The 72,089-nt window shown below is 40.9% G+C and overlaps 1 protein-coding gene across 1 annotated transcript; it reads left to right on the forward strand.

Annotated features, from left to right (window-relative positions):
* Nucleotides 1-1,380: 1,380 nt before the first annotated feature.
* LOC309858237 (activating signal cointegrator 1) lies at nucleotides 1,381-44,306 on the forward strand (the record flags this gene model as incomplete). Its single annotated transcript, XM_082750903.1, has 7 exons — nucleotides 1,381-1,596; nucleotides 6,832-6,958; nucleotides 9,757-9,944; nucleotides 15,624-15,748; nucleotides 18,220-18,311; nucleotides 33,793-33,895; nucleotides 44,006-44,306. Coding segments are annotated over 7 exons (919 nt in total), but the record flags the coding sequence as incomplete, so codon positions are not given.
* Between the last annotated feature and the right edge of the window lie 27,783 nt (nucleotides 44,307-72,089).

A 72,089-nucleotide genomic window follows, 5' to 3' on the forward strand; every position in this document is an offset into this window, starting at 1 on the left:
AGCAGAGGAGCCTGGTGCTGGACTGATCCAGGGCCCTGATATCATGACCTGAGCCAAAGGCAGAGGCTCAACCCACTGAGCCAGCCAGGTGCCCTCATCGCAAAGATTTTTAACTCATATTTACTCTTAATCCTGTAAATATCACTTCTGTCCCTACTCAATAAAATTTTATCATTAGAAATAGAATTGGCAATGGAGTACATTTCTGGGTAAATGGAAACTAGAAAGGGGTCTCTCCCTGCTAATGCCCCCTTTTCTCATGTGTTCCAGGGTACCAGTTTCATTATTTAGGTTCACATGTAGGACCAGTTTTCTCCTGAGCCCTCTGAAACCTCCCTGTCTCAGTCTACTTTAAAACTTGTAGAATTTCAGCTGTGTCCTGAAAAATTGAAATCTATATATGAATCTAAATTCAGTATTTCCCTGTGCCTGTCTGTGTATATCACAGGCATCACTGTGTGTGTTATGTCACTTTGTATATTATGCACAAAATCAGTTGTGACTGGATTTGTTCATTTTGAGTAGTCACTTAACTTCTTTGAGCCCCAGGCTCATTATCTATAGAATGAGAGGGTTGGGTCATCAAAATTCCTTCTAGTTCTCAGTTTCTTTGTCAGTATGATCTTAGGAATAGGCCTGAGGCCATATCTTAGAATTTGACCAGTGTTTTAGTGTTTTAGTGAGGGACTGGAGATAGGTTTTGGGGGGCAAGGGGTAGAAACTGGCTTATAGTAGTAGAGTGGTAGGAGGCACCTGGGTGGCTCAGTGGATTAAACTCCTCCCTTCGGCTTAGGTCATGATCCCAGGGTCCTGGGATGGAGCACCGCAACGAGCTCTCTGCTCAATGGGGAGTCTGCTTCCCCCTCTCTCTCTCTGCCTACTTATGATCTCTGTCTGTCAAATAAATAAATGAAATCTTTAAAAAAAAAGAAAATGTAAGCCATAGGACTTAAATAGTCCAGGATAGCACTCCTTAGTTTCTAAGGGAAAGGACAGTAGTTGGGCCTAGCAAGAATAGACAAGGTCCCAGTAAAAGGGTCTGGGATGTTGAGTAAGCTGCTGAGACATGAATTCAGATGTAGCAAAACCTGGTGGAAGCTCAGTTATGGCTGGACCAGTTTAAAAAAAAAAAAAAATGGCAGAAGGATAATGGGTTATATGCTGTGTCTTTTTCTGCCTGAGAGTGAGATTAGTTTCAAGAGCTGAGCTGAGACTGCAATGGGGATAAGATATATGCAGAAGCTGGGAACCAAGCAGAGCTTGACCTGATTTTGGACTTTTTTGGGCATCTGTATTTGAGGTAATAATCTCAGGATATCAAGTCCCTGTTTTATCAACAGGTGACCCAGTTGACATGTGTTCTGTTTTTTACCTCCTTAGCATTCGAAGGACCCAAGTCATTGATGATGAGTCAGATTACTTTGCCAGTGATTCTAACCAGTGGTTGTCTAAAATTGAGCGGGAGACTCTGCAGAAGCGAGAGGAAGAGCTGAGAGAATTTCGACATATGTCTCGGCTCTCTAAGAAAGTCACCATTGACTTTGCAGGCAGGAAGATCGTGGAGGATGAAAATCCACTAGCAGAGTATCACAGCAGGTAAGTGGACAGCACCGGAAAGGGTTTGGGAGGGGGCAGATTGACTGTAGAGGACTTTCCCCCTGTCATGGATCTGTTATTTGTTTATTTTATTTTATTTTTTTTTAAATTTTATTTATTTGAGAGAAGAGAGAGAGCGAGTGTGAGCAAGGGCAGGGATGGAAGGAGAGGGAGAAACAGACTTCCCTACTGAGCAGGGAGCCTGACATGGGGCTCAGTTCCAGGACCCTGGGATCATGACCTGAACCGAAGGTAGATGCTTAAATGACTGAGCCACCCAGGCACCTCTATTTTTGTTGATTTTAAAAATAATATATTCATTTGCAGGGCACCTGGGTTGCTCAGTGGGTTAAAGCCTCTGCCTTCGGCTTAGGTCATGATACCAGGGTCCTGGGATTGAGCCCCGCATCGGGCTCTCTGCTCAGCGGGGAGCCTGCTTCCCTTTCTCTCTCTGTGCCTGCCTCTCTGCCTACTTGTGATCTCTGTCTGTCAAATAAATAAATAAATAAATCTTTAAAAATACTTATATATTCATTTGGAATCATTGTAAGAGAAGCTAAGATTGGGGCTCCCGGGTGGCCCAGGGGGTTAGGGCCTCTAACTTCCCTTCGGGACTTGGTCCCAGGGTTCTGGGATCGAGCCCTGCACTGGGCTCTCTGCTCAGCAGGGAGCCTGCTTCCCCACCCGATCTCTCCCTGCCTGCCTTTCTGCCTACTTATGATCTCTCTCTCTCATAAATAAATAAAATCTTTAAAAAAAAAAAAGAAAGTAGCTAAGACAATTTTGAAAATGAACAGTGAGGGGAATTTGTCTTCTAGAAAATTGCTGTAGTTTGATAAACTTTTTAAAACAATGAGGTACAGTTTGGGCATGGAGGAGATCAATGAAATGTAAAGGAATCCAGAAACAATCTTGAATTATGTGTGCTTGTGTCCACACATGTATAAATTAGTAATTGAAATAGCGTTTCTCCTTTCTTAAAAAAAAAAAAAGATTTATTTATTAGAGAGAGTGCATGCATGTGCACAAGTCAGGGTAGGGGCAGAGGGACAGGAAGAGGGAGAGAATCTCAGGCAAATTCCCTGCTGAACACAGAGCCTGACATGGGGCTCCATCCCACCACTCTGAGATTATGACCAAAGCCAAAATCAAGAGTCGATGCTTAACTGACTGAGCCACCTGGGTGCCCCTGAATCAGGTAGCATTTCTGAATAGTAAGAAAAGGGTTAAATATATGATGGGATGATTGGGCAATGACTTGGAAAAAATCTACATTAGCTCTGTACCTCAAACCATACTGCGATAATAAGTTTGACTAAATAGTTAATTGTAGAAGAGATAAAAAGATTAGAAAGAAATAAAGAGAGGCAGAGGAAGAGGGAAAAGCAGACTTGCCCTGAGCAGGGAGCCCGACCTGGGGCTCAGTCCCAGAACTCTGAGATCATGTCCTGAGCTGAAGGCAGCCACTTAACCAACTGAGCCACGCAGGTGCCCCAAGATATTTTTAATAAAGTAAAAAAATTCTACCAAACTGAGAGAATACTGTCAACATTTTTAAGTCAAAAGAGGAATATCTATATAAAGACTTCCTGCAAATTAGAAGAAACATAGAAAACAATCCATTAGAAAAATGAGCAAAGGTTAAGGACGATTTACAGGTGAAGCAAATAGCCTATAGACATTAAAAAAAAAAAAAAAGCTCAACTAGGGGCGCCTGCGTGGCTCAGTTGTTAAGTGTCTGCCTTCGGCTCAGGTCATGATCCTGAGGTCCTGGAATGAAGCCCCGCATCTGGCTCCGTGCTCCGTGGGAGGCCTGCTTTTCCATCTCCCACTCCCCCTGCTTGTGTTCCTTTCTCTCTCTGTCAAATAAATAAATTCTTTTTTTAAAAAGAAGAAAAATATAAAATGCTCAACTAGTTAAAAGGGAAACGCAAATTTTAAAACATAATACATCATTAAATTGGCTGAAATAAAAAATACATATATATATAAAATATTGCATAATCTATGAGTGTAGGAAACTCGAGATGTTCTTTTACTGTGGATGGGACTATTAAAATGGTACAGCCTCAATGCCAAGAGTGAACCCTAATGTAAAGTATGGATTTTGGGTGATAATGATGTGTCAGTGTAGGCTGCTTAATTTTAACAAATGTACCACTTAAGTGAGGAATGGTTGATCATGGGGGAAACTATGGATGTATGGTGGCAAAGAGTATATGAGAAATGTGTAAACCTTCTGTACAGTTTTCCTATGAACTTAAAACTGCTCTAAAAAATAAAGTTTCATGAAAAAATTTCCATCATGGCCAATTTCAAGTTACCAACATGAAGTTACTGAATGTGGAGTTCAGAGATATGGTATTGGCGCAAGCATAGCACTGAAAAGAAAGGAGCTCACTCTCTGCTTTCTGTTTTGCAAATGGCATGGGTGTCTGTCTTCCTTCCTTCCTTCCCTTCCTTGCCTCTCTTTCCCTTGCCCCCTCTTTTTCTTTCTTTGTGCTCCCCCACTGTCTCTCTCAAACACACACACAAGCAGTTACTGGTAAACACAATAATGCTGCCACAAGGTCCAATCCTTGGCCTTCCTTTTAAGATCTGGAAAATCCATTATAGAAGTTTCCTAAGCAAAGGTTATTTTCTCCATAAAAGAAATTCTACCACTAACTTCAAAATAATTATTCATTCTCACCAATTAAATACTTGATACGTAGATAAAAAGAAAAAAATTATTTTGGGGTGATGGGTTTAAGAATTTTTAACTTTTTCCCATTAATTTTTATTTTCCAGTTATGAATTCCCTTTATAATAATAAAATTATTTTTATGTTCAATGAAAAGTGGCACAGCCTTTTAGAAGTGAAATTGGACAGTATCTCAAACCGTATCTTACATTATGCATACTTTTTGACCTGTCAGTTATAACCTGATAGCAAGATGCTAATTTCCTCATCCCTTTCTCAACATTTAAAAAAAAAATTGCCCTTCTGACACATGAAAAATGGTATTTATTTCATCAGAATTTTAATTCACATTTCTTTGCTTTGGTTGTATGCTGGTAATTCTGAACATTCTAAAAAAGTGTTGATTAGCTATTTGTATTACTTCTGTTTTTAAAATTTGTATTACTTCTTTTATAGATTCTAGAGTTGTAGATATACTTCCCATTTGTTATATCTCAAATCTATTTCCTTCCTTCAGATCACACTGTCTCCCCACCTCTTATTTTATTTAGACTCACCTCTTCCCTCAAAAATTCTTATTTTTCAGGGGCGCCTGGGTGGCTCAGTGGGTTAAAGCCTCTGCCTTCGGCTCAGGTCATGATCCCAGGGTCCTAGGATCGAGTCCCGCATCGGGCTCTCTGCTCAGCAGGGAGCCTGCTTCCTCCTCTCTCTCTGCCTGTCTCTCTGCCTACTTGTGATCTCTGTCTGTCAAATAAATGAATAAAATCTTAAAAAAAAATGCTTTAAAAAATTCTTATTTTTCTTTTCTTTTTGCTTCATGCCTATGTCTCTGCTTTTTCCTTGGTTTGGAAATTTCTCCCTCAATGTTCACTTTTGAAATATCTGCCTAATTGGTACAACAGGTGGGATGATAATAGCAATAATTGCAATAACTGTATCATAGTATAATAGCTACATCCTTCCATGTTTTTGTTCATCATCTTCATAGCTGTTTTATTTTTTTAAAGATTTTATTTATTTATTTGACAGAGAGATTACAAGTAGGCAGAGAGGCAGGCAGAGAGAGAGAGGAGGAAGCAGGTTCGCTGCTGAGCAGAGAGCCCGATGCGGGACTCGATCCCAGGACCCTGAGATCATGACCTGAGCCAAGGCAGCAGCTTAACCCACTGAGCCACCCAGGCGCCCCTTCATAGCTGTTTTAAACCTGCTTGTTTAGATTCAGAGCTTCTTGAAGGCAAGAACCATGTCCTCCACACTTTCTTTTCTTAAGTAGGTTCCATGCTGGTCTCAATGTGGGGCTGGAACACATAACTCTGAGGACCCTGAGGTTAACACCTGAGCTGAGATCAAGAATCCAGTGCTTAACTGACAGAGCTGCCCAGGTGCCCCTCCTGGATATCCAAGTTGCCTTGGATATCTGAGGTTCCTAACAAATATCTCTTTAATCGTATTAATTGTATTTAATTGACCTTTCCTCCTGGTAAAAGCTTTTCATTATGTTGTGCCTCACAATTATCATTATCTACAAATATTTCTAAGGCATCTGACAAGAACATGGAGTACAACAGCAAGTAACATATAGATATCAAGAAGAATAAGTTACGGTTCCTGCAGGACTTATGATCTATTACTAATCAGTAAGATTAGTTCTACCGTTTTTTTTTTTTTTTCCAAGACTTTAATTTGTTAATTTGGCAGACAGAGATCACAAGTAGGCAGAGAGAAAGAGGATGAAGCAGGCTCCCTGCTGAGCAGAGAGCCCCATGCAGGGCTCTATCCCCGCTGAGCAGAGAGCTCCATGCGGGGTTGGATCCAAGGACCCCGAGACCATGACCTGAGCCGAAGGCAAGGCTTAACCCACTGAGCCACCCAGGCATCCCAGTTCTACAGTCTTTAAGTGAATAATGATCACATTCTTTTGTGAGTTTAGAGCCAAAATAAATAACAAACACCATAGGCACAGGATAACATGGGATGTATTCCGTGACTGTTTATGAGACTGACCTGCTGCCTACTGCACTAAGGAGGCAGGTTCCTTGACTGTTTAATTAGTAGGTGTTACTAGGACTTCAGAAAAAGGAGTAAGAACTTTTGTGCTAGGTCAGTAGAGTGCCTCATTAGAACTTCTGGGCCTCGAAGCAAGGATAGAATCCAGATCAGCATGGAGAAGTAGACAGGGACTTCTGAGTGGGCAGAGGAGTAATTGAATGTGTTGAGTAAATAGATTGCTATTGAATACTCTTCTGTGGGTCAGATTATTTCTATGCATGTTTTCTTATCTTGGCATTTTTAGTGATCTTGTTATGCAGATGAATGATTGTAGTATGCCCTACCTATTTTCTTAATGTTCTGGAACTTCTACTAACTCATATTCCTTAGGGTTCTTGGAGTGAAGAGAAGGAAGTTGGTGGTGGGGATAGGGAAGATCATCCATGGACCCCTCTTTGAATTTCAAATTTTATCATTGTTGAAGGATTTTATGTTGTGGTAAGTAAGGATATTCTGAGCAAAGAATATTACCAATTATTGCATCCTTTGGTTTGTTATCACAGACTAGATGAGACAATACAGGCAATTGCCAATGGAACCTTGAATCAACCATTGACCAAACTGAATAGATCTTCTGATGAGCCTTTGGGAGTTCTGGTGAATCCCAACCTCTACCAGTCCCCTCCCCAGGTTAGTGATCCTTTTTTCTAGATGGTAATGAGAGAAGTTTGGGCCCTGATATTTCTCCTTCAAGTGTGCCTATTTCATAGCCTTTAGATACTAATTTGCTCTTTGAACACACCCACCAACCTTATTTTCTGGCCCCAGTTTTTTCCAATTTTTTCAGCACTTCTAACAAGTTGACCTGTATTACCTTCCTAGTATTTTCCAAGAGAGGGTTTTTAAAAGTAACATATTTAGACAATACCCCCATGGTCCTTTTGTTAATATTCTTTCTCTGCCTTTTATAGAATATGGGTAATCCCATGGAATGGTATTTTAAACTAAAATGTTTGTTGTTGTCATTCACTTTTTCCATCATACATTGAGCATCTACTATGTGCAAGCATAGTAGTAAGTGATAAACTGACTGTTACACTGCTTCTATCCTCAAGAAACTAATAGATTAGTAGGGGAAAAGATTACATAGCAGCTCTAATACTAACAGAAATTTAAATAAAGTATGGTGGAAACCCAGGGGAGGGAAACAGTACTTCCAGTTGAGAATAAAAGAGGCTTTTATAGGGAAGTTATAATTTGAATTCCTTAAAATAGTTGCATATGTTAATTGTACTTCAATTAAAAAAGATAATTGCAATGACAGACACATGTGCATAGAGTAGAACTTCGAGAAAGAGTTCATAAATAGTGAGGGGTCACCAAAGAAATAGTGTTTGAGAGAAGACTTAAAGGATGAATAACAATTTCAAATGAGATGAATCTAAGGAGGAAATTCCAGGTGGAAGGTACAGCATGTACCAAAGGCTCAGCAGCTTAGGAGCATTGTAGATTTGTTAGAACCAGAAGTAATTAAGTATAAAAGTTAAGATGAAAAAAAAAAAAAAGATGGACTAGTAGGTGTATTAGTTTCCTAGGGCAACTATAACAAAGTATCACAATTAGTTGGGTTAAAACAACAGAAATTTATTTTCTCACAGTTTGATAACCAAAACCAAGGTGTTGGCAGGGCCACACACTTTCTCCAAACACTTCCTTGCCTTTTAAGCTTCTGGTGTCCCTGAGTGTCCCTTGGTTTGTAGCTGCATCATTCTGATGTCTGCCTTCATTTTCACATGGCCTTATTCCTTGTATGTTTTTGTCTCTAAGTGTTCTTCCATTTTGTAATAATTTTTTAAAAATTTATTTGACAGAGAGAGAGAACACAAGTAGGCAGAGCAGCAGGCAGAGGGAGAGGGAGAAGCAGGCTCTCTGCTCAGAGATCCCAATGCGGGGCTCAAACCCATGACTCAGGTCATGATCCCAGGGTCTTGGGATCATGACCTGAGCCGAAGGCAGCCGCTTAACTGACTGAGCCACCCAGGCGGCCTTGTTCTTCCATTTAATAAAGGCACCAGTCATTGGATTTGGGGTTGAACCTAACCTAACATGACCGTATCTTCATTTAATTGCATCTGCAAAGACTATTCCCAAATAAGGTCACTTTTACAGGTTCTGGATGGACATAAGTGTTAGGGGGCATACTACTCAACCCAGTACAGTAGACATCATCTTACCATGAAAGTCTTTATGTCTCATGCTGAGGAGTCTGGTTTTATTCCATAGTCAGCAAAGGGAAGTCTTTAAAGAAAGCAGAAGATTAGCATGACTTCCATGCCTATATAGAGAACAGATTGGAGAGAGGAGTAAGACTAGAAGCAAGGAAATTCCTAAGAAGGTTATTGCAGTAGTGCAGTGGGGAGATAATGAGAAGCCAGGTTAATGTTGTAACACTGGTAGGGCAGCAGATGAGGAGACCAGTTACTAAGGTCTATAACAGTATTATAGAAATATAAGAGATTAATTTAGGAAAGTGGCTGTGGGAATAGAGAAACCAGTAATATAAACTAGAACTGTAGTAGAACTAGAACAGAGAATGTGGGCCTCAAAATTGTTCAAACACCAACATGTTTATGAAACCACTTATTTGCCCCATAAAGGATGGGTCTTTCCTGGGTATTCGCAGTTAAGGTCTCTATCCCTGTGTAATATTTACTCTATTCTGGTTTAGATTTTGGATAGCTATTTATGTGTTTGTCTTCTACTAGGATTATAAGTTCCTTGAAAGAAAGAACTGTATCTTTTTTATACTTTATGTGCTTCACATAGTCAAGTATTAATAAATGTTTATTTTATTAAGATATGATGCAGTTGGGCGCCTGGGTGGCTCAGTGGGTTAAGCCGCTGCCTTGGGCTCAGGTTCATGATCTCAGAGTCCTGAGATCGAGTCCCGCATCGGGCTCTCTGCTCAGCAGGGAGCCTGCTTCCCTCTCTCTCTCTCTGCCTGCCTCTCCATCTACTTGTGATTTCTCTCTGTCAAATAAATAAATAAAATCTTAAAAAAAAAAAAGAATAAATCTTGAAAAAAAAAAAAGATATGATGCAGTTGATTAGAATCATAAAACTTTATTACAGAAAGATTATTAGAGATTAACTTAGTCCAACACCCACATTTTATAGTTGAGAAAACTAAAACTGTTAAAAGTTAAATAATTGTTTGGAACTATTATTCCAAAACTATTATTCTAGTTTTTCCCCCCAACAAATTATCAAATAAGCCAAAAGCTAAGAAATCTAAACTAACTCCAGATTTTATCATCTTAAAACCTACTACCATTTTTGGCCTTGTTTCAGATAAATATGGTATAAACTTTAAGAAAACTGTGCCCAGTATGATTTCTTCATTATAAGCATTCATCTCATTTTGTATATCTACCCCATGTTCTTTCCTTGTCAGACAAAACTGTATGTTTGGTTTCTTTTTTGTGTAGTGGATAGACCAGACAGGTGCAGCCTCACAGAAGAAGGCATTCCATTCAGCAGGATCAGAACTAGAATTCAACTCTTATCGGCACCAGCTGCGAATCCAGGACCAAGATTTTCAGGAAGGCTTTGATGGTGGCTGGTGCCTCTCTATGCATCAGCCTTGGGCCTCTCTGCTTGTCAGAGGGATCAAAAGGTAAGGATAGAAATGAATCTTGGCAGTGGAAGATTTTATAGTGACATAAGCTTGATTTAGAATTATGAATTAGGGAGGTAGCTGGGTGGCTCAGTTGGTCAAGCATCTGACTCTTGATTTTGGTTCAGGTCATGATCTCAGGGTTATGAGATGGAGCCTCGAGTTGGGCTCTATCCTGGACATGGAGCCTGCTTAAGATTCTCTATCCTTCTCCCCCTCACCCCCGCCCAACCTCTCTGTTTCTCTCTTAAAAAAAAAATGTGGATTAGAATTCATTTTCCCCAACTTAGTGATTATTTATAATACTCTTCACATAGAAATTTCAGCAATATATTCATGTAATTGATTTGGTAGTAGTGTTTTTACTGAATAGCTTAAAAAAACTGAGTTTAGAAAAACTAAGAATCCTAATCATAACAAAGAATAGAGTACCATTTTTTCATCTTTATAGAAAGCCTTTTTTTTTTTTAAAGATTTATTTATTTATTTGACAGAGAGAGAGAGAGATCACAAGTAGACAGTGAGGCAGGCAGAGAGAGAGGGAGAAGCAGGCTCCCAGCTGAGCAGAGAGCCCAATGTGGGGCTCGATCCCAGGACACTGGGATCATGACCCAGCCAAAGGCAGAGGCTTAACCCTCTGAGCCACCCAGTCGTACCTCTTTTTTTTTTTTTAATTTAAATTTAAATTTAAATTTAAATTTTTTAAAGATTTTATTTATTTATTTGACAGGCAGAGATCACAAGTAGGCAGAGAGGCAGTCAGAGAGAGAGGGGGAAGCAGGCTTCCCGCTGAACAGAGAGCCTGATGTGGGGCTCAATCCCAGGACCCTCCCCCTCTCCTTCTGCCTGCGACTCCGCCTGCTTGTGCTCTCTCTCTGTCAAATAAATAAATAAAATCTTTTTTTAATAAAAGAAAAATAAGGGACGCCTGGGTGGCTCAGTTGGTTAAGCAGCTGCCTTCGGCTCAGGTCATGATCCCAGCGTCCTGGGATCGAGTCCCACATCAGGCTCCTTGCTCGGCAGGGAGCCTGCTTCTCCCTCTGCCTCTGCCTGCCTCTCTGTCTGCCTGTGCTTGCTCGCTCTCTCTCCCTCTATCACTGACAAATAAATAAATAAATAATCTTTAAAAAAAAAAAGAAGGGGCGCCTGGGTGGCTCAGTGGGTTAAGCCGCTGCCTTCGGCTCGGGTCATGATCTCAGGGTCCTGGGATCGAGTCCCGCATCGGGCTCTCTGCTCGGCAGGGAGCCTGCTTCCCTCTCTCTCTCTCTCTCTCTCTGGCTGCCTCTCCATCTACTTGTGATTACTCTCTGTCAAATTAATAAACAAAATCTTTACAAAAAAAAAAAAAAAAAAAAAGAAAAAGAAAGAAACAGCTACTGTTAGCATTTTAGAGGGTTTACTTATATTTTTTCCTGTGCAAATTATACAGTGAGACCATAATATATATTATGTTTTACTTCTTTCACTTTATCATTGCAACATATTCATTTATCTTTTTTTCCCAATTTTATTTTATTTTATTAAATATTTTATCTTTTTATTTGACACAGAGAGAGAGATGATAAGTAGGCAGAACAGCAGGCAGAGAGAGGGGAGAAGCAGGCTCCCCACTGAGCAAAGAGCCCTTCATAGGGCTTGATCCCAGGATCCTGAGATCATGACCTGAGCTGAAGGCAGAGGCTTAACCCACTGAGCCACCCAGGTGCCACCCTTTTTCCCAATTTTATTGAAATGTAATTAACATATAACATATTAGTTCAAGGTGTACAATATAATGATTTGATATAGAAGTATATATATTTTTTTAAAATTGCCTCAATAAGTTTAGTTAACATCCATAACTTCACATAGTTATAAATTTTTTGTTTGTCATGAGAATTTCTTTTTGTTTTTAAAAGATTTTATTTATTCTGGGGAGGTGGGGAGAGGGAGAAACAGGATCTCCACTGAACAGGGAATCTAATGGCTGCAGGGCATGGGGCTTGGTCCCAGGTCCCTGGGATCATGACCTGAGCCCAAGGCAGATGCATTACCAACTTAGCCACCCAGTTGCTCTTGACATGAGGGCTTTTAAGATCTACTTTCTTAACGACTTTTAAATATACTAGACAGTATTTTTTAAATTTATTTATTTATTTATATATTTGAGAGAGAGAGCAGCAAGGGGGAATGGCAGAGGGAGAGGGAGAAGCAGGCTCCCTGATGAGCGAGGGTGCAACGTGGGGCTCAATCCCAGGACCTCTGGATCATGACCTGAACCAAAGGCAGATGAGCCACCCAGTCGCCCCTATATAATACAGTATTGTTAACTGTAGTTACCAGCTGTACATTACTTCCCTGGAACTTACTTACCTTATAGCTGAAAATTTTTACTATCTTCACCCATTTACCTCTGACAACCACCAGTTTGGTCTCTGTATCTATGAGTTTGCTTTTTTTCAGATCCCACATATAAGTGAGATCATACAGTATTTGTCTTTTTCTGTCTGATTTAGCACAATGCCCTCAAGCTCTATCCATGTTTTAAATTAAATGGCCGAATAGTATCCCATTGTGCATATATACCACATTTTCTTTATCCATTCATCCATCAGTGAACATTTGGTTGTTTCCATGTCTTGCCTGTTGTACATAATGCTGCAATGAATGTGAGAGGAGCAGATATCTTTTTTTTCCCTTTCTATTTTGCCTTTAGAGTTTATTATTCCTAGGCAGTGTCCTAACTCATAATAGTAATAATACCATTTATTTATTTATTTAAAGATTTTATTTATTTGACACAGAGAGACACAGTGAGAGAAGAAACATAAGCTGGGGGCGGGGGTGGGGGGTGTGGGAGAGGGAGAAGCAGGCCAAGCAGGGAGTCGGATGGGGGGCTTGACCTCAAGACGCTAGGACCATGACCTGTGCCAAATGCAGAGGCTTAACGATTGAGCCACCCAGGTGCCCCAATAATACCTTATATTTAAATAGCTTTTTACAGTTTTAAAAGTAGTAGCTCTATGAAAGAGATTAGGCCAGTTTATAATCTTGTACAAATGAAGGCACTTAGGTAAGCAAAGATAAAGTAGCTTTCTCTGAATTAAAAAGCTCGTTTGCAGCAGAGATGGAACTAGAGTTCAAGTTTTCAGAGTGTTTTTTCCATTCTTACTGAGTAAGCTTCAGTTATTTTTCTTCTGAAAGAAAATTTTTTTTTTTAAAGATTTTATTTATTTATTTGACAGACAGAGATCACAAGTAGGCAGAGAGGCAGGCAGAGAGAGAGAGAGAGAGGGAAGCAGGCTTCCTGCGGAGCAGAGAGCCCGATGCGGGGCTCGATCCCAGGACCCTGAGATCATGACCCGAGCCGAAGGCAGCAGCCCAAACCACTGAGCCAGCCACCCAGGCGCCCCTGAAAGAAAATTTTTTATTGGCATTTAGGATCAGTCATTTCTACTTTGGTGTTTTCATTATTAGTTGTGATTTCCCTCCTTCATTACCATTTTTTTCCCCTCTTGAAGATCAGGCCTTCTTGCTTTGGCTTGTAATTGTTTTATAGTTCATGTGTGTAGTGTCATTAGAACAGATGCGTGTGAGGGACACCTGGGTGGCTCAATCGATTAAGCGTCAGGTCATGATCCTGGGGACCGGGGATTGAGTCCCACATTGGGCTCCCTGCTCAGTGGGGATCCTGCTTCTCCCCTGGCTGCTTTGCCTGCTACTCCCCTGCCTCTGCTCTCTCTCTGACAAATAAATAAATAAAATTTAAAAAGAAAAAAAAAAGAACAAATGTGTGTGAATCTGCTTCTGCTTCAGAGCAGCTGGGCCCTCAGATACGTGTTTTTCTCATTCAGTTTTCTATCGGCTATCTTTTCCATCTTCCAAAGTAGAAAGCTAAACAGTTTGCCTTCTGCTGAGACAATGAGAATGTTTACATTTCTCTCATCCTATTTTGGATTTGTGTTCTTCAGATTTTGTTACTAAAAAGAACAGATGAGCAGCATCCTGCCCACAATAAGTTATTTCCCACTGAAATAAAATGGGTAGTTCTGCCACATTTGTGAGACCGGTTTCCCAATAACCCTTCAGGTGATTCGGTGTGGAGAGAAGAAAGCTAATGATTCATTCTTCATGTATTATTGATCACCTGCTCTGTGTCTGGCACTCTTTCACTTCATCTGTATTGGAAAATGAAGGATGTGAGAAAGTCCCTATTTTCCATTGTAAGAATTTTGTAATAGGGGTATGTTATCAAGGTACTTACTTCATTTGGTTGGAACCAAAAGACGAACATCCTTTTTCTTCTTTTTCTTTTCTTTTTTATTTGGGTATACTTGACACTCAGTGATACATTAGTTTTAGATGTACAGTTTAGTGACTTGACAAGTTTATACATTATGCTTTGTTCACCACATGTTTCCCATTTTACTGCTATTACAATATCCTTGTAATTATGGAAAGAAAAATAACTGCTTTTTATTCCCATGAGTTATTCATTCAATATTGGAATCCTGTATCTCCCTCTCTCCTTCACTCATTTTGCCCAATTCCCCCTCCCCCAGGAACATCTTTTTATAATTCTTGGAGAGTAATTAAATTCTTTTGAATGCATTGTTATTCCACTTAAAGATTCTTTCGAACTAGTCAAGTTGTTTCATTATCTACAAAGAACAGAATCCTTTATAGAATACTTAGAAAATATAATTGAAAGTGGTTATACTTTAAAGAGTGAAGATGATAAGTATTTTCATTTACTTAAATTCTATTAAGTAATGATTATAAAAGTACTCTTCTTAGAGATTTATGTGTTGGTGAGGTTTTTTCTGTTAGGTTAGAGAACGATTAACAAAGCTTCCAAGAAAATGTTAGCTTTTCACTCAGAGAAGAGCAAGGATTTCCTTTTTTGTGGCACAACTTAGATACCTTGAAAATGTAAGATTTGGGGGCACCTGGGTGGCTTAGTTGGTTAAGCATCTGCCCTCAGCTTAGGTCATGATCCTAGAGTCCCAGGGTTGAGGCCCCACATGTCATTGGACTCCCTGCTCAGTGGGGAGTCTGCTGCTCCCTCTCTCTCTGCCCTTGCCCCACTTATGTTCTCTCTCTCTCTCACTCACTCTCGAATAAATAAAATCTTTATTTTATTATTAATTTTTTTAAAGATAAGATCTTAAAAAAAAAATAAGATTTGGGTGGTAGAAGTTCCAAGGCTAGTGAAAGGTACTGAGAGCTATTCTGAGTTACAGAGATCAGGTAAAAAGTAGGACCTGAAAGAGATGAATTGTCTTTGTTTTTTTTTTTTTTTTTTAAGATTTCATTTATTTATTTGTCAGAGAGAGAGAGCACCCTCACAAGCAGAGGGGAGCGGCAGGCAGAAAGAGAGGCAGACTCCCTGCTAAACAGGGAGCCCGATACAGAAATCAGTCCCAGGACCCTGGGATCATGACCTGGGCTGAAGGCAGACAGTTGATCGTCTGAGCCACCCAGATGCCCGAATTGTCTTTGTTCTGATGATAGGAAAAGCTGGAGAACAGGGTTCATACTCTAGTGAAGGGTATTAAATGTTTTTCACACAAAATACCCCTCTTTGTGAAATACTTTCTATAGATCTCTTGGTTCAACTGGAAGATTTGCTGTTTTAAATAAGATCCACTGGGATACTAGAATTTAAACCCTTCCTTCTCAATTTGTGATTGTTTTAAGGGTGGAGGGCAGAAGCTGGTACACTCCTCACAGAGGACGACTTTGGATTGCAGCCACAGCCAAAAGACCCTCCCCTCAAGAAGTCTCAGAACTCCAGACTACATATCGTGTTCTTCGTGGGAAAGGTAACACCCGTATATTCTCCTTTCAGTATTATTTGATGGAGAGAAGTCATTGTTGTTGATGTTCATCTTCTTTCATTTCCTTCTTCCTATGAGTTTATTTTTTCTGGGTGAGTTGGTATGAGAGGGACTTTTATCTTTGTGTATATTTGTTTCATGAACAGGTATCAGGTCATAGATAGCTGTTCAAATCATTAATTCATCATCCAATGAAAATAAAAATAACAGGGGTGCCTGGGTGGCTCAGTGGGTTAAGGCATCTGCCTTTGGCTCAGGTCGAGAACTCGGGGTCCTGGGATCAGGCCCCACATCGGGGTCCCTGCTCAGCGGTGAGCCTGCTCCCCAGCCCCACCCCGCCCACCGCTACCGCCTGCCTCTCTGCCTACTTGTGATTGCTGTCAAATAAATAAATAAAATCTTTAAAAGAAAAGAAAAGAAAAATAACAGTTCCTAACACCAGATATTGACCAACTGGTTTTAATTTTTTTCTTTTTTTTTTTTTAAAGATTTATTTATTTGACAGATCACAAGTAGGCAGAGAAGTAGGCAGAGAGAGAGGAGAAGCAAGCTCCCTACAGAGCAGAGAAACCCAATGTGGGGCTCGATCACAGGACCCTGAGATTATGACCTGAGCCGAAGGCAGAGGCTTAACCCACTGAGCCACCTAGGTGCCCCTCTTTTTTTTTTTTTTTTTTTTTTAAGTAGGCATCACACCCAGCAAGGAGCCCAACTTACAACCCTGAGATCAAGACCTGAGTAGAGATTAAGAATCAGATGCTTAACTGACTTGAGTCAGTTTTAATTTCATCTGAGGAAATTTATTTTCTTTCTTTCTTCCTTCCTTTTTCTTTATTTCCTTCTCTCTCTCTCTCTCTCTTTTAAATTGTGAGAGCAAAATGACTACTATAAACTCTGGGATCTTTAGATTGGGAAGAACAACCACAGTAAGAATTTTTTGGGGGGAGTGACCCAAATAGATATCTGCTGTGGGATTTGGACAGGTCAGAGTTGGTTGACTTAAGCAGTGTATTTTGGAAGTCATCCCAAGCACATCAAGTTTGGATCCTAAAAACCACTTCTGACCTTTAGGTGTCTTGTTTTTCTTCCTCTTATCTAACTCATACAGTTGTTTTAAAGGTAGAATGAGAGGATTATTACAGAGCTACCCTTAAAAGTTTTTAGGAAACCAAAATTTTAGGAATCAAAAGTTCATATTTTCTTAAAAGCACATTTTTCTTTTTGACTGATATGACTGGCTTTTTTTTTTTTTTTTAAAGATTTTATTTATTTATTTGACAGAGAGAGATCACAAGTAGGCAGAGAAGCAGGCAGAGAGAGAGGAGGAAGCAGGCTCCCCGCGGAGCAGAGAGCCCGATGCGGGACTCGATCCCAGGACCCTGAGATCATGACCCGAGCTGAAGGCAGCGGCCCAACCCACTGAGCCACCCAGGCGCCCTGACTGGCTTGTTTTAAATTTGTGTTGTCTTGGGCGCCTGGGTTGTTCAGTGGGTTAAAACCTCTGCCTTCGGGCGCCTGGGTGGTTCAGTGGTTCATAATCCCAGGGTCCTGGGATCGAGCCCCACGTCGGGCTCTCTGCTCCGCGGGGAGCCTGCTTCCTCCTCTCTCTCTGCCTGCCTCTCTGCCTACTTGTGATGTCTGTCAAATAGATAAATAAATTTTTTTTTTTTTTTTTTTTTTTTTTTTTTATCTGACAGAGATCACAAGTAGGCAGAGAGGCAAGCAGAGAGAGAGGAGGAAGCAGGCTCCCTGCAGAGCAGAGAGCCCGATGTGGGGCTCGATCCCAGGACCCTGGGATCATGACCTGAGCCAAAGGCAGAGGCTTAACCCACCGAGCCACCCAGGTGCCCCAATAAAATATTTTTTAAAAAACAAAAAAACCCTCTGCCTTCGGCTCAGATCATGATCCCAGGGTCCTGGGATCCAGTCCTGCATCGGGCTCTCTGCTCAGCAGGGAGCCTGCTTCCCTTCCTCTCTCTCTGCCTGCCTCTCTGCCTACCTGTGATCTCTGTCAAATAAATAAATAAAAGTAAAAAAAAAATTGTATTGTCTTATTTTTTTTTCTAACTCCCTATGTTCTGTCATTCCTATATTTTTTTGGTTTTTCTCTTCACATCTATAGCTTGTTTCCAAAACCCATCACCACCAAATTCAAAGCTAGTCCAGCTGAGTATAGGTGGAATTGATTTGTTTGGAGTTATAGGGTCCTTGAACTTTGATGGTGTAAGGGCAATTTTTTTTAATAGCTTAGGATGTGGATAGTGGACTAAGCCAGCCACTCACTAAATTTTTTGCTAAAATACAAACAGTTGTGCTAAATAAAAACATCATTTTTTTTTCTGTGTCTACAAATACATAAGAGAGAAAGTGATTTGTTCAGAATTGGAATCAGATTGGGCAGTTTCAGGGTCACAGAAAAGGAAATTTATATGATCCTTCTGTTGTTCTTGATTCAGATGTGGAATTTCCTAACGACTATCCATCAGGTTGTCTTTTGGGCTGTGTGGACCTCATTGACTGCTTGTCCCAGAAGCAGTTTAAGGATCAGGTGAGTAAAGAGTAATTTTCTTGGATACATGCTTGGTTTGCTACCATAGTTGACTTGTAGATCCTTCAACACAGAATATCGTGGAGATAGTAAGGTGTTAGCAACTGAATTCAGACTTGTGAGGATAATCTTTTCATAGGGAAATATTGGAAAGAGAAAGGATCAGGTCAGAAACAGAAAAACTAGTGATGTTTTGGTTTCTGATGCATGTACATGTCTGCGTGACAAACTATTGCCCCAACTAGGCTAAAGAGTATAGGGTCCTTTTCCTTTCGTAAAACTTTGCCGCTTTTGGTAAAGAAACCCTCCATTATCCCTTAAATTATTTCAGTTAGGTGGTGGAAATGATAGGATTTGTTATTTTGGAACATTTGGTCCATGCCAGAGAATTCATGATAAGCAGGTATGCTTGAATTCTGATTTCCTGGACTGTGCCATATTTTGGGTATACTTAAGAGAGCGAGAGAGAGTGTGTGTGCACCTGTGCGCATGCATGTATATAGGTATATATTTTTGTTTATTTTGATCACTAAAAATTGGACTGACATAACTAGAGTTCATTTTTGAACAGCAGAGGGAGCTGAAGGACTTTAGCTTAATTGGAGAACTGATTTAGAGCCTTATATTTATACTCAGACCAGCAAAAATCAGAATGGGAAATTCTATCCTTGGAGCCTGAAGCATCTTATCTAACAATATGGTTTTCCTGTTCTTTGAACAGTTGTTTTAGGCAACCACTGTGCCTAGGAAAATGTTCTTCAGTTTCATTTTTTCAGTAAATTGTTTTCCAGATTTATTTGCTTTTCAATATTGTTATTACCGTTTATAAAAACTATTCTTCTCTATCTGACTCTCCCTACCCTTTCCTCGTAGATTTTAACCAATAGTTAGTATCCATTTAGTTTTCTTTCATTTTCTTGTGGATTGCCTCCTCAGTCCTCTTTGATTACTTTATGTATATGAGTACACTGCATGCATTTTGGCATGAATTTGATCCCTCGCCTCTGGTTCTGCCCTTATTACCTGGTCCAAACTTAGGCAAACCATAGACATGTGGTTGTTTTCCACACTCTTGTGCCTATGCCCCTGTGGGTCTTTCACCATTTTTCTAGGATCTTCTTTGCTCTCTTCCTTTCCCTCCCCAGCCCCCTCCTTTTTTTTCAGTCTAGAAGTAAAAATTATAAAAATTCTATACATTGGTATTGGCCTTATAAGGTTTGGTTTTTTTTTATTAAGATTTTATTTATTTGAGAGAGAGCATGTACGTGCAAACCTATGAGCTGGGGGGAGTGAGGGGCAGAGACGCAGGGAGCTGAGCAGGGAGCCCAATGCAGGGCTCAATTCCAAGACCCTGAGATGATGACCTGAGCTGAAGGCAGACACTTAGACAACTGAACTACCCAGGTGCCCCAGACTTTATAGTTTTAAAGACTCTCACAGTCATTAATAGCTTAGTACGACCTAATATGTTATTAATATATTTTCTTTTTAGGATATTTGCATTCTGAATGGGAACTCAGGAGCATCTGGCAGTGTGGGTGGGGGGTTTGGTAAGGCCTTCCTTTATTTTCTTATTTGTTGATCAAGCAAATCACCATCTGATATAAGGTCAAATGATTTCAATCACTAGACAGCCTATCCTCTTTCTGCCATAGGTTTGTGTAGAGAAGGATAGAAACTGTAACCCTAGCCTATGGAGTGTAGCAAGTTTATGGGAATTAGAAATCTAATTAACAAAATAAATCTTTTTTGTTTCTCAAAGATACCTCTCAGGTCAGCATGATACTCCTCTTCAAGCTTAGATTATGTCTTTTATCCTGAGGATAGTGAGGGCTGCACATAGAAATATAGGAATCCTCCCATATGTTCCCAGCTGGAAGTCCTGGCAGCTCTCCCTATGAATTTCCCAATGTATGACGTTAGAATATCCCCAAACAGTAGGCTTCATTAAACAGGAATCCCTTACCCATTTTCCCTATGATCAGCTTTTCTGGGGCTTTCCCCCACTGTTTCTTTTCTGTGTTTGGGGGTAGCTCAAGAATGTATTCAGAATTGATAGTAGACCTATTTGAAATTATGTATTAGGTAAGGATCTTTAAAAAGTTATAGCTTTGGTGTTTGGCTGCCTTTTAGAAAATGTCTGAAGCCTCTTTGGTAATCTGCCTGTCCCTAACCTAGGGTTCTATGATGTAAGAAATGTGATTACCTAGCCTGTTTTACAAACCTTATTCTCATTTCTGTAATAATGAGTTGAAAGTTGAGGAGTAATAGCTCTAGACTAGCGTTTCCCAAACTATTCCATGCATAAGTGTTCTCTGGAGACATAAAAACGGGGGAGGTGATTGTCTATGGACACATGTATTTGGAAAATGAATTTGTATCAAATAAATGTGTTTGTTTACTGCAGACTTTTTCAGGTCCATTAACATGCTAGTGTGCATTATGACGCTGATACATCTAGTGGATATAACATGCAGTGTTCCAAAAACTTTTAGACCATAAAATCCCTTCTCCTCACCCCATGCACACTGCCTAGTTACTAACTGCAGAACTGGTATCTTGTGGTATATACAACTTAGAAAGTTTTAGTCGACATATGTTTGGTTTTCTTTTATTCTCACAGGTTATCTATGAAAATGAGGGAGAATCATCCAGGAATTGGTTTCTTTTTCTTTTCTTTTTTTTTTTTAAGATTTTATTATTTATTTATTTATTTGACAGAGAGAGATCACAAGTAGGCAGAGAGGCAGGCAGAGAGAGAGAGGAGGAAGCAGGTTCCCCGGTGAGCAGAGAGCCCGATGCAGGACTCAATCCCAGGACCCTGAGATCATGACCTGAGCTGAAGGCAGCGGCTTAACACGCTGAACCACCCAGGCGCCCCAGAAATTGGTTTCTTGACCTGTGTCTTCTTTCTGCATCTTCACACTCATTTCTCATCACCCAGCTGAATTATATTTTCCTTGAAAACCAGTGTAGATCTAGTAATTTTTATTTCCACTGAAGCTAATCTCCTAAGTAATTTGGACCACATTTTACTTCTCCATATTGTTCCTAGTTTTTTCCTTCCCCAGAGAAACTCAGTAACTTACTTCCTGACCTCACATTCTTGGCCTTTCTTTGATAAGTTAAAATATACTAAGCCCTCACTATTTCTGACATAGTGTTTTCATTTAGTCTCTTAAAACAAACAAACAAACAAAAAAACAATGTTTTATTAGTGGTTGTTTAAAATCAAGTACACTATACTCTGACTGATTTTTTAAAATATGTGCTAAAATTGCTTTGCCCTGAGCTAAGAACTCCTCTTCCTTTTATCTTCTAAGAGTAGTATGGCTGGCTGGATAATTTGTGCCAGAAAAAAATCCCACTGGACCCTCAGCCCTCCTGAGTAATGGCAGGGAATCAACCTAAACAAAGTAGGAATGATACAGAAAAGGCTGTGGGCTCAACTCAGGAGAGAAAGGTAGATGAGAGTCATCTAGTTACAACTTCTCCTGTATTCCCTTGGAAGGAGCCCATGCCGTTTGCCAGCATTTTATCTGCCAGCAGCAGATGTAAGCTCTCAAAAACAGCAGGGAGGATGTTGACTGCAACAATACATCAAGGCTGTGGTTTGTAACCTCAATAGTAAGGCAGTTAAAACTTTTTTTTTTTTTAACAAAGACATTTTGATTGCCAAATCCATAACCATTAGCAGCTGTGGTTTGAACAGTTCTCTAGACCCAACAAGTTTTCAAACAGAAAGTTGAGTTGGTGGCTTTTGTTTCTACTTGTCTGTGTTGTTTGTGCTATTTATATCCTGCCTTCAATAATCTGATTTGTCTGAAATTTCCAAGGTCATTGATTGTTCTGTTTCTTCTGACTAAATCCATTCCTCTCCTGCCAGCATACTGACCCTTCAGTCCATTTGATCTTATGGCTTTTATAATAGCCAAGACCCTGTCTTTAAAGAGCTCTGCTGAAGCAATTCTGCTGGGTGCCTATGTAATTGACATAGGAGTAGAATTGAAGTCTTCATTGGGAAGAGAGTATTACTTGTTCCTTCTCCTATAAGGGTATCCAAGTGATACAGATCTTCAGGACGATTAATAAAAATAGAATGGAAATCATCTATCACCAATGTGTTGTATGCTGATCTAAGAGGTGAGAAATTAGAGGATGAAGGAATATCAATATTCAAACCAGACATTAGCTTTGAAAAATGTGGAGTCCCCAAATTCCCCAAATTTTCCTTTTCTTTTTTTTTCAAAGTAACCTCTATGCCCAGCATGGGGCCTGAACTCATGACCCTGAGATGAGAGTCATATTCTCTACCGACTAAGCAAACCAGCCCCTGCAAAATTTCTTTTAATATGTGGAAAATGGGGATGCCTGGGTGTCTTAGACAGTTTAGTGCCTGCCTTTGGCTCAGGTCATGATCCTGGGGTCCAGGGATTGAGCCCCACATCAGGGTCCCTACTCAGTGGGAAGCCTGCTTCTCCCTCTGCCTGCTGCTCTCCCTACTTGTGCTCTCTCTCTTTCTCTCTGACAAATAAATAAATAAAACCTTTTAATAATGTGTTAAAATGTCCTCTCTGTTGTACTGAGAAAACCTGCATATTTATAAACCTAAAAATGTGTATTCCTAAGGGATCATGAGGGCTGTGTCAGAGACCCAACAAAGAAGGGAACTGAGTATCTGCCACAGCTAGTCTGACTCTAGGCAGTTCTTTAAAATCACAGCTCACTTGAGTGAAACAGGGAATGTATTTTCAGAATTCTCATGAAGACTAGAATATTTACTAGAACTTCTAGGTCAGAACAAACTCTCTCTACAGTTGTTTTATAACCTGAGTGTCAGGTGCCCACATGCATGAGTTGAGGACAACCATGTATGTTTTTTAATAATCCAGAAAGCATTATACTTTCTATTGTTCTTATCCCAAACAGAGGAGAGAAATAGTAACACTTATCTGTGCATTTATAGAAGTTCTTTGATGTTTAGCTTTTCATCTGAAAATGAACATGTAATTCTTTTTTTTTTAAAGATGTTATTTATGTATTTGACAGAGATCACAAGTAGGCATAAAGACAGGCGTCCGCGGCGGGTGGCAGGGAGAAGCAGGCTCCCTGCTGAGCAGAGAGCCCAGTGCTGGTCTTTTTTTTTTTTTTTAAGATTTTATTTATTTATTTGTCAGAGAGAGAGAGAAAGAGCGAGCACAGGCAGACAGAGTGGCAGGCAGAGTCAGAGGGAGAAGCAGGCTTCCTGTAGAGCAAGGAGCCCGATGTGGGACTCGATCCCAGGACGCTGGGATCATGACCTGAGCTGAAGGCAGCTACTTAACCAACTGAGCCACCCAGGCATCCCCCAGTGCTGGTCTTGATCCCAGGACTCTGAGATCATGACCTGAGCCGAAGGCAGAGGCTTCACCTACTGAGCCACCCAGGCGCCCCTAATTCTTTTTTTTTTTTTTTTTTTTTTAAGATTTAATTAATTTATTTGAGAAAGAGAGCACAGGTGATGGGTAAGGGGCAGAGGGAGAATGATAGAGAGAGAGGGAAAAGCAGACTCCCTGCTGAGCAGGGAACCCGACACGGAGCTCAATGCCAAGACCCTGGGATCATGACCTGAGCTGAAAGCAGATGCTTAGCTGACTGAGCCACCAAGATGCCTCTGAAAATGAACATATAATTCTTAAGATTTTCTTAAGTATTATTATAAACACTTGAATGCCTACCATAAATTAGACATTGTTTTAGACTCTAAAAGAAACAGAAAGGTGAATGAGCCATGGGTTCTGCTCTCAGAATGTTTGAAAGACTACTAGACAGATGAAATACAAATGTAAGCAAACAAATACAAAATAAAAAGCAATGTAAACAAATGTAAACAAAATGTAACAATGTAAACAAACAAATACAAAATAAAAAGCAAAATTACTGTCTTGAAAAGTAGAGTGTCACTGAGGACTTCAAAGGAGGAAAAGGATGCTTCCAGCAGGAGGGATCTCAAAAGACTTTATTAAGGGGGCGCCTGGGTGGCTCAGTGGGTTAAGCCGCTGCCTTCGGCTCAGGTCATGATCTCAGGGTCCTGGGATCGAGGCCCGCATCGGGCTCTCTGCTCAGCAGGGAGCCTGCTTCCCTCTCTCTCTCTCTGCCTGCCTCTCTGTCTACTTGTGATCTCTCTCTGTCAAATAAATAAATAAAATCTTTAAAAAAAAAAAAAAAGACTTTATTAAGCATATGGCTTTTGAATTAGCATTAAAGGGTAGTAATAATAAAATCTATCACTTTAGATCAGCTATTATATTACCTATCATGTATGTTCTTATCCTCATTACAATAACAACAACAAGGTATCGTTACCCCTCTTTTAGGGACGAGGAAATTTAAGACTCAGTTAAAGTAACTTGAGTACTATTAGTCAGTAAATGATAGAGATGAGATTGTTGTTCAAGTCTTTCTACATAGTTGATTGAGAGGCATAGTGCAAGGAGAAGAAGAAGTGTGAGGTGGAAGTTATGGGCCTATCCAGAGAATAATAGCAAACCAGTTTGTTGAGAGATGGGTATGGGTTTGAAAGAGGAGGAAGCAGCAAACAAGAATGGAAAAGTATGTTGTGGTCCAGTGGTAGATAGCTTTGTATGATAAGCTTTAGCAGTAATGCTTTTTTTTTATAGTCAGTTGTGGAATGGAGAAAGGGGTGTTTGGAACGTGGTCATGGCCTTGATTTATGAAAATGGATCTGGCTGCAATGTGGAAGATGGATTACAGTGAAGATTCTGAAGGTGGGGAGGTACTAATGAGATGGCAGTTGTCATTCAAGGGTCAAGATTCTTTTTTTTTAATAAATAAATAAAATAAAGATTTTATTTATTTATTTGACAGAGAGTAAGCACAGGCAGATAGAGTGGCAGGCAAAGGCAGAGGGCGAAGCAGGCTCCCTGCTGAGCAAGGAGCCCGATGCAGGGCTCGCTCCCAGAAGCCTGGGATCATGACCTGAGCTGAAGGCAGCTGCTTAAACCAACTGAGCCACCCAGGCGTCCCAGGTCAAAATATTTTTAAAAGTCTGTTCTAGGATGATGCCAGTGAAATGAGACAAGAGGGGGACAGATGTAAGAGGTTTTAGGTAGAATCAATCACTTAATGTAACACCTTCATTTTACCTGTAAGTAAACCCAGGCTTAGAGGCAAAGTAGTCTGCTTGATCTAGAAAGTCTAGAAGGTCTAGACCTGAGCTGAAGGCAGAGGTTTAACCCACTGAGCCACCCAGGCGCCTCGAGATTACTTAAAATCTTAAGAAAAAAAAAATTAATTCCACGCACAGTATTATGGTTTTTTACTTGGATAGTATAAAATGTTTTAATCTGTTTTGTTCTAAAAGACAAATGTCATTTTATGAAGGGGTATTGTTAATGTTAATAGCACCAGATTACCTAACAATGATTTTACCTTGGTAGGTTAACTGATGTCAAAGGATGCTCTAAGCTCTGCCTCAGAATAGTTGTTCTTAGTTGAGTCAACCAGCCATTGGGAGTTAAATTCTAAAATTACCAGATCCCCAAGTCGAGTTTTAGCGTTCTGAGTTATTAGTCCCAACGTAGACTTCAATGGTTAAGGACCTTACAATGTAGTATCTTTAAAAAAATTTTTTTTAAAGATTTTATTTATTTATTTGACAGAGAGAGATCACAAGTAGATGGAGAGGCAGGCAGAGAGAGAGAGAGAGAGAGAGAGAGAAGCAGACTCCCTGCTGAACAGAGAGCCCGATGCAGGACTCGACCCCAGGACCCCGAGACCATGACCGGAGCCAAAGGCAGTGGCTCAACCCACTGAGCCACCCAGGCATCTCTTTTAGTTCTTACTAGTTTAAGTTGGATTATTAAAAGCCTGCTATATGAAATTTAAGATCAAAAATAACTGTCATGTATGGGTGATTCCACTTTAGGTCTTTATGAGTAAGGGCAGAAAAGCTATGAGGTTAATTTTAGAAAAAATATACTTGCTTAGGTTCTCTTATGTATGGAGGTTCGAGCATAGGATTCCAAAGGGCATAGAAAGCCACATTGGAAACTTAACTGTGAGTAGGATGGGACCAGGAAATCAACACTATGTGGCTTCAGCTAGATCATTTTCCGCAAATGGCTCTAAAACCCTTAAGCTGCACGTCACTCATACGTTATTCTTTTCACTTAGAGCAAACATGAGCTCTGTAGCATTGAGCTGTAACCCCCCTGTCTTTGATACTGAGCACATGACTTGAATTGGGTACTACTAGTACATGGGAGTTCAATATCCCACCTTGGGCCAGCTGGCATGATCTTTATTCAACTCCAGTCAAATATATAGTAGTTTTCTTGTCAAAGCCTCATGATCAATATGTCACTGATGTGAGAAAACAGTAGAGTGTGGCCTAGGGTACTAGTTGTATGTCCTGTGAACACCTTGAATTGCTTTGAAGGAAAATGTACACAACTATTAGAGATGAATACCTTGAATTGCTTTGAAGGAAAATGTACACAACTATTAGAGAACACAGTTGCTTTCAGGATATGCTTCTTTGGATCTGTTGTGCTTTGTAGCCTTTTTATCAGACTCATTTCCTTCTCTCCTGAGTATTATCACCTCAATCTTCTTGGAGTTGGTTTTCTGCTAACTGCATTTCAGAGCCTGATTTCATGTCCTGTCTAGTTCCCTAAAGTTCAAACCAAGAAAACCTATAGCAAATATATGTTCTTTGTCAATGAGTTCTTTCTTAACTGTTTGCTTTAGCTTTTCGTCCTCTGGAGACAGATACAAGACTTAAAGGTCATTTGGGGATTTGTTGGGAAGAGTGACATCTTGCAGAGTTGGTGAAAATGGCCACTTGGCTCTGAATTAGTTGTGATTGCCAAAAAATGGCAAAAAATGGCAAAAGAAATGTTTTCTAGAGGACTGGTGAACATTTTTCCTCTGGAGAAGAGAAGAAAATGGCTGTTTAGTGTTAATTACCTGTTATGTTAGACAGCTATGAAACTTATGAGCCATGAAAAAAGAATAGGCCCAACCCTCTCCTCCTCCCCCCCAGGCTGGAAACCAGGTGATAGGAGTCATGTTTCCTTCCTTCCTTCCTTCCTTCCTTCCTTCCTTCCTTCCTTCCTTCCTTTCTTTCTTTCTAATTATTTTTTATTGAGTTATGTTAGTCACCATACAGTACATTATTAGTTTTTGATGTAGTGTTCCATGATTCATTGTTTGTGTATAACACCCAGTGCTCCATGCAATCCGTGCCCTCCTTAATACCCATCCCAGGGCTTACCCATCCCCCACCCCCTTTCCTTCTAAAACCCTCGATTTGTTTCCCTGGAGTCCATAGTCTCTCATGGTTCATCTCCCACTCCAATTTCTCCTCCATTTTCCCCTTCTAATGTCCTCCATGCTATTCCTTATGTTCCACAAACAAGTGAAACCATATGATAATTGACTTTCTCTGTTTGACTTATTTCACTTAGCATCATCTCCTCCTGTCCTATCCATGTTGATGGAAAAGTTGGGTGTTCATCTCAACACCCAAAAAACAGAAGTCATGTTTTCTTAGGCAAGAACAGCCGCAACTTCCTGAGGAATCTGTTACTGAATTTCTTTTCTTTTTTTTTTAAAGATTTTATTTTATTTTATTTGACAAAGATTACAAGTAGTCAGAGAGGCAGGCAGAGAAAGAGAGGAGGAAGCAGGCTCCCTGCTGAGCAAAGAGCCCGATGCGGGGCTCAATCCCAGGACCCTGGGATCATGACCTGAGCCGAAGGCAGAGGCTTTAACCCACTGAGCCACCCAGGCGCCCGTGTTACTGAATTTCAATGGTTCCTTTGAATTGCTTGATTTTACAGCCCACATTCCTTGATCTGTCTGTTGTGCTATCTCAGTGACCCTTTCTTTAGCATCCTCTCTAAATTGGATATGATATCCAAAGTTTATTCACTTTGTTTACAAATATGAACCTCCTTTCTCTTAATTTACTTTTGTTTTTTTAATGTAAGCTCTACACCTAACATGGTGCTTGAACACAACCCCAACATCAAGAATTGCATGCTATACCTACTGAGCCAGCCACGCCCCTGATTTAGTTTTCTGTCCATCAACTACATTTTAGTCTCTGACTCTCAGACCAAAAATCCCTTTCTTGTGAGTCACTGACATGCCAGTGTTTAATGTGGTCCATAGTACCCAGGCCCCAGCTGCAGAGATTATGCTTTTTGAACGTACTGAGACTCTGCCAAACTGACTTTGCTTTACTGCACTCTACCCCTTTTCCCAATACAAGACCTTACTTTACTTTATTCTTTGCAGACTGTTTTGTTCTTCAGCTCTGTTTCTTGTAAGCCTCTTGAAGTTCAGTATAAGAGCTTAGAAAAAGGAATATTCACATAAAACTCTGATTTAGATTAAGTTGGGAAAGTTGATTTTAATGTTTATCTTTATTGTGAGGCATAAGTGGGTCCAGGAACCTGTTGGATAATTTATTTATCTATTTTTATCTATATTTATCTATTTTATCTATATTTATCTATCATTTTCCCCATTATTTGACATTTGCTTACTCTGTTAATGTATGTCAGTGTAGTTAACATTAAACATAGGGCCTTATTGGACTACTTGCCAAGACACAAAAGTTCTAATTTAGCTTTAGGGATAACAGATTACAGAGTAGCACCTGCTTTTATGCAGTTATTGTCCTAAGAGTCTCTAGTTCCCAGCGTGTGTGCATTTAGTATAGTTATGATAACCTTAATGTGTGGGGTGCCTGGGTGGCTCTATTAGATGAGCGTCTGCCTTCAGCCCAGGTCATGAGGTCATGATCTTGGAGTCCTGGGATCAAGCCCCGTGTCAGGCTCCCTGGTCATTGGAGAGCCTGTTTCTCCCTCTGCCTGCTGCTCCCAAAGCTTATACTCTCTCTCACTCTCGCTCTATCTTAAATAAATAAATAAAATCTTTTAAAAATACTATGTCTTTGGGCGCCTGGGTGGCTCAGTGGGTTAAGCCGCTGCCTTCGGCTCGGGTCATGATCTCGGGGTCCTGGGATCGAGTCCTGCATCGGGCTCTCTGCTCAGCAGGGAGCCTGCTTCCCTCTCTCTCTCTCTCTCTCTGCCTGCCTCTCAATCTACTTGTGATTTCTCTCTGTCAAATAAATAAATAAAATCTTAAAAAAAAAATACTGTGTCTTTAATCAACAGTTACAAATATGACATATGCAATGACATTAAAAAAAAAAGATAACCTTAATGCACAGGTTGTTTTCATTATTCATTCATTCAGAAAATATTGATTGCCTACAGTGTGCCAAGCATGATTCGGGGTGCTGACCAGTAAACAAAATAAACAAAAACACTGGCCTTCATGGGAGTTTTCATCCTTGTAAAGGGAGGCCAAATTTAAAAATGCAGTGGTGCCTGGCTGGTTCAGTTGATAGAGCATGTAACTCTTCGTTAATTTTTATTTCTTTATTTATTTGACAGAGCACACACAAGCAGGGGGAGGAGCAGAGGGAGAGGGAGGGGAAAGAATCTCAAGTAGACTCTGCGCTGGGTGTGGAGCTCAATCTTACCACCCTGAGATCATGACCTGAGTCAAAACCAAGAATTGGATTCTTCAACTGAGCCACCCATGTGCCCTGAGCATGGGACTCTTGATCTCCAGGTTTTGAGTTTGAGCCTTAAATTGGGCATAGAGATTACTTAAAAATAAAATCTTTTAAAAATTTAAATAAGTAAATTATAATGTATTAGATGATGGTAAGTGCTATAGGGTTGAGTGTACCAAGTCTGTGAGGAGATTCATGCTCTGATTTTAAATAGAATGATTAGGGAAGGCTTACTGCAAAGCTGACATTTAAACAAAGTTCTGAAGAAAGAGAAGCCTTGTGCATATCTGGGTCGTGGTAGTGATGGGAGCATTCTAGGAAGAGGGAATAAGCAAGTGCAAAGATCCAAGGACAGGAACAACCTGGAAGTCAGTGTGGCTGGAGTAGAGTGAAAGTGGGGGTAAATGTAGTAGGAAAAGATGTCAAAGAGGAAATAGAGAGCCAGACTCTACAGAAACCTGAAGGTTATACTGAGGACTTAGGCTTTTATTCTGAGTGAGATGAAAAGCCACTGGGAAGTTTTAAGTAGTAGAGTGTATGATCTGATATGTTTTTTTAAAATAGTTCTGACTGCCCTGTTAAAAATAGAAAAGAGAGAGGTTAAGGGCAGAAACAGAGAGACCAATTAGGAGATTATTGTGGTAATCCAGGAAAACATGATGGCTTGGACCAGGGAAGTAGCTGTGGAGGTCTTAGGAAGTGGTGAAATCTTGGATATCCTTTGAAGGTGGAGTTAACAATTTCTTAGTGAGGTGGTTGTGGGGGTTTTGGCCTGAACAACTGGAAGGATGGAATAGCTAGTAGGCTGGGTATCTATTTATTCATTCATTATTCATTTTAAAGAGGGGAATGGATAAGAGAGGAGCAGGTTTGGAAATGAATCAGGATTTGTTTTGTAAAATTTTATTTGTACTGTGATAAAATATACATAACATAAAACTTACCATTTTAACCTTTTTTAAGTGTACAATTCAGTGGCATTATGTACATTTGTAATGTTGAGCAACCATTGCCACTATCCATTTCCAGAACTTTTTCATCATCTCAAACAGAAATACTGTCCCCATTAAATAATAACTTCTTCCTCCTCCCTCCAGGCCCCTAATAACCTCTATTTTCTGTCTCTTTGAATTTGCTTATCCTAAGTACCTTGTATAGTTACTCATCAGGTAATATTTGGCCTTCTGTGTATGGCTTATTTTAGTAAGTGTAATTTTTTAAGATTCATCAGAATTTCTGGAATATTTTTAATATTCCACTGTGTGTATGTACCATATTTTGTTCATCTGTCTGTGGATGAACATTTGGATTGTGGAAACTATTGGGTGCTAGGAACATTGGTGAACAAGTGAGATGTTGGGAGCATGTAACAGCTTTCAATTTCTTTGAGGGATATACCCATGAGCGGAATTGCTGGACCTTACGGTAATTTTGTAACTCTTTGATGTTACAAAAACTGAACTGTTTCCATAGCAGCTGCACTGTTTTATACCCATACCAGCAATGCATGACTGTTTTAATTTCTTCACATCCTTACCAATGCTTGTTATTTTCCATGTTTTTTGGTTTAGTTTTGTTTGGTTTTATTATAACCATCCCATAAGCATAAACTATTATCTCACTGTGGTTTAGATTTGCATTTCCAGGACCTCATTTTTTCCCCAGTTTTATTGAGGTCTAATTGGCATATAACATTGTATTAGTTCACTATGTACAACAGAATGATTTAATACATGTATATGTTGCAAAATGATTACCACAATATATTTAGAGAACATCCATCACCTCTCATAGTTACAAATTCAGGACCTTATTTTTTAACTCTGAGCCTGAAGAAAATCACAAAGGTGGTAAATGTTGGGAGAGAAGAGGTCTGAGGCCTGACCTCTGAAGCACTCCCAACATTTAAAGGATGAGGTGATAAGCAGTAGGTAAATAGCAAAGCTAAGAAGAGAATGATATCCTGGAAGCCAAGTAAGGAACGTTCATGAAGGAGGGAGAGAAGAATTCTATCAGGTTCTACAAATAGGTCAATTAAGATGAGAACTGAGCACTGACCATTTGATTTAGCAACATGGAAGTGAGCAATGATCTTTAGTTCACCAAGAATAGTTTTGGTGGAGTGTTGGGAGTGAAAGCCTGTTTATAATGAATTCAAGAAACAATAGAGGAATTTGAAGCAGGGAGCATACATAATCTTTTAATGAATTTTGTTGTAAAAAGAATCAGAAATGGGGCATTTGCTTGAGGAGAATGGGGAGATTTTGTTTTATGGCAGACATTACAGAAAATATGTTTAATGGGATAGAGTCAGTAGAGAGGGAACATTTGTTGATGCAGAAAAAAGAGGAGAGAATGACTGAACTGTGTTATAGTTTTAGAAAAGTAGAGCTGTGAGGTCCTCGCAGCACTGTCCTCTGCCTCAACATTCTGAGACACAGAGGGGAGAGAGTAGGAAAACTGAAGAGATGTGAATTGTGACTGTTGCTGTTGACGCCTCTGTAGAATTCGGTTGAAAGATCTCGATGGCAGCCTCTGGTTTTATTCATGCCAAAGCACCTCAGCAGTAACAGCTGGAAGCTGCTTTTCTTTGAGTTCTAAAGATCCAGGGTATAAAGAAAGAAGAGCATTTTCCTTCTCATCTTTACTCTTTTTTTTTTTTTCCTACTGTGAACATTTTGACCATGCCTCTGAATATAATTGTGTCTGATACTTGATATTAAGCTATGTTTTTTCAATGTACATGCCACACCTGTCCCGCACAGAGAGCCATGGTATGTGGGCAGGACCAAAAGGTGCTAAAAATCCCTTCTGTTTTCTCCACAGCCTTACTTAACCACTTAGAACAGAGTGGTCAAATGGTCAGTAAAGAAGTTTTAACTACTTATGTTTCTACTAGTTACAGAGAAATTTTAATTTTCTTATTTTACTGAAACCTCCATTTCTACTTTTGAGCCTTAGTTCTTTAGAGGACATATCCTAGCAGGTGAATAAGAGTGGAAAATAAGTTTATACATTTGATGGTAGTTACTAGGAGAAAGGTTCCTTTGGTAATATCATAGTCAGCCTATGAGTCATATTTGCCAAACATGCTAAATACAGGACATGAAAGATAGGAAATAATGAAAAAAGCAAATCAGCTGGGCATTGCTAGAGAGCACTTTCTGCCAACCCTCTATTGTGCCTTAAATTGTGATTATGTGGCCGGCCTAGTCTTACTCTAGGTTCTGTGTCTGTCTTTGCAGAAGGAATACAAGTCCTAAGTATTCACACAGATTTGTGATGAGAGATCCAAAGGAGGCTTCTAAATAATTTTCAGAATTGCTCTACCCAGTTACCTTTTCACCCTAAGTAAGTCTGGAATGCATCCAGCAAAACAGCTTTTGCATGTTCATACCTTTCAGAATGAATCATCTTCCTTCCTTATAGTGAAAGAAGGGCTTGTTGACTATTTCTGGCAGCATTTCCACAAATGTTCTACTTTTCTTAAACCTTCCAGTGTTTCACTCAAGTTAACCTGGGGGTGCCCAATGTTCCCAAAGTAGACTTCCAAATCTCCCAACTTTGTCATTTATACTAAAAGAACAGTCAGTCCTGATTCTTCTGGAAAAATATCAGGTATCTTTTTTTTTTTTTTTTTAAAGAAGTTGTTCCCAGTATAGGAGGTCAGAAATGGCAGGCAATAGACTGCATAAGACTACTGTGCTAAGGCCTGGGGAAAGGGGAAGGTTTGTTCTTGCTTGTTGAGCATAATCCTCTTTACCTGACTGAAATGGAGAGTGCTATCATCAGAATGTTGAGGTGAAATTTGGGACATCCTTTGATCTCCCTGAAATTCAAAATCTGTCCCAACTAGTCTGAACTTGTTATTTTTCTATTTTGCAGTATCCAGACATGAGTCAAGAATCTGATTCTCCGTTTGTTTTCATCTGCACAAATCCCCAGGAGATGATTGTGAAGTTTCCTATTAAAGGAAATCCAAAAATCTGTAAGTCACAAGTTTTAATGGTCTAATTTTTGTTTCTTTTCTTTCTTTTTGTCTTGTGTCTCACTTGTTTAAAACCTTAAAATCTTCTCTTCTTACCCTGTTCTATGGCATCTCATGCTTTGGAAGATTAATTTAATTACATTTATTGATAACTTTAGTGTTAACCATAGCATAGCCTTTCCAAAGTGTACCTTGACCCACAATTATTGGCATGCTAGTGAATCACTCTAAACTTCTATGTAAGACCCCATTACTTTTAAAAATTTATTTATTCATTTTGAGAGAGATTGAGAGTATCCATGCAGGGCAAGGGATAAGGGAGAGAGAGAGAGAAAGAATCCCAAGCAGACTCCCCACTGAGCACAGGGCCCGGGATGCCGGGGCTTTATCTCACAACCCAGAAATCATGACCTGAGCTGAAACTAAGAGTCAGACGCTTAACCAGCTGAGCGACCCAGGTGCCCACAGACCCTATTACATTTAAAATCCTTATTTGTCAGCCAAAAGAGTATGCTTTACTCTGCTGCACTACTCATTAAAGGAAGTAGTAAGCCCACACCAATGGCAATAATGACATTTATTCATTGTTCCTCAGTATTCAGTCCAAGTAAGATTTAAGTTGGTGTTTATTTTCGAGTGTTTTGGAGGCTCCACTTCCCACTTTTCCTGTGATTACTGGTTTCTAGAACTCTGCATTCTTGATTTTTATTCTCTTGGGAACCTCTTGATTATTTATATTTCTGCAAACTTTTGCTTTATGTATTTGAGATTATAGACCCTCTGCATATTCACTTCTTTTTTTTTTTAAGATTTTATTTATTTATTTGACAGAGAGAGATCACAAGCAGGCAGAGAGGCAGGCAGAGAGAGAGAGGGAGAGGAGGAAGCAGGTTCCCTGCTGAGCAGAGAGTCCGATGCAGGGCTCGATCCCAGGACCCCGAGACCACGACCTGAGCCTAAGGCAGCGGCCTAACCCACTGAGCCACCCAGACGCCCCCACTTCTTTTTTTTTAATAGATTTTTATTTCTTTATTTAACACAGAGAGAGAGAGAGATCACAAGTAGGCAGAGAGGCAAGCAGAGAGGGAGAGGGGGAAACGGGCTCCCTGCTGAGCAGAGAGCCCAATGTGGGGTTTGATCCCAGGACCCCAAGATCATGACCTGAGCCGAAGACAGAGGCCTAACCCACTGAGCCACCCAGGCACCCCTTCACTTCTTTTTTTTAAAGATTTTATTTATTGGGGCGCCTGGGTGGCTCACTTGGTTGGACCACTGCCTTCGGCTCAGGTCATGATCCTGGAGTTCCAGGATCGAGTCCTACATTGGGCTCCCAGGTCCATGGGGAGTCTGCTTCTCCCTCTGACCTTCTCCTTGCTCATGCTCTCTCTCACTGTCTCTCTCTCAAATAAATAAATAAAATCTTTAAAAAAAAAGATTTTATTTATTTATTTGACAGAAAGAGATCACAAGTAGGCAGAGAGGCAGGCAGCAGGAGGGGGAAGCAGACTCCCTGCTGAGCAGAGCCCGATGCGGGGTTCGATCCCAGGACTCTGGGATTGTGACCTGAACTGAAGGCAGAGGCCTTAACCCACTGAGCCACCCAGGTGCCCCTGCATACTCACTACTTCTTCTTTTTTTTTTTTTTAATATTTTATTTATTTATTTGACAGAGAGAGATCACAAGTAGGCAGAGAGAGAGAGGAGGAAGCAGGCTCCCCGCTGAGCAGAGAGCCTGATGCGGGACTCGATCCCAGGACCCTGAGATCATGACCTGAGCCGAAGGCATCGGCTCAACCCACTGAGCCACCCAGGTGCCCCTCACTTCTTAATCACTTTTTGTTGACTTCATTTTTTCAACTTCCACCTCTTCTTCAACTTCCAACTTCTCTTCCTCTGTGTAGTCCTACCACAGCCTCTTCTATTTCAAAAAAATCTCAGGAAACACATAGTGGTGTCCTCTCTGCCTAGCTTATTTTTAAAAACCACCTCAGCCACCCTCCCATTTGCCCATGTCAGTTACTGTTTTGTGCCTCTGTGGCACTGCTTTCCCATTGTGTGAACTGGATGATTTGGGGGCAAGCATTGTCTTCAGCTGTGTACAACTCTACCTTACCCTGTACCTTGGGGACCAACTAGCCCTTTGATAAACCTATTCTATAGAGAAGTACTTTTCTTCTGCTCTCTCTCTCTCTCTCTTTTAAAGACTTTATTTATTTGAAAGAGAGAGGTAGCGCATGAGTCGGGAAGGGCAGAGGGACAAGGGGGCTCCCTGTTCACCTAGAAAGGTGTTAAAACACAGGTTTCTGGGCCCTCTCCCAAGTGATACTGATTCTGTTGCTCAGCTAACTACACTTTGAGTAATACTGCTTTTGATCACAAAATACTTGGAGTGTGAATTTAGATTAATATATGTTCATCACAAAATTCAGGCAACCCTCATGATTTACAAGACATATATTCTTAAGATGCCTACATATCAGAAAATCTGAACATATTGCCTTTGACTTACATATATTATTTATTCAGACTGTATCCAAGCAGGTAGCTAAGTGGTCCTGGAAGTTTTTTTTCTTCCTCTCTACTATTTAGAATTTGTTTGTTTGTTTATTTATTTATTTATTTATTTAGATTTTATGTATTTATTTGACAGAGAGAGATCCCAAGTAGGCAGAGAGGCGGGCAGAGAGAGAGAGGGAAGCAGGCCCCCCGCCGAGCAGAGAACCCGATGCAGGCCAGATCCCAGGACCCTGAGATCACGACCTGAGCGGAAGACAGAGGCTTAACCCACTGAGCCACTCAGGCGCCCCTATTTATTGTTTTTTAAAGATTTTATTTATTTGACAGAGAGAGACACAGCAAGAGAGGGAACACAAGCCGGGGGAATGAGAGCAGAAGTAGGCCTCCTGCTGAGTGGAGAGCTCGCCACGGGGTTGGATCTCAGGACCCTGGGATCATGACCTGAGCTGAAGGCAGATGCTTAACAACTAAAGATTTTCTTTTTAGGGGCACCTGGGTGGCTCAGTGTGTTAAAGCCTCTGCCTTCAGCTCAGGTCGTGATCCCAGGGTCCTGGGATTGGGTCCCACATTGGGCTCTCTGCTCACCAGGGAGCCTGCTTCCCTCCTCTCTCTCTTTGCCTGCCTCTCTGCCTACTTGTGATTTCTGTCTATCAAATAAATAAATAAAATCTTAAAAAAAAAAAAGATTTTCTTTTTAAGTGATGTCTGCCCCTAATTTGGGGCTCAAACTCACAAACCCGAGATCAAGAGTTGCTTGGTCCACTGACTGAGTCAACTAGGTGCCCCCTCCACTATTTAGGATTTTTATCTATTTTTATTTTTATTTTTTAAGATTTTATTTATTTATTTGTCAGAGAGAGAGAGAGAGAAAGTGAGTACAAGCAGGAGAAGCAGGTAGAGGGAGAAACAGGCTCCCCGCTGAACAAGGAGCCCAATGTGTGACATCCCAGGATGTCAAGATCATGACCTGAGCCAAATGGAGATGCTTAACCAAGTGAGCTACCCAGGCATCCCTAGAATATTTATTTTTTTAAGATCTTTTTTTTTTTAAGATTTTATTTATTTATTTGACAGACAGAGATCACAGTAGGCAGGGAGAGAGCTGAGCAGAGAGCCCGATGTGGGGCTCAATCCCAGGACCCTGAGATCATGACCTGAGCTGAAGGCAGACTTTAATCACTGAGCCACCCAGGTGCCCCGCCCCCTTTTTATAAAAGATTTTATTTAGTTATTTTATTTTAGAGAGAGATAGAGAGTGCAAGCTGGGGATGGGGCAAAGGGAGATAGAATATCAGGCAGACTTTTTGCTGAGCAGAGACAGATGCAGGGTTCGATCTCATGACTTGCCCAAAACCAAGAGTTGGAACTTAACCGACTGAGTCACCCAGGCGCTCCTCCACTATTTAGGATCTATTTATTTATTTAGATTTTTTTAAATGTATTTATTTAATTGACACAGAGAAACAGCAAGAGAGGGAACACAGCAGGGTAAGTGAGAGAGGGAGAAGCAGGCTTCCTGCCAAGCAGGCAGCCCCATGTGGGGCTTGATCCTAGGACCCTGGGATCGTGACCTGAGCCGAAGGCAGACACTTAACAAGTGAGCCACCCAGGCGCCCCTCCACTATTTAGGACTTAAATCTCTTTTCTCTTTTTTGGTTGTGGCAGTCTATCCCTCTTTGTTTCATTCTCACCTTAACTCTAGGCACCCATAGCAGCACTGGTGGTAGGAGCCAAAGATTTTAGGTCTTTTCTCCCGTATCTAGTGCTGCTTGATCTTGAGTCCCTATAACCTTTTCTTAGCTTCCTTCCCTATCTTGGTTTTTATCTGCTGCTTAGCTCCTTTGAGAAAACGTTCTGTATAAACAAAGTTTAGATATTTCTCTGAAATGTTTTACTCTATTGCTTTCTCTCCCAGAGACCTACCTTCAATACATATATATACTGGCCTGTTTTTCTCGATAAGGTTTAATGAAGGGTGGGGGGAGTGATGTTCTTAGGAGAGAGCTTTAGTAACCTCCTGTCTTTTCCCCCATTGCTTCTGTTCTTAAAAGCTTTAAAAAGCCGGGGTGCCTGGGTGGCTCAGTGGGTTGAGCCTCTGCCTTCAGCTCAGGTCATGATCTCAGATTCCTGGGATCAAGCGCTGCATCTGGCTCTCTGCTCAGCAGGGAGAATGCTTCTCCCCCTCTCTCTCTGCCTGCCTCTCTGCCTACCTCTGATCTCTGTCTGTCAAATAAATAAATAAAATCTTTAAAAAAAAAAAAAAGCTTTAAAAATCCAAAATGGGCTGTATGCTTCTTTCAGGGACAATAGGACTAGAGAGAAATTGTGAGACTGTAGCTTCTTCCATGGTAGGCCAGACAGGGTAAAACATTGGTCAGAAATAATAGCGAAATTTAAAGAAAAAAAGGAAAGAATGGGTTGACCCTGTGTATTTCAGGAATTTTTTTTTTTTTTTTTTTAAGTAGGCTCCATGCCCAATGTGTGGCCTTTGTGAACTCATGAACCTGAGATCAAGAGTCACATGCTCTACAGGCAGAGCCAGCCAGGCTCCCCAGAAAGAAAAAAAATTAAGTTTTACCTGAGGATTTAGTTTGCTGTAAAGTTTCTATTCCCTATAACACTTTATTCCTTCATCCTTCATTCCTCTTTACCATCTCTAAAAATCTTACACTTGGGAGTTATATGTAGCTGATGAGTCATTAAATTCTACCCCTGAAACTAGTAATACACTATATGTTAACTAAATTGAATTTAGGTAAAAAATTGAAAATAAAAATAAAAAAATAAAAGTCTTACACTCTGCCAGAACTTCCTTCCCCATAGGCCGAAAGAGCTACTACCTTCAGTAGCTGACAGCTAGAAAAAGTCTTTACTCCCACTGCCACAGGGGAAAATATGTATTTGGCTCTTAATTTGAAATGCTTCACATTTTCTTCTGGATACATCATTACGCTAAGTGGTTAAGGTCCATGGTATTAATAATATACTCTCCTTCAATTACAGCCCTATGACTTAAATGTTTTTATTCTTGTTTTTCTATTGTACGATGGCTTAGGAATCTTCTATAGATTAGTTCTATGAGATATGCAAATTCCAAACTCTGACTTGCAAATAAGCTTTTAGAAGAAAAAGTTATGGGCGCCTGGGTGGCTCAGTGGGTTAATCCGCTGCCTTCGGCTCAGGTCATGATCTCAGGGTCCTGGGATCGAGTCCCACATCGGGCTCTCTGCTCAGCAGGGAGCCTGCTTCCATCTCTCTCTCTCTCTCTCTGCCTGCCTCTCCACCTACTTGTGATCTCTCGCTATCAAATAAATAAATAAAATCTTTAAAAAAAAAAAAAAAAAAAAGAAGAAAAAGTTATAGGGACTCAAGCTAAAAGCAAATAAGCTTTTATATGTGCACATATATATGCACATATATATATATGCTTTAAATTAAGGCTTTATACACATACACACACACACACATATTTTAAATTTTTTTTTTAAAGATTTTATTTATTTATTTGACAGAGAGAGATCACAAGTAGGCAGAGAGGCAAGCAGAGAGAGAGAGGGAAGCAGGCTCCCTGCTGAGCAGAGAGCCCGATGCGGGGCTCGATCCCAAGACCCTGAGATCATGACCTGAGCGGAAGGCAGAGGCTTAACCCACTGAGCCACCCAGGCGCCCCTAAATTTTTTGAGTATAGTTGACACACCATTAATTTCAGGTGTACAACATGGTGATTCAACATCCCTATACGTTATGCTGTACCTACCACAAGTGTACCTATCATCTGTCACCATACAATACGATTACAATATCATTAACTGTATTTTTCTTTCTTTTTTTTTTTTTAAGATTTTATTTATTTGACAGAGAGAGACACAATGAGAGAGGAAACACAAGCAGAGGGAGTGGGAGAGGGAGAAGCAGGCTTCCCACCAAATAGGGAGCCTGATGCGGGTTTAGATCCCAGGATCCTGGGATCATGACCTGAGCCAAAGGCAGACACTTAACGACTGAGCCACCCAGGTGCCCCTAACTGTATTTTTCTATGTTGTTTTTTTATTCTCATTCCTTATTCATTCCATAACTGGAAGTAAAGGCATATATTTTGATTTATGCTTTTGGGCACATAAACTTGAGCTTGCTTGACCTGGAGATAATTATGTTTCTTGAAGTTGAAATAATTCAGAAAAGAGCAATATGCAAAATGATCACTTGGCTGTGTGTCTGCTCAAATTAGGAAATGCAAAAAAGTATAGTAGAGTATTTAGGTGAAATGCTCAAAGAGATAAAGGAAATCTTTTTACTTCAAATGAATTCCATGCTCTAGAGACTCATGCAAATACTGCCTTATATGTTATGCAAAGCATGTGAAAATCCCTATGAGAGTTATATCGATTGATGACAAATACTTTTCCCCCTTCTAACTTCTTGTCCATCTGCTGCACATGTATTTGATTTTCTTTTAGGCATCATGATTGAGGATGTGGTTAACACTGAAATGCTGTAGGTACTATATGTAGAAATGTTGGGGAAATACCAAAACTAAGCATCACCACTCTGCATTTAAAAGAGTATACTGTATGTTACTGTAGTTAATTGTCCAGGTCCCAAGTCTTGAAAGATGAGGCTGAACTAGAACTCAGAGTTCAGAGGGCAACTGTAACGACTGCTTCTTCATGCAAGAAGCCCCAGTCCCTTGCCTTCATGACCTGCAGCTGGCCCAAGAATTGCCACTATTGGCAGTCCCTGTGGTAGATGTTAGGGATGCAGAGAAGTTCTTACTTATGAGGAGCTCACAGATTGCTGGCACTTGTATGGTTTTCTTAGATAGTCTAGGAGATGAAAGAATTTCTGCATTCCTGGAAATGCTCTAGAAATCCCTTCTTCCTCTATCTATATCTCCTTCTTCCTATTAGTTTTCCATTTTATGACATCATCTCTGAAGCCAGGGATTAGTTTGCCTACCCATTGAGTGCTTTGCTCCTATGGGTTGATCTTTCCTGAGCTGGTCTCACTTGAGGGCTTTCACAATCAGACTGGAGTTTTCTAAAGATTGTACTTGGAATGTTCTTAAACAGTAAAGCTTTGAGAGTGTCAAGAAGATAATGTCTCTGTTTTATATGAGGAATCTGAAATACATGTAGTTAAAAGACTTGTCTAGGGTTGTAAACTGAGACCATGAATAAGAAACACAACTCCCAAGCCTCAGCATCAATATGACTACCTTATTACTTTTTCAGAGAACTTTGAGTTTATGAAGCACTTTAACATACAGTATTTCAATTAGTTATTGGATTAAGTGACTTAGTGTATATAAAAAACTTAGCACAGTGCTTGGTATTTAGAAAGCACTCGATATTAGTTTTAATTTTCTCAATTTTGTAAGTTAGTAGGAATTTTTCCCTCCTTTCATTTTTCAGCTGAGTAAATAGGTTTATAGAAGTTGTATTTTGCTCACATCTTTCTGTCTTTGGTTTTTCTGCTCTTTTTACTTTATCAGGTTGCCTCAGAAACAAATTATTCCAATCATTTTTCACTTTTAGGCACAATATCAGAGCTGGAAGGAGTCTTCTGTGCTATATGTCCCATTTCCTCTTAGCATCGAAAAAGTTGAAGATGAGAATGACTAGGCGACTTCCTCACATACAGCTAGGTAGTCTCAGAACTACAGTTAGGACCTCAGTCTTCTAACTTACTCAATACATAAAACTAGAAGTCTAGAGTCCTAGGTAGAATTCTGAATTCTGTCCTAGCTTGCCCTAAAAAGTTGAATAAGATGCAGTACTTCTTTATACCTCTGGGTACCACCACCTTTACAATGGATACTCTCATGTCTATCTGATAATCTGCTAATTTTGGTGACTTAGTTCCTATAATTCAAAGGTTTTGGAGTTTGTAATGTCTGCTTTCTTTGTTTAATTGATTTGATGAAAACATTTATTGAGCACCTATCATTTTGCACCCACTATGGTAGTGTTAGAGATTCAAAGGCAAACGTGCCTTGTAATATGGCTTTTTGCCAGATTGCTGGCACATGTTCTGATTTCCAGCTGGGCAGCCTGGGGAATGAAAGACTTCTAAATCCCTGGGAATACTCTGTGCTCTAAAGCCCAAATTAAAATCAACAGCTTTGTGACTATTGTGGACAGCATTCCGGGCATTACTTAGTGATGGTTTCTGAAGAAGGATGGTTTCTGAGAAGTAATGTTATTCCAGAGACAGGTATATCTCTAGAGAGATGAAGGGGGAAAGGAAAACAAAATTTAGGAAAACAGGGAAACTTGTTAGGTTGAGATTATTTTTCTCAATCTTTTGCAGCAGTCAAGACATGTATTCTTATTTTAGTTGGAGAAATGAGAATATTGAGGTCTAGAGAGACTAAATAACTTGCCCCAGGTTTTACGTGACGACAAATATGGGGCAGTTATGGGTCACACTTACACCTGGCTGTCCTTGAAGGGAGGCTCCTTACTTATTTGTTAGTCTTTATTTTTATTATTTTTTGTGTGTGTGAGACCGAACTGCCCTGTGTCTGTTTCAGTTCAGCGTGCCCATCTCTATTGACTTAACTGAGTCTTGTGGGAGAAAGCAATGTGCAAAACAGACAGGAACTTTGTTAAGATTGTCTTCATGAGGGGCGCCTGGGTGGCTCAGTGGTTTGGGCTGCTGCCTTCGGCTCGGGTCATGATCTCAGGGTCCTGGGATCGAGCCCCGCATCTGGCTCCCTGCTCCACAGGAAGCCTGCTTCCCTCTCTCTCTCTCTCTCTCTCTGCCTGCCTCTCTGCCTACTTGTGATCTCTGTCTGTCAAATAAATAAATAAAATCTTAAAAAAAAAAAAAAAGATTGTCTTCATGAGAGGGATAGTTCTTAAGGCTGTTACCACTGAACCAAACCCTGTCCTGGTAGATTTGAGGGGTCAGAGGTCAGGAACCACATCAGTGAAGTACCTCTCATTAGGGTCACCTGGGACAGGAAGGTTGCTTGTTTTCTAACTTTAACACTTAGGAGAGTCATACAGCCTATGACCTTTGCCCTTCTTAGCTTGTGATAGGGGCCCTTTGTCAATAAAGCATTCATGTGGATTCTACTCCACTGCTGCAGGTCCCTCCCCCTATTAGGTTGGAAGCTGCAAAGGGGTGAACTCAACTGCTTTTCTCACTGCAAGGGAGGTTCATGCATTATGCTCAGCGAGTTAACAGGTCAGAAGAATGAGTTTCCCACTGTTTGAAATGCCTTCCTTTATTACATGTGTGTATTCTTTAAAAACTTGCCTTAGCATCAGACATCCTGAGAAACCATGGTGTTTCTTTCATAGTAGCTACATAATTAGAAATATAAACTATTTAGATTCTTTAAGTGAATACTTATTGTGTGTGTGTGAGTGTGTGTGAGAGTGCCCACACTTGTGTGTCCTTAAACAGTATTCCCACTGATTCCTCATTCTTACAGAATGAAATTCTGAAGTTTCAAAGTATCTGAGTCCTGAAGCAAGGTAATTGAATGTGACAGGAACACAGTAACCAGAGGACCTGCGAGGCCATGAAAGATTTGCATTGCAAATATAAAAAATAAATAATGAGGCTTCTTTTTCTCCCTTACAGGGAAACTGGATTCCAAGATCCATCAAGGAGCAAAGAAGGGGTTAATGAAGCAGAATAAAGCTGTCTGACCCAGGAGAAAAGGAACTAAACAACATAGTGAAGTTTTGTGTACTAAAATTGCTATCCACTGGTCCTTTGGAACTGAAGCATTAGAAATCTAAAGACTTGGCATCAGGCTTGAATCTCTTAGAATTTAAACTCTTACCTAAATCTGTATATTTTTCTTAAAGAGTGGGATTCTTACTTTATGTAGTAGGTCAAAATCTTTGAATACATTATTTATAAAATGCTATTTTAAAAATTCTAGGTCTTTGACATTTCTCTCAGAATGGTATCAGAAGAGGAAGGAACAAGTTGGAAATTCCTCTCTGAGGCTTGGATTTGAGGTTACAAAAATTCTTAACATAGGTTAACAATTTTTTTTGAGAAACCATTTGAATTTTAAAGTTTCTTTTTAAAGCAATAGCCTGGTTGGAGTATTAGGATGTTTGAGGAATCCTGTGTTTAATACAATCCTGTGATGGGACTGGAAGGGATTTTAACAAGTTTTTTGCTCTAGTCCAACATCTCTTGAAGTGAATAGTCTTCAAAAGCTGAATAACCTTCTTTGGCAGATTTTTTTTTTTTTTTTTTTTGAAGGAATAACCTGAAGGGGTGCTGCCACTTTGTTCTTTAGTTTGAGATGTTAGGCCATAAGAGGATCAGCCTGGGAGGAGATAGAGCCACTTGTTAAAGCAGCATGAAACTGCCCTATTTATTGTTGTGGGTATTGCAAAACCATCAATTGGATGGGGCAATTAGAAACAAACTAAAAAATAAAGTCCCTTCAGTAAACGTATTCAAATACCCTCAAATGCAAATGCAGCCACCCAACACTTTAAACCATCCACACCTCAGGAAGCTATGAGCTTTGAGAAATAGAAGGTTGGTTTGAAATGAGATTTTCACTCATCAGTCTGGCCCCACTTAGTGAAGCACTTTTTTTCTGAGGCGGTTCAGTAGAGCTGTCAGAATCTCAGTTGCTGGCATCCTCAGGAAATTCATGGTCTTAAATGTGTATGTTCTGCTTTTTATAAAGCACCACCACAACACTAGGGAAGTTGGATTCCCTCCAGCAGTTGTGTGCATGACTTAAAAAAGAGCGCACAGGAGAGAAAAAAAAAGTGCCCTGTGTTATGAAAAAGATTAATTTCCCCTTTCTTTAATCCTTCATATTCAGCATGTATTTGCATTGAAATGCCTGCACTCATATGCATTGATGTTCACTCAACTGTGAACCCAGCTTGTTGCATAGCTCTAGGCACTGGTTTTGTGGGGCCTGATCACTCTGGATTCCCAGGGAAAACCCACCCGATTCTTGTTCCGGTAATGCAGACATGCAGTATTTTCATTCTTTTCCTGTTCAACTTCTGTAGAGAAAGTGGAAAGGACAGCTAATGGTACTTCTTTAAGGGGGGAAAAAGTATCATTCTGGTTTCCTGAAGACCCTAGTACTATTAATGAACCCACACTGGGTTAATAGATTACCAAGCAGTAATTCCATGAATTCTGCACTGGAATTGTCTGGTTTTCTGAATTCCAGAATGAAACCAAAAGGCAGAAGATGAAGGGCAAGGGAACAACAACATAAGTTTTCTGTCTTTATGTGAATCGCAGCTCAAGCACAGAGGAGTCCGGATTGATTTTTTTTTTTTTTTTCACCTGGATAGATTGTGTATGCATGCCTAAAGAAAAACATCAGGACCTGCAAGATCAGGTTATGCAACCATTTTGTGTGCTGTGATAAGAAAGTTTACAAGAACATTATAAGTTTACAAGAATCCCCCCTCAGCATCCAAAATATGCAGTGGAGCCACATGAGTAAATGGCAGAGTAACTTGAAAACTTTTCATGGTTAGACTGTGAAGGTTTGTCTTTAGTTCACATGGTGATGGTGTAAGGTCTGTCTTTTATTTGTAGGACACCGGGGAGGAAGTGTGGGAGAGACTTGGGGGTAGATGGCCCTCAGTTGCTCAGTGATGAATAGCATAGTTTAAAGCCTAGTGGAAATTCTTAGCATCCTGAGTACAAATTCACCCAGGAATTGCCTTTCAGTGCTTTATAACACTTTGCACTGACCCTTTTAACTCTGGGACAGCTTGGCCTGAGGAAGTTTCACATTTCTGAGCTGGTTTTCTTTTGCTGCCTAAATGTTTTCGGCGCCCCCTTTTGGATGGTTGGGTCCATTGGCTCTTGATTTGTACAGTACCTGAAGGATTCAGTGTTTTTGTTTTTCTAGGCAGGTCCCTGTCTTGATTATGTAAGCTCAGAGTGGGATATATATGAAACCAGATACTTTTTCTTGTCAGGATTTAGGAGACTTTGACTTCGTAGTCAGATGTTTGGAATGGACTAAGGGTTTTGTGGGGTTTTATGTTTTGTTTTTGCTTGCTATAGCTAATCTAGAGAAACAGAAATAGGTATCCCCTCTTTTCTCTTTAAGCTGGAAGTTTACAGAAACCCATTTTTTCCTACGGTGTAGCTGTAAAAAATCTAGACTTTAAAAATTACTTTAACAAATAATTACAAAGTAATGGTTTTTATGAGTTATAACCTTTAATCTCTTTCCATTTTAACTGCTGTCTCTACTAAAGCCCGTTTATGTGGATTTCATTTAGTTTGGTAAAATTTTTTTTTTATTCTTTTGCTAGAACTCCTAGCCAAGATTGAGACAGTATTGGGTTTGTTCTCCTGCCCAGCTAGAAAAGGCCAGTAAAAAAGCAAGCATCTATTAAACTAGAGAAATCAACTAACTTCAGTTTATTAGGCCTAGGGGGAGGAAAGAAAGGCTTGCGAAGAAGGAATTTTTTTCCTTGAGATTCAAATAGCAAGTACACATCTGCTGTTCTCAGCTTCTGTGAATGTGTTTGGAGGGAGGTGATCCATATCACAGGCTCCAGCAGCAACAAGGGATCCAGCATGTGGAGGGCTTTTCTACTTCTCTCATGCAGAGAAGAAAGAACATAGCACAGTTCCATCCTTCAACACAAAGAAACTTGTATAAATGTCCATTTAAATGTGTACACATAATGTGGATTAATTCACGGGGTGAAACTTGGTACACTGATCAGATTTCAGTTGTGGCAATGGAGAGCCCAGAAAGAAAACCCAGTAAATATTCTAGCTTGGAGTCAGACAAATAGGGCTGGGGGTAGGGGAGTGGGGGAACTGAGAATCCACATAGAGTGTGACACGGGAAGGGAGTAAGATATTGGCACAAGGGGCAAAAAATGTCAATACGGAAGATTTGAGAATAGTCTAGAGCTGTACTGTCTAATATGGTAGCTACTAACCACTTGTGGTTATTTAAATTAAATGAAATTAAAAATTCAGTTCTTTAGTCCCATTAACCAAATTTCAAAGGGTCAAACAGCCACATGTGGCTAGTGACTTCAGAACTGGAGGGCACAAATATAGAACATTTCCATCATTGCAAAAAATTCGGTTGGACAGTGCTTATTCAGAACAGGGGTCCACACACTTTTTTTGCACAGGGCCAGATAGCAAATATTTTCAGCTTTGGAGGTCATACACATTTCTGTTACACCTATTCAACTCTCCTGTTATATTACAAATGAATCCATAGATAATGCATACATGAATGAGTATGGCTATGAGCCTATAAAACTTTATTTATAGACACTGAAATATGAATTTTATATTCTCACACCACAAAGTATTATTTTGATTATTTTTCTGCCCTTTAAAAATGTAATAACCACTCTTAGCTCATGGGACATAACCAAAACATGCAGTGAGCATGTGAGTGTTATTTGCTAACCCCTGGTCTAGAGGAACAGGAAGTCTTTTAGTGTACAGGACATCACTTAATTTTGGTGGTTCTTCTAAGCTTGTGAACTTTCTTTGGCTAAAAATTGAGGTTCACTGTAGGAGTGTTTATTTTCCTTTTTTCCCTATTTTTGCAGTCCTTTCCTCCCCAGTGATAGGGTCATGCTCTTCAGTAGAAGATGACTACTTGACTGTTAACCCTTAATTAAGTCGTATCTAAGTCTAAAATACCAAACCCTACTCTTTGTCTACCTGCTAAATAGTGAATCCTTACTTGTAACATTGCCTAGTAGAGATTGGAAGTATGTTGTCACCTGGAATCAGTAATGCCCTATATTGTACTAGAACAAGTTAAATATTGGTAGGCCAAAGGGAGATTATTCTTCCTAGGCTAGACAGGCTTAGTGTTCATCTTTAGCCACCCCCAACCCCATCCCCACCGTGTGTGTGTGTGTGTGTGTGTGTGTGTGTGTGTGTGTGTGTCGATGGAGAGTAAAGGGGTTTTTTGGCCTGGCTGTATTCCCAAGTCACACACTATCTTGAGCGGCACTGTTGAAGGATGCCTCCGGAGAAGAGAAGAAAGATAAAAACTGCAGAGCTAAAATGATCAAGGACACAGGAAGGACATAAAAGGGGCTAAGAAAGGGGAGCCTTGAGAATTAAGAAATTTGTTTGCTATGGAAGGAGAAGTTTTAGGGAAGAGGTCATGAAAAGTTTATATTTCACAAGTGAGAGATGGATGGGAGGGTTCACATAAACATGGACTGAATGTCTACTATGTAGTGTACTGGGCAATCACAGATGAATGGCAGATATGGAAAGGTAAAGTTACAGTCGTTATAGTAGTGGGTTGCAGAAGGACAGCATCGGGCTTTTAAATAATAAAAAGCAACAAGATTTGGTGATATAGGATGGTGAGATGAAAAGGGATATAGAAAGATGAGAAGTGGGTACTTTGCAGAAAAAAACAAGTGGTAATCCTAAGAAAGAAACTGGAGAACAAAGGATAAAACAAATTAGGGGGTTGACAATTTGCTGAACCAAAGGATAAAATGGATGAAACCATTATGAGCTGTGCTTGCTCTTCTGTTCTTCATGGATATTCACGTTCAGACCCCTTACGGCCTTTTCTTCTGGACACCTACGGAACTGGTGTCTTCTGTATTTAAGGTATGATTCCCCAGAGATCTCTCTGCGAGGAAGTCTGGTCCTGCGAGAGTTCTTTCCACGAGGGGAGAGCGTTAGGTTCGAGCTCTCCAGTCCAGGTTTCTCTGAGTTTATCTCTGTTTTAACCGGCTCGCCGGGTTTTCCAGCATTCCCAGAGCTACGACTCTAATCCGGGCTCCGTGTGACCGCGCATTCCGAGACCCAGGATTTGGCTCTTTCATCCAGGTTCCGGGTTTCCCCGGCGCACTCCCGCTCCAGACTCCACCGCAGCCCGGAATCCAGATCCGAGGGCCCGGTAGTCCAGTTTCCGGGTCTTCGGGGCGGCCCTGGTTGTCCCGGATCGCGGCGGCGGCGGCGGCGGTGGCGGCGGCTGAGGGACCCGCGGCCCCGGACACAGCGGCACCGGCCGGGCGGGGCGGAGCGGCACGGGGAGGGGGCGGAGAGCCGGAGCTGAGGCGGGGTGGGGTGGGGGGGAGGGGCCGCGGGAACGGATGGCGGCCTGGGCCCCGTAGCAGCGGCGGCTCTACGGCCCGGGGCCCCGGGCGGGCGGAGGTGGCGGCTCCCGGGACCGGCCGCGCGGTGAGTCCGAAGCTTTGTGTGGAGCCGGGGCTGGGGGAGGAGAGAGGCCGTGGCGCTGAGGGGGGCCGGGGCTGAGGGGGCCGGGGGCAGCGGCGCCTGACGGAGGAAGTGGGGGTTGGGGGGCTGGGGCGGAGCGAGGGGAAGGTGTGTTTGGGGGGGAGGGGGGGTCGTTGCGTGGGTGGGGGAGGGGGCGTCGAGGGGCGCGGGGTGAAGTTCAAAGCGTGGCCGGGGCCGGTTCAACCTCAGGGTAGGGGTGCCCAAGAGAGGATTAGGGTCAGACCAGGTTGTGGGGACAGGCCAGAGAGTTTCAGTGACGAGTCTGGGTATCTCGAGGGGGCCTAAGGCAGCCGGGGCTAGTCAGGGAGTTAGGGGGGTTCAGGGGTAAGGGTTGGGAGCAGGACGTGTGCGCGGCCCTGGGGTGGGGGGGGGGGCAAGGTGGCCCGGAGTGTGCAGTAAGTAGGTTGTGGGTGTGTGCTCCTTCCAGTCTTTAGGTCACATTTACTCCTGTCCTTTTCTTCAAGATGGAGGGATCCCTGGGCCTGGCCCTTAACTGCTCTCCTTGTACCCCCGAGAGGATTTGTGACCCTGTCCTGTTTGGAAAAACCCATGCTGCCCTCTTTTCCCTTTATGTGTAATTACGGTTGGATCATCTCTGTGCTTTGCTCAGATTCTCCTTCCTCCCTCTGGGGTTGAGGAGGAGGAGACACATCTGACCAATTAATGTGTGTTTGTGAAACAGGCAGCAGCAAACAGTCATTTCAGCTTCTAGGAATTAGGCTCACACAGGGTGGAGAGATCAGAGCCCTTCAGGGGGAATATTTCTGAACAAATCACAGATGATTAAATTCTCTAAGAAGCAGCTTCCTACCTAAATGAGAGTGGGAAAGATGGGGGAGAAAACCTGTCTGTTCGAGCCATGTGTCCAGAGCCCCAGGGGTTGAGGAGAGTCCCCAATCCCCCACAGGCCTCTCTTTTCTGTACTAGGCTTTGCTCTGCAGCCTTGAGTTAATTTCACCCCTGCTGCTTTGTCTTGGGGGAGGGAGTGCTGGTTTAGGCTGTTGTGAGGAGATGTCTGTTCTGCTGCCACACACAATAGTCTGTGTCATTTTATCGGGAGTGCTACCCCAGGGCTGAGAACTGCTGCTGCAGAGATAAACCGGTCCCTCTCACCCGCCTATTGTGTACACAGTGAAGGTCATAGGTTCAAGTCTTGTCTGAGAGCTTTGGATATGCTCCATCTCCCAGGCTCCTCAGTGCCATTTTCTTCCTTTTCCAGACTGGGGCTTGCCATTGGAGGAGGCCAGACAGAAAGGCTCTTCTTTTTGAGTGAGGAACAATGCAGAGCTCATTGGCACACATTTTTCAGAAGAATAGGGAATGCCAGCCATGTTGTGCCTGCCTCTTTGGCTAGCCTGTACTAAGTTGTGGAGGAATCGTGTCTGGGAGACTCAATCCAATGTTTGTGTCAGACCTTTAAGGAAGAAGACTCCAAGGGGAGGTTTTCACTCTTGTTTGAACCATCATATTTCTTTTTAAATAAACTGGACACTCAACAGTGATTTTTGCTTGTTTAGGAATACCACTAAAAACCTTAGCAGGGTTAAGATAGGGAGTCAAGGACCAAGTACCTTTTTAATGATGACTTCCTGGTCAGTAATAATTGCACAACAAAAAAGCCACAGAATTTGCCTATCTGGGCAAGGGCTATGGAAACAAAACAACTTTCTTTTTCATCTTTATTTTAATTCTGATGAAAAGAGATGACTTGCCATTGTGCATAAAGGCCATTTCTGCCTTTATAATAGGGAGAAATTTGTCAAAGTGATGAATGTAAAAATCATTTGAGGTCTTGGGGTTTATTAATAAGAGAAGGATGAGAATAAGCTAGAAGAAATGCTGTCCTTGTAAATATCTCATAGAAGTGTCCAGATAGTATTTAGGTACTATTAGTTGGGTAAAATTTTATTTGGGATTAGAAATGAGGTTTCCATTTAGTGTATTAAGGAAAACTTTTAAGAAGAGATTAGAAATCAGACTCCTTGTGAGAGGGCAATTGCACACAATGCACTGTGTACATAATAGCCAACCATAGCCTATAGGGTATTGTGAATAGGAATTTTAGCCTTTGGTTTTGGTAGAGGTCTTGTTCTGAGGTGCTGAGTCTATGTGCCTCCCTCATCCCTTTATTTCAGTGAGTTTCTTAAAATGATGACTTGCCGCTTAGGTGTTGGGCTTTGTTGGGAGGGAACATGTTCTTGATGACAGAACTATCTTCAAGTCTTTTTAGAATTGTTGTCTGTCTTTAGAGTATTTCCAACTTACCTGTCCAAGGTCTCTGGGTGAAGCCTCACCTAAATTGAGTCCAAAGCATTTTGTCCTTGGATTGTAGGCATTCATTCTGAATCCTGTCAGGTCACAGCAACGGCAAAAGACTCCTGTTAAGTTTGCCCTGATTAGAATTAGTGGTTTCAGAGTTGGGCCCTTGCCACAGGGAGTCTTCTGAGTCTTCTGATTATGACCATCTTTCAGAGAGCACTTTGGTTTTCCTGGTAGAAAATGTTTTCTTGTGAGAGGTCTAGATAGCTGGGCAGATTAGTGCTTATTTTGCGTGAGGATATAGGAGCATAATTTTGGCTCCTGGTAGTAATTATGTTGCAATTAGCATATAGCAACTAAAGGACTGGAACAGGATAATTTGTTGAGGGGTTTAGCATTGCTCTGGCGATTAGAAGTGCCACTCCTTATTTATTTGACTCCGAACACTACTGCCATGGGCTCAACCATGGAGACTTCAGAAGTCCTTCCCCCCCTCATTCCTGCCAGGTACCATAGCACTTTGCAACTGCCACCTTCTTCTGCTACATAGGTAGCTGAGCAATTGTGATTTCCCTTGTGGAAAACCAGTCATGGATGGGAATACTGCCAGACAGATGGGGCCATTCTGAGATAAGGCAGCCTTATGTTGTGTGGCAAGTTTTCTTTTCAGCAGTCGAATTTTCACTTCTACTTGATTTTTAAAAATCCATTTCCTTTAAAAAAACAACAGCAACAAGAACAAACCCCACAAAATACAAAATCACATAGTGTGCTGAATATGCCATCACGATATCTCTCATAAAAGTTGGCTGTGACAGACAAAATGAAGATCGGTGATGCTGATTGGCAGGATCTGGGCCCACTAAGTGTCAGTGAAGGACTCTTTTCACTAGGGAACAGGTAATTCACCAAAGCACCTGCCTAGCTGGGCATGTGGAATTGGCAGCAGCTGTGCAGCTGAAGAGGGATTATTGAGCAGGTGGTTAAAGAATCACATGCCACAGTGACAAGAAAATACTGGGTCTTCCGTGGTTTAGGCTCAGTTCATATGTGTGAAATTGCTCTTTGTTTCACATTTCTTAATGTCTGATATAGGTTTGTTAGTAAGATGATAATGGAATAGAAAAAAGATTCTTCTTTCTCTGTTTCTTGTAGAATACTGAGCAACATGCCTTAGACATAGTCCTAGCTGGCCTTATTGTGGTTCTGTGATTTCTGGCTTTATGCCCAATGAATGGGAAGGAAATGGTGGTAATTCAGTTTTCTAGTGCTTGTTTATTAGAGGGAAATGGGAAGGAGAAAATTCTTTGCTTTCAGTGTGGTGAAATAGATTTAACCCACTGGGAGACTACCCAGCAGGTTTTATGCAAAAGATATAATTGACTTTTTGTGTAGGTCTACCTGACATGCCTCCCTCAAGAAATTTGCATGTGTTTTTATTTTATGAATGTAAATCTCCATATGAAGTTTGCATCTCTTCAGATGTCCTGTTCCATTTTTAGTTTCTCCTAGCACCTTTATAACTTTTCTTTGGCATTGAGATTAACATCACTTGTTAGAATCAAATCATCTCAAGCCAAATCATGTTAAGAAAATAATACCTCAACTATATATTTATCTTAGAAACAAGCATAGTATTTCCTATAACTTGGAGGAGGACTTTCTATTTTTAGGTTTTTTGCAAATTCCCAGGTTTTTCTTGTAGGTTACCATCATCATCTTCTGTTAATATATTATTTTTCTTTCATGTGTTCATGCTACTAGAGCCAAAAATGTATGAACAAATAACTTGGGTGTTTATTTTCTGATTTTTTTAGGGCCCTCTAGTCATTTTCTGTGTTAGGTCAACACAACAGGCTATGTGCTGCCCCCCTCACTGAATTCACTGGGTACTAATTAACAGTTGATTGAAGGGAAGTAAGAGATAATAACTGTTTAGAGTTCAGAAAACCCTTTTCCAAGTGGAGTGCAGGCTCTCTGAGGGATAGAGAGAGCTTTCGATACATAGATAGATAGATTGATTGATTGATTAGGGGAAAGGGAGGCAACAGTATAAGGCCAGGGCCAGTAGACCACTGCAAAGACAGGAACATTTGCAGTTATCTGCTTAAACCTGGTTCATAACCTAGCTTTAAGTGGGAGCCTCGCAGTTATTTGTATAGCGTTAACTTCTCGGAAAGAATATAACGTTCTTTATTTACCCATATGAAGCCATCACAGTTTGTTTGTTTTAAACTGTTCACAAACCACAATATACTTTCCTAGCATTTTCAGTAGTTTGCTTCCTCGTGCTTTTTCCCCTCCCCCATCTCTCATCCTAGTTCCCTGCTCTGAAGACTTCTCCAGCAGCTTGGAAACACTCTAATTACTGTAGCTATTATAGTCACAACCCAGATCTTCCACCTCCTTCCCACTCACCCCTTTCTATCTTCCTTCCCCCTCCCCTTGCTCTAGCAGCAGGAGTTGAACTGCAGTCTCATGAGCACAGTCAGATCTATGAATGAGCTTTATATCTTGTCAAGGCAGAACTCCAGATCCAACAGGGCTGATTTTTCATGGTCCTCTTGCTGTTTGTTCTTGGATCAGAGTCCCAGAAATAAGAGATGGCAAATACCTATTAGGTCATATCTAGTCCATCACTCAGGAGCAAACCTCCAATCTTTCTCTTGTCTCTGTGAGAATTTTTTCCTTCTTTCTTTTGCAGGTGAAAGCTGTCTGATGCCAGGCAAGCTCTGAAACTGCCTTCTTTTTATTGTGCTCTCTGGTCATTAGTGTATGACCAACTTTGCTCTCTTGGATTTTTATTCTTACACCGTTTTCATGATTACTTGCTCCCAGCAATATCTCTACCCCCTTCAAGTTCAGTCCTTTTTGATTATTGGCACCACATTTGTGGGTTCCTTTAGTACTGTCAGTTATCTATACCAGAAGTTATCATTTTTCAGACCTTTGCCACTAGGGTCATTGTGGCCTCATCTTAAGGAGATACATTTCACAAACACCCAGGACACACATTCTGGCATGTAGTAACTAATAAAATGGTTCAGAAAATATGTGTGAGGTTGTGCCCTTAAGAAACCCCTGGATTGGATATACAAATGCTGCTGCTTGCTGTTTAATTTGGAGTACTTCCTGTTCTAACCCTTTGTTCTCCTTATGTGGATGGATTTTATTTTTGTGTGGCTTAGTTACAGTTACTGTTAAGTTATTGTTTGATTTAAGAATGTTTTCTTTGCTAATACAGCTTTTCAAAGAATAGAATAGGGTATCATAAAACCTCATCACTATTATGCTTCTGACCAGCTGTGTGACCTTGTGCTAGTCACTCCACTATTTTCACTTTCCTTATTTGTAAAATGAGTACATTAAACAAAATCATCTCTCAAGGTTCCATTTAGTTGTAGAATCTTATGATACTAAGATTGTGGTGGGAGAACAGGCAACTTATTGATAGAAGTTTTTTATTACTGTGTCAAAAATATAGTCAGTATACAGGAAGGCTAATGAGTAAAGCCTTGGTTCTCTAGGGTTTGATCCTTCCTCCTCTTTGATATGTTTGTAAAGCTTTTTACTGTGCATTTTTTACTAGGCCATCTTCTTTTAGAGGCTCTTATACCCTTATTGTGCAGGTTCACCAGCTTGTCAAATATATTTTTTTCTAGTCTGCTCAAGCCATAGAAGTGGGAATCAAAAAGCTGTAGAAAAAGCACCTCTCAGATTGTGAGAAGGAAATTGTACCTTGAAAGATTTGCCAGAAGCAAATTTGTGTGTTAAGTCAGCAATCTAAGATTTTTTAAATCTCTTTTATCTAAAATCTTTGAGTCAAATGGGTCTGATCGTGGAGGTGGGTTAGGTACTTTTCCATTTTTGACCAATCATTAGAAAACTTGCTTTGAATTAATTTCTTGGGATTAAATATGTTTGCCCACTGTGTTTTGCTTGGAAAATAAAATTATGTGATTTAATGCCAAAAAATGCTAAATTGATGACGTTTGGTAAAGTATGACTAACAGGGAGGATCCCTGAAATGCCCTGTAAAGGGACTGAGGGATAGAAAGGTGGTAGGTGTTTATAGAAACTGTGGAATTGACAATAATGTTAAGAAATCTTTGCTTTTGGGGTGCCTGGGTGGCTAAGTGGGTTAAAGCCTCTGCCTTTGGCTCAGGTCATGATCCCAGGGTTCTGGGATCGAGCCCCGCATCAGGCTCTCTGCTCCTCAGGGAGCCTGCTTCCTCCTCATTCTCTGCCTGCCTCTCTGTCTACTTGTGATCTCTGTCTGTTAAATAAATAAAATCTTAAAAAAAAAAAAAAAAAGACTTTCATCTTAAAAAAAAAAAAGAAAAGAAAAGAAAAAAGAAATCTTTGCTTTCCGGCAGTTTAAATGAATAAAATTACATAACCACGTTAATTCCCCAAGTTAGAATTTTTATCAGCATTTCCTAGTTAATTCTTGGAGTGGGGATTTCCAGTAGCGGCTATTTATTGAGTGTTAAGATGGTGGTCTTTTAGTCTTTTTTTCTCTTTGTTAATATAGCAAAAATCACATATTCAATCTACCTTTGAACATTGGAAGAAGCATTCACTGTTTTAAAAGTTGTATTTATTTCTTTATTTTTTTTTTAAAAAAAGATAGATTTATTTATTTATTTACTTATTTGTCAGAGAGAGAGAGAGAAGGAGTGCACAAGCAGGGGGAATGGCAGGCAGAGGGAGAAGCAGGCTCCCTGCAGAGCAAGGAGCCTGATATGGGACTCCATCCCAGGTCCTTGGGATCATGACCTGAGCTGGAAGCAGACCCTTAACCGACTGAGCCACCCAGGATAAATTTCCATTTAAAACATCCATCAGTCTGTAATAGAAGAATCAGGTGGATGGAACTATTGTTTATTTTGGACTCACAAAAAGTCCTGGGAATGCTTTGCTTTGTTTCCAGCCATCTTCAGCATATTACTAATTTTGGGGTAATCTGAAGGTTAGTTTGAGAAGTGCTCCACTTGAATTTGATAATTTAGAAAGATTTACATTAGAAATACAAGTAGTTTTTATTTTTAATTTTAAAATTATTTTTATTAACATACAATGCATTATTTGCCCCAGGAGTACAAGTCTGTGACAAGTAGTTTTTATAGATGGGTTTTTTTTTTTAAGATTTTATTTATTTTATTTGACATAGAGAGAGATCACAAGTAGGCAGAGAGTCAGGCAGAGAGAGAAGGGGAAGCGGCTCCCTGCTGAGCAGAGAGCCCTATGCGGTGCTCCATCCCAGGACACTGAGATCATGACCTGAGCCACCCAGGCGCCCCTATAGATGGGTTTTTGTTTTGTTTTTTAGGTGTCAAGTGATGCATAGGGTATTGAATTGAAAAGTGGCCAGAGTAGATGCCATGCAACCTTTGGAAATCAAACCACACCATGAATGAAATCCAGATCCTGGCAGTTAGGTCACATTGCATGCTTGGTACCGTATTGCATACTTGTATCTGTAGTTTCTTAGGCTGTAGTTGAGTATTTGTTGGGGAATGCAGCAGTGTCTGCTCTATTCTGTGTATAAAGTACAGCTAGTGGGCTTTTGGCAAATTACCAGCAATGTTTTTAGCAATACTTCTTGGTGGACACTTTGGGTTTTGTTAGGTCTTGTTAGGTGAAGTTTGGTGTGAAACTCAGCATTAATTTTTGTTCTGGAACTGATTCTTCTAGAGCAGTCTTAAAAAATGTAATTAGAGGGGCACCTGGGTGGCTCAGTGGGTTTAGCCGCTGCCTTCGGCTCAGGTCATGATCTCGTGTCCCGGGATCGAGTCCCGCATCGGGCTCTCTGCTCGGCAGGGAGCCTGCCTCCTCCTCTCTCTCTCTCTGCCTGCCTCTCTGCCTACTTGTGATCTCTCTCTGTCAAATAAATAAATAAAATCTTTAAAAAAAAAATGTAATTAGAGGGGCGCCTGGGTGGCTCAGTGGATTAGGCCGCTTCCTTCAGCTCAGGTCATGATCGCATGTCTTGGGATTGAGCCCCACATCAGGCTCTCTGCTCAGTGGGGAGCCTGCTCCCCCCCCCCCACCTGACTCTGCCTACTTGTGATCTCTCTCTCTGTCAAATAAATAAATAAAATCTTTTAAAAAATGCTATTAGAAGTGGAATTATAGGAAGAGAAGTTGCTATTGTGCAGCTTTTGGGGTATGTGAATCTGAAGGAGGGAGGAGGGAAATTATTTTTCTATTTGGCATCTGCTTACAAATGTACTTCCATCATTTCTGACACTTGCCTATCCCTTTCTCTCCTAAGCATTACATTTCTTCCAGTTATGACGGCACAAAACTTTGGACTCAAATTTGGTTCTTTTTCTTAATCCCTACCTTATCTAATCATTCACTAAAATTGGATTATTCTAAATAGCTTGCCATTGATCTTTGCTTTTTCATCTGACATAGTTCAGGCCTTCATCCATATATTATTGCAGTCACCTCATGGTTAATGACTCTCTATTCCATAGTACAGTCTGCTGCAATATTATTTTAATTCTTTTTAATGTAGGCTCTAAGCCCAGTGTGGGGCTTGAACTCACAACCGGAGATTAAGAGTCACACACTCTACCACTGAGTGAGCTAGCTGCCCCGGTATTATTACAATTTTACTTTATTTGCTTAACTGATCTTTTTTTTTTTTTTTTTTTTTTAAGATTTTATTTATTTATTTGACAGAGACACAGCAAAAGAGGGAACACAAGAAGGGGAGTGGAAGAGAGGGAGAAGCAGGCTTCCTGCTAAGCAGGGAGCCTAATATATGGCTGGATCCCAGGATTGCCTAGGATCATGACCTGAGCCCAAGGCAGATACTTAACAACTGAGCCGCCCCGACTGGGCTACCGCAGCGCCCCTGCTTAACTATTGTTGAGCAGTTAAGTATCAGGGCATACGTGGTCCCTCTCCTTTCAGAGCTTAAAATTGTAGTTGGGGAGACCAACAATCAACTGATCAATGTACGCTCATGAACTAAAGTGCCCTGAGAGAATTTGGTTCTAGACAAGTATATGACAAGGAACCCAGTGTAGTTGTTTCCACCTTTTTTTGGTTTTGTTTTGTTTAGATTCACTGTGGGGCTTGAGCTCAGAACCCTGAGATCAAGACCTGAGCTGAGATTGAGTTGGTGGTTTAACTGACTGAGCCACCCAGGTGCCCCTTTAAGTTTTATTTAATATATTTTTTTAAGTAATCTCTACATTTAACTTAGGGTTTGAACTCATGCCTCCAAGATCAAGAGTCCCATGCTCCCCTGACTGAGCCAGCCAGGTGCCCCGTTGTTTTTTTGTTTTGATTTGTTTTATGATTTTATTTGATTTTTTAAAAAATATTTTATTTATTTATTTGACAGAGATTGCAAGTAGGCAGAGAGGTAGGTGGGGGCGGGGAGCAGGCTCACTGCTGAGCAGAGAGCCCGATGCGGGGCTCGATCCCAGGACCCTGGGACCATGACCTGAGCCAAAGGCAGAGGCTTTAACCCACTGAGCCACCCAGGCACCCCTTGATTTTTTTTTTTTTTTTTTTTTTTTAGAAAGAGTGAGCAAGCATTCATGCCAGAGGGTGGGAGGGGGGCGGCAAAGGGAGAAGTGGAGAGAGAATCCTAAGCAGGCTTCATGCCCAGCACAGAGCTCAATGCCAGGCTTGATTTCACTACCCGAGATCAAGACCTAAGCCAAAATCACGAGTTGATGCTTAACCAACTCAGCCACCCAGGTGTCCCTTAAGATTTTTTTAAGAGTAATCTCTATACCCAATGTGGGGCTCTAACTCACAACCCACAGATGAACAGTTGCATGCTCTGCCGGCGAAACCAGCCAAGTGTCCCCCAGTATAGATTTTTAAAAATATAGTTCTTATCATTTCACTTCTTGCTGAAAAACCTTAAAGGGCTCCTTATTCCCTGCATAGGCCAGCACTCAACATCCTCTATAATCTGACCAACCTTGGCCCTCCTTAGCCCCCATTTCATTTCTTTCTCTCTTTTTGCAGCCCTTTCTTCAGCTTATCCTACATTTTTCATTCTCAACAGCTTTTTTTTCTTTTCTTTTCTGTTGGAATGGCCCTCCCTGCTCCAAAGCATTCATCTCCAAATCTGACCCTTCAACCTAGCAAAAAATTTCATCTCCTTCCCAAAGCCTTTCTTAACCCTTTTCTTCCCAAAATTGAGATTTGGGAGATAAGATTTCATCTTACTCTGTATCTCTCTTTGCTCTGTTATAGCACTTTCTCACAAGTTGTCTTTAATTAATCATTTGTGAATATATTTTTTTCCTCCCTCATTTTGAACTGCCTGAGACATCTCTGTCTCCTCTGTTCCTCATGGCTTCTCAACCAGTGCCTTAAAATATTACTTTATGCTTAATTAATACTTGCTGAATTGAATTGGAATTTGATTTTTGAAAACAGAAACTTCTTGTAATTTTTTTTCAGGCCTTTTTTTTTTAAGATTTTATTTATTTATTTGACAGAGAGAGAGAGATCACAAGTAGGCAGAGCAGCAGGCAGAGAAGGGGGGGGGAAGCAGGCTCCCTGCTGAGCAGAGAGCCCTATGTGGGCCTCAATCCCAGGACTCTGAGATCATGACCCGAGCCAAAGGCAGAGAGGCTCAACCCACTGAGCCACCCAGGTGCCCGCCCCTTCAGGCCTCCTTTTATGTTAAGGTAATTTCCATTCAATACGTTTTATCCCAAACTGAATAAGCTAGGACTATAAAAGCGTTCAGAAATCCTTCAGAATCAAGGACAAGCATTTGTTGCTTTTACTGCTGCAGCAGTACCATATATCCTAGCTGATGGAAGACTTTGGGGAGGGAGAGGAGTAGTACATGGCAGGTGGAGTCAATGTAGGTCAGACATGGGAACCAGACCGGTTCTGTTAGAGGAATATAGGCACTGTTGGGCCCTCTGGGTATTGTTGACCTCTGGAAGGTGTTTTTAGTTTTCTTTTTTTTTTTTTTTTAAAGATTTTATTTATTTATCAGAGAGAGAGGGAGAGAGCGAGCACAGGCAGACAGAATGGCAGGCAGAGGCAGAGGGAGAAGCAGGCTCCCTGCTGAGCAAGGAGCCCGATGTGGGACTCGATCCCAGGACACTGGGATCATGACCTGAGCCGAAGGCAGCTGCTTAACCAACTGAGCCACCCAGGAGTCCCAATGTGTTTTTAGTTTTCTTATTTACTTCTTTCATTCTATAAATACTTATCGCATTCCTGTTATTTGTGAGGCCCTAGTCTAGCTGCTTAAAAATCTATCAGTGAACAAAATAGACCCAAAACAACCAAACAAACAAACAAAAAAAATGAAAAAAAAATCCCAACCTCATGAATCTTATCTTTAAACAGAAGGACATAGAAATAAGCATAATTACATATTGTTGTGAGGCCAATAAATGGTGTGAGAAAAGTAGAATATTGGAAGGGGGATTAGGTGTGAGGAGGAGGTATAGGTGGGAGAGGTGGGAAGGCTGTAGCTTTAAATAAGATGGTCAGGGGCACATGGGTGGTGTAGTAGGTTAAGCATCTGACTCTTGGTTTAGGTTCAGGTCTGATCTCAGGGTCAAGAGATTGAGCCCCATATTGGGTCTTGGGCTGAGCTTGGAGCCTGCTACAGATTCTCTCCTTCCCTCACTCCTCATTCTACTGTGTCTATCTGTCTCAAATAAATCCTTTAAAAAAAAATAATACAGAGTTGGCATACTTGAGAAGCACGTTACTGGTTGTTAGGCACTTTGCTGAGGTTATTGAATGCTGCCTAGCAGAGAGAAAGAGGCAGTGTCTGCAGTTGTTCCAAAGAGTCCAGCTGACATAGAGGGGGAAACAGCTACTCCTTATGTTCTTTTCTCCTGGCTGCTCCTCTGGTTGGCATTCCTGGAAGTTAATCATGGTGAAAATTGCAGTCAGTCATGTCTGGAAGACATCAGGGGTAGAACTGGAGGCCCTGTAGCCAGTTACCTGAGGGGTGGGATTTACTATTCTGCTAACTGGGTCTTGGATACCTAGAGTAAAGGGTGAGGTAGGCCCCTGAGTTATCTCCTGACTCAAGGGGAAAAGTCCAATATGACCATGGTGAGGCTTTACCAACTTTGGGATAGCTCTTTAAAAATAAGCTTTGAAGGAGTATGCACTCTGCTCCCAGCTTAAAAATTGAATTTTCAGGTTTCTGGTATTTTGACTTCCTCTAAACACATAGCTAGCTGTGTTCTGGAAGTCTCAATACCTAATGCATTAGCCTGAGGATGAAGATGTCTCATGATGTCTGGATGCTCTCTTGTTTGACTTGTGTATTTTAAATTTTCTTACAATTTCCTTGCTTGCCCTTTCCTTATCCCTCTCTTTCTTCATTATTTTTCCTTGTCCTCATTCCTTTTTTGCTTACATGAAGCTGATAGGAAACAGAAATCCCATAGGCCAGACCGCCACTTTGGTAATTGGCTGGAAGCTAAAATTCCTATCTAATATACAAGAAATGGCATGTCTTATTTCTGTCCTTGGGTTATATAGAATGCAGCTTGTGGATATCAAGCTCTCAGCTGGTTGTACGTTATGCTCTTCAAGGTAGCGGAGGTAGGTAGTACCTGAACACTATTTTTAGTTATTTATACATCAACTTGTGCAGTTGCAGTGCATAAGGAGATCTATTTGCCATTCCATAAAAATAAGCTGTTTTTGATATATAATTTTATTTTTTATTTTTATTTTTTTTTTAGATTTTATTTATTTATTTGACAGAGAGAAATCACAAGTAAGCAGAGAGGCAGGCAGAGAGAGGAGGAAGCAGGCTCCTGTGGAGCAGAGAGCCCGATGCGGGGCTCAATCCCAGGACCCTGGGATCATGACCTGCGCCAAAGGCAGAGGCTTTAACCCACTGAGCCACCCAGGCGCCCCAGATATATAATTTTATAATAAAGGTTCTCTTTCTTTCTTTAAGATCTTATTTATTTGACAGAGAGACAGCAAGAGGGAACACACAAGCAGGGGGAGCCAGAGAGGGAGAAGCAGGCTTCCTGCTGAGCAAGGAGCCCGATGTGAGACTCTATCCCAGGACCTTGGGATGACCTGAGCCAAAGGCAGATGCTTAATGACTGAGCCACCCAGGCGTCCCTATAATAAAGGTCTATGGAGCATGGGACTCATGATCTTAGGTGGCTTAAGAACAAAATCTTTTTTTTTTTTTTAAGATTTTATTTATTTATTTGACAGAGAGAGATCACAAGTAGACAGAGAGAGAAAGAGAGAGGAGGAAGCAGGCTCCCTGCCCAACAGAGAGCCCAATGCGGGACTCTATCCCAGGACTTTGGGATCATGACCTGAGTCGAAGGCAGAGGCTTAACTCACTGAGCCACCCAGGCGCCCCAAGAACAAAATCTTAAAAATAAAAAAAGAAAAGTCTTCAATTCTAGAATAAAGGTTCTTTTTTTTTTTTTTTTTTAAGATTTTATTTATTTATTTGGCAGAGGTAGGGAACACAAGTGGGGGCGGGAGAAGCAGAGGAAGAGGGAGAAGCAGGCTTCCCACTGAGCAGGGAGCCCCATATGGGGCTCCATCCCAGGACCCTGGGATCATGACCCAAGGCAAAGGCAGACGCTTACCAACTGAGCCACCCAGGCTTCCCTAGAATAAAGGTTCTTAATGAATTCAGGTCCATGCTAAGAAGAATTTGTTTTATTTAGGTAGATGATTGTAATGTTAGGTGGGCTTCCAAGCAAATTTCACATGGCTTTTCTCTAAATTTGCCATATATCAAACTTGAAGTCATAGGTTCTCACTACATGTGCTTAACTGGTACAGTCATACATTACTGATATTGTGAACTTTTAAGGCCAGCAGCTGTTAATTCAAACGTATGTTGTTTTTTTATTTTAGTGGTTTGAAAGGATCTCCGTTTAATTAACCAAGGTGTATTGCTTTATTAGTAAAAATGCTTTGACATAGCTTAGTTTGCTAGTGAAAACTGTTTTTTCAGTAGTAATGTTTCTGTGGTTTGTATTAGTTGGCCCTTTCTGTCCTAGCGGAGCTGGAAATCTTGGCAATGTGGATTTTATTTTTTTTTTTTATTTTTTTTTTTTATTTTTTTTTTAAAAGATTTTATTTATTTATTTGACACAGGGAGAGAGAGAGAGATCCCAAGCAGGCAGAGAGAGAGAGAGAGGCAGAAGCAGGCTCCCTGCTGAGCAGAAAGCCCGATGCGGGGCTCGATCCCAGGACCCTGAGATCATGACCTGGGCTGAAGGCAGAGGCTTAACCCACTGAGCCACCCAGGTGCCCCGGCAATGTGGATTTTAGATGAGTTCCATAACACTATTTGACAAAGAGGAAAGTAGGGCAGTGTTTGGCAATATTCTTTTTCTTGAGCCTTTATATAAGAAAGGAATTCAGTGTTGTTGTTGTTTTTTTTTTAAGGGAATTCAGTTTTAACAAGATCACATTGGGGTAGGTGACATAATGGTGAACTGACATTTTTTTCCAGCAACAGATATACATTGTACCTGAGTATGTGATCTGAGGTTTACTTGAAAGTTTTAGGTTTACTTAAAAGTGTCACTGACGTAAACATGATTAGTGCCATTTCTGTCCTCTTCTATGAACTTTTTTTCTTCTTTCTTAGTAGGCAAAATAATCCTATAATAATTTAATTCACATCTTGGGTGCTTGATGGAAGGAGACTAATCCTTGAAATGTGGTGCTTGTAGACTATGCACCTCATAGGGAAGATAGAGACAGCAAGGTATTACATTTTTATAAGGATTGAGATTCCTGTTTAAATAGCAATATCGAGGGGCACCTGGGTGGCTCAGTGGGTTAAGCCGCTGCCTTCGGCTCAGGTCATGATCTCAGGATCCTGGGATCGAGTCCCGTGTCAGGCTCTCTGCTCAGCAGGGGAGCCTTGCTTCCCTATCTCTCTCTCTCTGCCTGCCTCTCCATCTACTTGTAATTTCTCTCTGTCAAATTAATAAATAAAATCTTTGAAAAAACATAGCAATATCGCATTCTCAATCAAAATAATATGACTGAGTTGGAGCTGTTATAGGAGATTAAGGAAGCTGAAAATTAGGGACGCCTGGGTAGCTCAGTGGGTTAAAGCCTCTGCCTCCGGCTCAGGTCATGATCTCAGGGTCCTGGGATCGAGCCCCACATCGGACTCTCTGCTAGGCAGGGAGCCTGCTTCCTCCTCCCTTTCTCTCTGCCTGCCTCTCTGCCTACTTGTGATCTCTGTCAAATAAATAAATAAAATATTTTTTTAAAAAAAAAAGGAAGCTGAAAAATAGGCCAGATAATAATAATATGCAGTTTATAAAATTTCTGTAGGTCAGCACTACTTGATAGTAATCATATTTTGGCTCTTTTCCTCCCAGCCAACTGGGAAGCCTCAAGAATTACTGTCCTAGTCATGGCGTACCAACAACTTCTGTGATGGGCTCTGTGCATGCATCTTACTGGGTCAAAAAATAAAATCATCTTATCTGATTCTCAGCCTCACAAAAAATAGTAATCATATATTGACTAAGGTAGCATTCTTCAGGGAGAGGAAGAACAAAATCTTTCACATGGGGATTCACTTTTAAGAAATGGAGCTATGATCAAGTATGTACATTAGGAAAAATAGATTTTAGAAAGCAAATAACCCACTACAAACTTAAAGGCTTAAAAATCATTGTATTAGGGGCTCCTGGGTGGCTCGGTGGGTTGGGCCGCTGCCTTCGGCTCGGGTCGTGATCTCGGGGTCCTGGGATCGAGTCCCGCGTCAGGCTCTCTGCTCAGCGGGGAGCCTGCTTCCTCCTCTCTCTCTCTCTCTCTGCCTGCCTCTCTGCCTGCTTGTGGTCTCTGTCTGTCAAATAAAATGAATGGAATCTTAAAAAAAAAAAATCATTGTATTAAAAATCCATGTTAAAAGAAAGCTAGGGATCAAAAGGACTGTACAAAACAGATAGTTATTTGGCATAGTCTTAGAGGCTGTGGAGAAAAGAAAGCTATCTTTAAAATACAGATATTTTCATTCAAGGACAAAGAAGCCCACAAAGTGATGATAGGTGAGTGCCACCTAGAAATTAGGTTAAAGAAAAAAACGAAATTCGATAAACCTCTTTGTACAGCTGATGATCAGAATTTCCTGTTTGTTTTTATTTTTATTTTTATTTTTTTTAAAAGATTTTATTTATTAATTTGACAGAGAGAAATCACAAGTAGACGGAGAGGCAGCCAGAGAGAGAGAGGGAAGCAGGCTCCCCGCCGAGCAGAGAGCCCAATGTGGGACTCGATCCCATGACCCTGAGATCATGACCTGAGCCGAAGGCAGTGGCTTAACCTACTGAACCACCCAGGCGCCCTGTTTTTATTTTTTTAAGGAGACGTGTTAGAAATGGAAAGGCAGCTAGAAAATTGGTAAGACTACTTGATCATGGTGTGAAGGATCCATTCAGGAATGAAAGCATCAGAGAATTTCCACTTCTGTTTTTCCCCTCCTCCTAAGCAGATTAAAGTTTCTGGATCAAATGATGATAGATGCTTAACTTTTATTTTTTTTCTGGTTAGAACATGAATTAATCTTTTTCAAAGTACAAAATTATAGAAAAATATAAAGAAGTTCCAGGAATTATCCCAGAAATATTAACATTTATTCAGTATTTCCAACACATTTTTCTCCCACATCATTAAATTTGATTAGATCAAGTACCTCTACCCAAGATTTTAGAAGGAATTCAAGGGTAAACTGTAAATCTCTTAGTGAAAGTCTGTTACTTAAAGTTGTGAGTGGCATGATCATTACATTAATAGACTGGTGTAGATTTCAGATGTGATCCTCTCCATAAGAAGGGTCTGGAGATGGAGAGACAAAAAACTATTGGAAATTGATAAAAATACAAAGTAAAGATTGAGTTGACTTGGTACTGTTCATGTAACTTACTGGGGCTAAGGTGATAGGTTAGTTTACATAACAAGTCACATATGACAAATCATTAGTAGTTGTGTGTGGACAAACTTGTCACCAGTGGACATTGTTTACTTTGAGAGAATTTTGTAAAAGTCAGGCCAAGGCTATTTAAAAACTTTACTCATGGAATAGGAGAAAATGTTTTGTTGTATATTAGCAAACTGACTTTCTGACAGTCCATAGTTCCTTCTCTGCAGTTCTAAAACTCAAAAATTGAAAACTGAGCTTTTGTAAGGTAGACACAAACCTGATTGTGTCTGTTGAGGCTATTCAGTCTTTTTATTGTTCTATTTCAAGTAAATATTCAACTTCCTTAGGAATATCAATGAGTTTAATGTTGGGGGGCTACCCCATTTTCTAATGAGAGTATTATACTGTATAGAGTATATTAATTGTCTCATGTTTTTACAGGTGAAGCAGCTGTAGCTCAAATAAGTGCAGTGACTTGCCTGAAATTGTTACACATCTAAGAGAGAGTAAAGAATAGGATTGAGGTTTTCTGCTGCTTCCTTTGTTTTGTTTTGGCTTTTTGTGCATTGTACTATGCTGGTTCCTCATAATATTACGTCCAGGAACCATCCTCGTAAGTTGTTCTGGGTAGAAGAGCTTAAGTAAAAACACTCATCTTATTTGACCTTTTAATAAATGTTTCACAGAAGCTTTTTTAGGTAGTTAAGTTCCTGAATCAGTTAGATTATAAACTTCAAGAGTCTCATGGCTCTTGGGGGTGGGGAGAGATGAAAAATAGATGAGCTTAAATGTGGACAAGTGTTACATTTAAAAAGAGGTAGAAAGGGTACCTGGGTGGCTCAGTTGTTAAGCCTCTGCCTTTGAATCAGGTCATGATCTCAGGGTTCTGGGATGGAGGCCCACAGCGGGCTCTCTGCTCAGCAGGGAGCCTGTTTCCCCCTCTTTGCCTGTCTCTCTGCCTACTTGTGATCTCTCTCTGTCAAATAAATTTTTGGGCGCCTGGGTGGCTCAGTGGGTTAAGCCGCTGCCTTCGGCTCGGGTCATGATCTCAGGGTCCTGGGATCCAGTCCCGCGTCGGGCTCTCTGCTCAGCAGGGAGCCTGCTTCCTCCTCTCTCTCTCTGCCTGCCTCTCTGCCTACTTGTGATCTCTCTCTGTCAAATAAATAAAATCTTTAATAAATAAATAAATAAATTTTTAAAAAATCTTAAAAAAAAGTTAGAAAGTCCAAACCACTTTCTTCGGATGAGTAAATTGTAGTTAACCCTTGTAAGCCCCCAAAGACTAGGAATCTTGGTAAGCCTATTCCTAGAAAAATTAGCTCAGTGTGCTGCCAAGGAAATCATGAGCAACATTAGGAAGAGAATCAGAATTAAACAGAGATAAAAATAAACATCCCTCTGTAAACCCAAGGTTTGTTTATATTTGGGATAACTGTGTGTTCTGTTGATCCCCAAGAAACACATACCAGAGCCAGTGACCAAAGGAGGTAAAGGCTTTAATGAAGATCTGTCAAAAAAAATTCATCTTTTAAAGACAGAAAATATTATTGGGGTGCTTGCCGTGACTCAGTTGATTAAGTATCTGACTCTTGATCTCAGCTCAGGTCTTGATCTCAGGGTTGTGAGTTCAAGCCCTGAGTTGAGCTCCATTCTGGGAGGGGCAAGAGAATCTCAAGCCAACTCCCTACTGAGCACAGAACCCATGGGGCTCCGTGAGAGATCTCACGGTAGTGACCGTGAGATCATTACCTGAGCCGAAATCAAGTCAGACACTTAATTAACTGACCTACCTAGATGCCCTTGTTTCAATGATTTTTAAAACTTTTAAATTTGAGATAATTGTAGCATCTCATGCAGTAACAAGAATAATACTTAGAGATCCCTTGTAGCCTTTACCCAGGTTCCTCCAATAGTCATATCTTGCAAAACTACCATACAGTATCACAACCAGATACTGACATTGATAAAATCTATCCATCTTGTTCAGATTTCTTCAGTTTTACTTGTACTCATTTGAGTGTATATATTTAGTTCTCTGCCGTTTTATTACCACCATAGTCAAGATACAAAGCAGTTTTATCACCACAAAGATCCCTCACATTGCCCTTTTATAGCCATACCTAACCTCATTTCTGCTGTCCTTCCATCTCCCATAAGATTTTTTTTTTTTAAAGATTTTATTCATTTATTTGACAGACAGAGATCACAAGTAGGCAGAGACACAGGCAGAGAGGAGGCAGAGAGGAGGAAGCAGGCCCCCTGCCTGGCAGAGAGCCCGATGTGGGGCTCGACCCCAGGACCCTGAGATCATGACCTGAGCTGAAGGCAGAGGATTAACCCACTGAGCCACCCAGGCGCCCCTCCCATAAGATTTTTTAAAAAACATTTTATTGATTTATTTGAGAGAGGGGGAGCATGAGGGGGTAAGGGGCAGAGAGAAGGGGAGAGCCAAACGTAGGGCTCGATCCCAGGACCCTGAGATCATGACCTGAGCTGACGGCAGAGGCTTAACCCAGAGCCACCCAGGCGCCCCAATAACCTATTTTTAAAAAGATTTTATTATTTAAGAGAGAGTGAGAGAGAGAGAGAACACAAGCAAGGGTAGGGCCAGAGGGAGAGGGGGAAGCAGATTACCCACTCACTGAGTAGGGAGCCCAATGCAGGGTTCCATCCCAGGACCCTGGGATCATGAACTGAGCCAAAGTCAGACACTTAACCAGATGAGCCACCGAGGTACCCCTTATGATAACCTGTTAAGGAAATCCAGGGATGTTTGAGGGAGTATATCCTTTTTATGTAATTATTCCAAAATGTGTTTTATTTATCAAATTAATATGTAGGCTTTTCTTTTTTGTCTTTCCATAAGCTTTATATTGAAAATCAAGTACCACTATGGCTTTTAATGAAAATCAGTAATCTACTTTTTTTACCTTGATAAGACATTTTGGCAAGACACCACCAAGTCTTACTCCCTATATGTAACAGCTTTATACTTAGTCTTTTTTTTTTTTTTAATTTTAAGATTTTATTTGTTTATTTGATAGGGAGAGAGAGATCACAAGTAGGCAGAGAGGCGGGGGTGGGGGAAGCAGGCTCCCAGGGGAGCAGAGAGCCCAATATGAAGCTTGATCCCAGGACCCTGAGATCATGACCTGAGCCGAAAGCAGAGGCTTAACCCACTGAGCCACCTAGGCACTCCTTTTTAGTCTTTTTCTTAGATTTACTCCTGTGTCAAAATAACAACATGCTTTCTGCTGTCCTCTCTTTACTAAATTGTCTTACTATAGTTGTGTCACATTTTTGGTTAAATATGTACTCATTGTGTTAAGTACATATTGTTCACTGTTGGGCCATTTAGTATATTGCTGTTAAGTTTTCTTGTACAATTTTTGTTTTGTCCATGATTTAATATCATTAATTACGTTCTTTATTTTGGCTTGTTACATCACTATCATTAATTTTTTCAGATTCTTTTTTTTTTTTTTAAAGATTTATTTATTTATTTATTTATTTGAGAGAGAGAGAGAGACAGTGAGAGAGAGCATGAGCGAGAAGGTCAGAGGGAGAAGCAGACTCCCCATGGAGCTGGGAGCCCGATGTGGGATTCGATCCTGCGATTCCGGGATCATGACCTGAGCCGAAGGCAGTCGTCCAACCAACTGAGCCACCCAGGCATCCCAATTTTTTCAGATTCTTCAACGGATTTGTAAATCTCACAGTATAGTCAAACATAGAATAATGCTTAATTAGTTAGCTTCTTCCTTTCCTTTTTTTTTTTCTTTTCCTTATCATTCCGCCATAATATCCTAGCCTGTGCAGATTAATGCCATGATTCCCTTTTACCATGATTGCATAAAATGCTGCTTTAGGACCAGGAACATGATCTAGTAATGCAGCTCTTTTGTTCATAGGTATTTACTGTGTTGCTTTTTATTTTTATTTTTTTTTAAAGATTTTATTTATTTATCAGAGAGAGGGGGGGGAGAGAGCGAGCACAGGCAGACAGAATGGCAGGCAGAGGGAGAAGCAGGCTCCCTGCTGAGCAAGGAGTCCGATGTGGGACTCGATCCCAGGACGCTGGGATCATGACCTGAGCCGAAGGCAGCTGCTTAACCAACTGAGCCACCCAGGCGTCCCTACTGTGTTGCTTTTTAAAAAAAGATATAATGTGCATGTAATAAAGTACATTAAGTTCACTAATCTTAAGTGTACAACTCAATTCTTACATATTTGTACACCCATATAACCACCATCCAGTTCAAGATCTAGAACATTTCCAGCCCCACAGGATTCCCTCATGCTTCTTCCCAGTCATTAACCACCCAACCCCACAGACATGACCACTTTTCTGAGTTCTGTCATCTTTGATTTATAGATGTTTAAAATGTGAAAAATTAGTGATTAAAGTCTGATAGAATTTATTATACATTTAAGTATATACATGAGGGTTCTCAGTTATGTCCAGAACACCTGATTTGTGTACTAGCCCTATTTCGGGGAGCATCTGCGTTGTGTATGGATAAAACTATTTGAAGGTTAAGAGAACACTTAGGAGCACATAGGTATTTTAAGAAATGTGGAGGGGCACCTGGGTGGCTCAGTCGTTAAGCGTCTGTCTTTGGCTCAGGTCATGATCCTGGGGTCCTGGGATCAAGCCCAGCTTTGGGCTCTCTGCTCAGCCAGAAGCCTGCTTCTCCCTCTCCCACCTCCACTGCTTGTGCTCTCTCTCCCTTTCTCTGTCTCTCTCTCTGTCAAATAAATAAATAAAATCTTTCCAAAAAAAGAAAGAAAGAAATGTGGAGACTGTTTTGTTTCCTAACATTTCCCCTAGACTCCTCCTAGAGAGAGGAATCCATATTCTGTTTTAGTAAGTTTGAAGACTGTCAGGTAATTGGGACAGTTTGTAACTAGACACAAATGAAATTGAAGTAAGACTAGGGAGGAGAAAGGGCATCCTGGACACAATTACGATTCTGCCTTTTGAGAAGAAAGCAGTGTTCACTCCCTCATTCATTCATTCATCCATCCATCCATCCACCCATCCACCCATCCATTTATTCATATATATATTTTTAAAGATTTATTTATTTACTTTAGAGCACGAGAGGGAGGGGCAAAAGGGATGGAGAGAGAATCTCGAGCAAACTCTGAGCTAAGCGCAGAGCCCAACGTGAGGCTCTGTCCCGTGACCCTGAGATCACAGCCCAAGCTGAAATCAAGAGTTGGTTGCCGGGGCGCCTGGGTGGCTCAGTGGGTTAAGCCGCTGCCTTCGGCTCAGGTCATGAT

The sequence above is a fragment of the Mustela nivalis genome (genome assembly GCF_964662115.1).
Source record: "Mustela nivalis genome assembly, contig: HAP1_SCAFFOLD_2077, whole genome shotgun sequence".
Taxonomy (NCBI): Eukaryota; Metazoa; Chordata; class Mammalia; order Carnivora; family Mustelidae; genus Mustela; species Mustela nivalis.